The sequence below is a fragment of the Lotus japonicus genome, chromosome 1 (genome assembly GCF_012489685.1).
Source record: "Lotus japonicus ecotype B-129 chromosome 1, LjGifu_v1.2".
Taxonomy (NCBI): Eukaryota; Viridiplantae; Streptophyta; class Magnoliopsida; order Fabales; family Fabaceae; genus Lotus; species Lotus japonicus.
Genome location: NC_080041.1, coordinates 121003180 through 121075268, shown reverse-complemented (window position 1 = coordinate 121075268; position 72089 = coordinate 121003180). Strand labels below are relative to the sequence as shown.

General features: G+C 34.5%; 4 protein-coding genes, 1 long non-coding RNA gene and 1 pseudogene across 8 annotated transcripts in view; all 6 read right to left on the bottom strand.

Annotated features, from left to right (window-relative positions):
- Positions 1-10392: 10392 nt before the first annotated feature.
- LOC130729963 (protein DETOXIFICATION 21-like) lies at positions 10393-15903 on the bottom strand. Its single transcript, XM_057581817.1, has 8 exons — positions 15480-15903; positions 14768-15306; positions 14319-14405; positions 14108-14164; positions 13245-13483; positions 11966-12084; positions 10877-10963; positions 10393-10789 (listed from the first exon to the last, which is right to left on the bottom strand). The coding sequence occupies exons 1-8, from the start codon at positions 15744-15746 to the stop codon at positions 10706-10708; spliced, it is 1479 nt and encodes a 492-aa protein (XP_057437800.1). The 5' UTR covers positions 15747-15903; the 3' UTR covers positions 10393-10705.
- A 13179-nt stretch (positions 15904-29082) lies between these two features.
- Positions 29083-33190, bottom strand: LOC130732564 (uncharacterized). Of its 3 annotated transcripts, none has more exons than XR_009017071.1 (4): positions 32853-33190; positions 32110-32340; positions 30774-30958; positions 29083-29994 (listed from the first exon to the last, which is right to left on the bottom strand). It is a non-coding gene; the product is annotated as an uncharacterized LOC130732564 (long non-coding RNA). The 3 variants fall into 3 exon arrangements; XR_009017072.1 differs by having other exon boundaries at positions 29083-29484; positions 33006-33187; XR_009017070.1 differs by having other exon boundaries at positions 33006-33186.
- A 2138-nt stretch (positions 33191-35328) lies between these two features.
- LOC130729962 (protein DETOXIFICATION 21-like) lies at positions 35329-43795 on the bottom strand (annotated as a pseudogene).
- A 4302-nt stretch (positions 43796-48097) lies between these two features.
- On the bottom strand, positions 48098-53163 carry LOC130729961 (protein DETOXIFICATION 21-like). Its single transcript, XM_057581815.1, has 8 exons — positions 52645-53163; positions 51948-52486; positions 51546-51632; positions 51323-51379; positions 49832-50070; positions 49446-49564; positions 48403-48489; positions 48098-48314 (listed from the first exon to the last, which is right to left on the bottom strand). Exons 1-8 carry the CDS (start codon positions 52906-52908, stop codon positions 48231-48233), a joined length of 1476 nt encoding a protein of 491 aa, XP_057437798.1. The 5' UTR covers positions 52909-53163; the 3' UTR covers positions 48098-48230.
- An 8286-nt stretch (positions 53164-61449) lies between these two features.
- Positions 61450-66328, bottom strand: LOC130729960 (uncharacterized). Of its 2 annotated transcripts, none has more exons than XM_057581813.1 (3): positions 66034-66324; positions 62961-63479; positions 61450-62132 (listed from the first exon to the last, which is right to left on the bottom strand). In XM_057581813.1, the coding sequence occupies exons 1-3, from the start codon at positions 66268-66270 to the stop codon at positions 61902-61904; spliced, it is 987 nt and encodes a 328-aa protein (XP_057437796.1). In that variant the 5' UTR covers positions 66271-66324; the 3' UTR covers positions 61450-61901. The 2 variants fall into 2 exon arrangements, with proteins under 2 accessions (XP_057437796.1, XP_057437797.1); XM_057581814.1 differs by lacking the exon at positions 61450-62132 and adding an exon at positions 62228-62545 and having other exon boundaries at positions 66034-66328.
- Positions 66329-68808: 2480 nt separating this feature from the next.
- The window catches only part of LOC130722679 (probable pectinesterase 29), a 4115-nt gene continuing 834 nt past the window's right edge, over positions 68809-72089 (bottom strand). Inside the window, exons 3-5 of the mRNA XM_057573495.1 lie at positions 71070-71264; positions 70011-70258; positions 68809-69110 (exon numbers count right to left, since the gene is read on the bottom strand). Of these exons, the coding sequence (XP_057429478.1) occupies positions 68948-69110; positions 70011-70258; positions 71070-71264 (606 nt within the window). The 3' untranslated portion in view covers positions 68809-68947. The remainder of the gene's footprint in view (positions 69111-70010; positions 70259-71069; positions 71265-72089) is intronic.

The window sequence follows — 72089 nt, the reverse complement described above, 5'->3', positions numbered from 1 at the left end:
CAATCAATCACATCCCTTCATTTTGTTAGCTCACAATTAATTTTGAATTTAATAATATCTAAAATAGAAAATGGAAGGGTGTGATTGAATGATTGTGTAAAAATTTTCATGAATGTATTCTTAGTCTAAATGGAAATTCATAAATATACCATTAAATGTCTGTAATTAATTAATGTGATATCAAAATTTTATTTATTATTCTAACATTTTTTATAAGTTAATTCATTTTTTTGGTAAGTATAAGTAATTAATTCATTAACATTAAGAATTAAAATGAAATTATTTTAAAAATAGGATGAAATTGAGTGTTTTTTTTACTTCGGAAAGATAAATGCACCTTCAAGGATCTTGAAATTTCTCTTTTCAACCCAAATGTCACCAACTCTTACCACTTAAGTTAACATTTAAAATAAACCCTTAATGATATTAGTGAAATAAAAACATATTTTATCTTATTAGCATGTGTGGTTATTACGCTGTACAACTGTAAGAGCATGGGTCATTGTGCTGTAATTGACAATTTGACATGTATTGGCGTTTACGTGCCGAAGCCGAAGCCCAAGGAGATTTTTTTTTTTTAAATATTGTAAAAAAAATAAATATTTACCAAAATATTGTATTTTGATAAATATTTACCGATCTATGTTAGTTTTGGCCATGAAGGATGCCTACGTGGTCACCTTTTACAAAAACTCCTCATGTGGGACAATTTTTTTTATGATAAAAACGCCTAGAAAAAAGAGTTTTCACAATCAATAATTATATCATCATTATGTCGACTAAAGACTCTTCAAATGAGGTGTCCTCCTGTCACGCCAGACACTATTATGAGAAAAACTCCTCATATGAGGAGTTTTTCCCTGTCAAATCAATCTCCTCATACAAGGAGTCTCTTTTTCAAATGTCTAAAACCAGGTCACCTAATTTTAATTTGGGATAGTACTTAAAATCTGATTTTAATTTTTTAATGTTGATATTAAAATCTGTTTCATTAACAAGCGCAAAAAGTATGAAAAGAATGTCACCATATTCTTTTAGTAATATCCCAAATTTTAATTTACTCATATTTTTTCTGTCAAAAAAATGATTCATATTTTCGCACGTATTAATAAAATCACTTATTTATAATTTATAATAAAAAAAGTAAAATGGGATAAGAAGAAAAAGAAGCTATTGTGTTTGATTTAGGTCGTTAACCATGGTCGTTGGAATATGCTTGACGTAATTTCTCTTCAGTTGGTCATCTTTGTTGGATCCATTCGTCAAATTTAATTCAAATGGTAGTTTCGATCCATAAAAACATTACAACGGATTTACAATTGATTTTATGTTGTAATGACTAATGATGTTATGTTTTAATGATTTTATGTTGTACTTGTAATTTTGAACTGCTTTTAATTGAAAAACAACTACAATTATATGTTTTCAACTGGATTTATGTGTGGATTTATTTTTAGTTTTGTGGTTGTGAAAAGTAGTTGACCTCGTTTCACGCGTTTAAAAAAGAGACTCCTTGTATGAGGAGACTGATTTGATAGGAGAACTCCTCACATGAGGAGTTTTTCTTATAATAGTGGTGTTTTGTTTCAGGAGTCAGACGTGACAGGAGAACTCCTCACTTGAGAAGCTTTTAGTCGACAAAATTATGATATAATTATTGACTGTGAAAACTCTTGCTTCTAGACGCCTCTATCATAAAGAAAACGCCTTACATGAGGAGTTTTTGTAAAATGTGGCATATAAACTTCCTAAACAGTCAAAAGTACTATACTTTGGTAAATACTTATCAAAAGACAATATTTTGGTAAATATTTATTTTTTTACAATATTTAAAAAAAAATCGCCCAAGGAACTCCTCCCTAGTCCCTACAAAGGGAATGCATTTTAACTTATACACTCTTTCCTTCCGTTCCTAACTATAAGACTTAATACAAAAAATTGCGCTTATTAAGGAAGCATTAAATGTGTCTAATTAGTGTATTAGTTTTAAAAAATGCATACATTCTTCCATATTTACCTTTCGTCATTTTCTCTCACTAGTATCATTGCATTAATGATAGGTGGTAAATAAAATTTTAGAAATAAAAAACACACATTTAATGTAAGGGGTATATATGAAAGAGTACAATACTTTTTACTAGATTATTGTAAAAGGTCTTATATTTAGGAACATAAAAAACTAGTATTCGTACCCGTGCCCTGCACGGGTGGTGAATAATGAAGAAAAATAAAACATAGTGTGTGTACTTGTGCAATGTTGTGCAATGGATGAAGAACCATTTTCATGCCTATGAAAAAAATGAAAATCTTTTTTCATATGATTGAGAAAGTTAATAATTCAATTAAGAAAATATAGGTAATAACACTTTTGAATCACTTTTCACTTATAACTACAATTGAAATAAACCATGGTTACGGTTATGATACTAAAATAAATAAATTTTATATTCTTCAGTAAACATGTTCAATGTGTCGACCCTAAATGATAGTTCAAGTTGTAAGAGTTAGGAGATATATAAGTTGGATGTGGGAGGTCTAGGGATGAATAAAAGGGTGCAATTATACAAAGATAATTATACTTTCTGAAGTAAAAAATAACATGTTTCATGTGAGGTAATTATACAAAGATATCTTTTTGAAACTAAATTCATTTAAAATATTCATTTTCTCATATGATATGTTTTTTTTTTATACAATCTCATATGATATGTTTTCAATACCATTAGATTATCAGTTTTCCAATGTATAAAAAAAAATACCATTAGATTATCATACTTGAGAAAAAAAAAAGGAATGTTACTTTTTAGATTAATCAGGTGGTCACAAAAAAAACCACCATAATTAAACAAAATGTTGTTGACCAAAAAAAAAGAAAATGTTTTATAAATAACTCTTTTGAGGCACTTCTTTGATCAGGAAATCTTCAACATGATTATACAATTCCCAAGAAACATATAAATGCATATTATATTATCATACTTAATATATAATACTCTCTCTGTTCCTATTTATAAGAACCAAACTAACATTTCACGCCCCTTAAGAAAGTGGTTGGTAGTATTAAATTTGTTCAAATTCATCTCAACTTTCAAAACTACCCCAACTTATTTTTTTTTTAATTTCTACTTATCATTAATGAGTTGCATAGTGGAAAGAAAGAGAAACCTCTATTAAATGAGGGTATTGTTGCCCAAAAATAATTAATGCATCTTGAAATTTGAATTGGTTCTTATAAAAAAGACCAAGCTACACTCTTCATTTGGTTCTTATAAATAGGAACGGAGGGAGTATATATTCACACACATATATATATACTCCTAATTTTTTTTAAATAATATATAAAAAATTTATGAAATTATATTACATTTTATCTATTTATTAGTTCTAAATTTTTTATTTAAAATGTTCCTTCCTGTGTGTTTTTTACTTTGAAATTTGAAAATTTAATAAATAATGAAAATGTCAAGTGAAACATTGTGTTTAGTTATCTTCTTTTTTATTAATATGGATGCGTCCCTCCTATTTGATAAATATAAAGAGATAAATAGACATAAAATTTTAACTTAAGAAAGTTTGAGAGAAAGTTTACATGCATTTGAGAAGATCTACATCCTTTGATAAAATAGACTATATATATAATGTATCAAAAGAAACAGAGATATTAAAATGCAATGCAATAAACCAAAGCTTGTCTATCCAGCTAGGTCTCTTGTGGTATGTGCATGAGAGTTCCTTTGTCGACCTTCAAGTCTTCAAAGTATAAACTAACTCATGAATGCTATGAGTCTATGACTCTTTCTTGCTTATAAGTGTAGGTGTAATTGAAACAACGCCTATAATGCACAAAGTAATAATTGAGTTGAGATTATAGAGATACCTGTAGATTATAACTCTACCAGAGTTAATCCACCCAGCAAGTAAAATCAATGAACTCATAAGCACGAATATAAATTTAATAGCAGAAATTTTACGTGACTATATCCTTGATGGAAAACATGTCATTAATCTTATGCACATTATTCTATTAGTTTTAATATGAAATATTTCTCTTCATGGTAGTTTTATAAACATTAAAGTAATTTCATGTAAAATGTTCCTTCCGTTGTAGCTTCTTACACTTTAATTTGTAGGAAAATTAAAGTAGATAATATTGTTATATAGTATACATCATGAAATTATATTTAAAATGATTTTAAATAATAAATAATTATATGATTATATTAATGGAAATTAATTTCATGTCTATATTTTTTGAACATGAATGTGTTATCCCGTAAAATATTTCTCCTTGTGAGAGCATTTTAATTAAATTATATATTGTATCCAAATTTAAGATGCTAAAAGTAAAAAAAATTGTCAAATAAATATTAAAAGAATATATGAAAAACTTGCTTGATAAATGATTCTATCTAATTTTTTAATGAATATGTGATATTTAAACAAATAAAATAAAATAATCATTTAGAGAACAATTTAAAAATTAATATGATTAAGATTCATTTTAAATTTTCGTACATACTTAATTATTTATCTATTATACTTTATATATTACTAAACTTCAATGGTGTCCCCGTAGGCTAGCTCAAGTGGTAGGAGCTGGAGGACATATGAGTTGGATATGGGGAGGTCCAGAGATCGATTCTTGTCGAGTGCAATTTATCTTTCCGATGTACTAAAAAAAACTTTCAATGATGTTTCCTATTCGAAATCAAGGTGATTTAAAAAAAAAAATCGTATAGGCATTGTGCAAATCATGTAGACGGTAGAGTAGCATCCATTGTTGGTTTTTCTAAATGTGAAGATGAAAGATGGGAGAAAAGACTAATGTAGGGTGAAAATAGTTCTGATGGAAGCCTTCATTTTTATTCATCTTACTTTTTTAAATACAATAATTGACTAACAACTTAATCTAAAAATTAAACCTGCATAAAATCTATAATCTACAGAATTTGAAAGCTAACTGAACGGTAGCTCTAAACAGATTTAAACATAATCGACTAACATCATAACAAACTTCATAAATATCCTATCTTCAGACTTATTCAAAGTTTTTTTCAAAAAAAACTAACAAATTGAGTTTGAAATTCAAAAGATATGTTATTGTTCACACCATAAATTCTGGAAATTTAAATATCTTAATAAAAAATTCAAAAAAATTAGCAACGTGTGAATTTGATTAGAGGATGCTCCATTTTTTTAGTTTAATGGATGTGCATTGTTAGTGTAAAGAAGAGACATTAGGCAATATATATAAAAAAAAATGAAGGCAGAAAACTATCATTAAGAGGAAACAATGGGTTATCATTTATACAAATAAAACCTCAACACCAAGTGAAGGCATTTTCAAACTGAGTAGTAAGAAAATGAAAATGCAAAGATAGAAATACAAATTGGAAGTATTAGAATTTGCTTGATCCTCCTGCCATTGACAGCAAAAGTCTCAAAATTTGCTCCAACCTCTGCTGAAGCAGAATAAAGTCAATTTGCTATGTATTTCCCCATCTTGGATTTTCACATCTGTTTCATTTCTTATCCAAGACCTTGCCTTTGTAATCACTACCAGCAGTGACCACGAAACCTGCTCCAACTTGACAATTAAAATAAAAAAACACATTACAGTGGATAAAAGCCTGTATTGTTAAAATAAGAATTGGTATCAAAAAAAAAATCACGAATGCTCTCTTCACTGCTTTCAAAAATCTTCAATACAACACAGACCGAAAGGATTCAATAGGAATAAATAAAGATTACCTAATATCTTCATTATAAATTTATGATAAAAGGAAAACCAACCTTCAAATAAGCTCTTGCCTTCGTATATATACCTATAAAAGAAACACAGATAAATGTTGAAATCACATACATAACAATGGAAAAAAATAAATGTGATGTTCATCTATCAATATTAATTTTTTTATTATCAACAAACACATCAATAGATGCTTAGATGAACATTACAACACAATAATGAAACAAATAATGAAACATAGAATGAGTTAAAATATGCTTTAAGAATCATTAAAATTGAAGAAGAAGAAGGACTACCGGGGATATTAGGAAACGATATGCCTTTGGGTTATAAAGGTCCTTAGTCTATAAAGCCACAAAACATTGTTTTTTAAATACCTGGAACAAAGAGGTTGAAGCAAGAAGTGAGAAACTCGTTTTTGAGTTTGAAGAACGTGCACTCTCAAATCTCAATTGTGATGGGGATAAGTTTATAATGAAAAATTTAACTGAAGTGAATTCTGATATGAGGTCAGTCATGGTTGAGAGGAAGAACACCGTTGGGAGGAAGAAGAGAGAAGTAGAGAAAGTTGTGTGAGAATTTTTGAGATGGAAAACGTGAATTCTGAAGTGTGTGATAGTAGTTTTTTTATAATGAAGTTTTTTTTTTTTAAAAAATTTTAAATTTTGTATTTTGAATTTGCCTCTTTTTGTGAGTTGAAGATGGATGAATATAAGACCAGGTGCATTCTCAAATACTTCTATTTGACTAAATCTAAACTAATCCACAAATTCAGAGTTAGTTAAAAAATTTAAATTCAAAATTTTTGACCACTGAAGTATAGGTTTGTTACGTTTGTTTTTTCTTTCCTTCTATATTTTGAATTTCAAATAGTATATAGGTTGGTGAATATTGTGAAGCTTGACTATATATTATGTCATGAGTTTTATTAGCTTGACACATGTCCCTACAATTGTGGAAGCGGTAGATTATTGACACCTAAGCTTTCAATGAGTCTCAAACTATATATTATTAGATTAGATTAGATTAGATTAGATTAGTTTTAAAAAATGCATACATTCTTCCATATTTACCTTTTGTCATTTTCTCTCACTAGTATCATTGCATTAATGATAAGTGGTAAATAAAATTTTAGAAATAAAAAACACACATTTAATGTAAGGGGTATATATGGAAGAGTACAATACTTTTTACTAGATTATTGTAAAAGGTCTTATATTTAGGAACATAAAAAATGTAAAACTAGATCTTATAATTAGGAACGGAGGGAGTAAATTATAGAAATAATTATTAATTAAAAATAAAATAATTAACTATTTAAAAATAAGAGAGATATAATAGAATATAAATATGAAATAATTTATAAATTCACACTCACTAGTGAGAGAAATAACTGAGTAGGTACTTATAAAAAATAAAAAATAATACTGAGTAGGTGTTTGGATAATTTTGAAATAATTTATTTAATAAAGGTATATATGAAAAAATAAATAAAAACTGTAAAATAAAAAACAAATTTGAATAAACTAAAACAACAGAAGTTCAGGAGCTAAAGGTGATATCACAGTTACTTTCAACTTAAATATACTTTCAATCTCAGTAATTCATCTATTTTAATTTAATGTTCTGGAAAGAACTAAATGTTAGTTTGAGAATAAACAACTGAGATCTAAACACATTATAAGTTTGAATTATTTTAAATTAAAACATCTGGTTGACTGGTTCCAATGAAAATAGGCACGTGAAGCATTTTGCTTCTTTGAATAATTTAATCTTTACTTAGTTTAAATAGATCTGAGTTTTAGGATTATCTTATTTACCAAAATCTGATTATGTCTCCCCACCTAACCTTGCGTTTTTTTTAATAAAAAAATGGCACGTAACCTTGCGTTAAATATATATTTTTTATATTTTATGCATATATAGTTTTACTACACTCATACATATTTTTCTTCAATGTCATTTTCAGATAGTTTCTCTTTCTATCATACTTTTTTCATATATCACTCATTATATTTTATATGTATCTCTTCTATTTATGTAGTGTGGAGAAGTGTGGAGAAATTGTTTTCCTGTTTTGCAAGTTGAAAAATAAAGTGAGATCATGGATGACGATGTAGTATATCTTAAACAAAACACACCGGGACAAGGTATGGCGACTTAATTTGGTACCATGTTAGTTTATGGTTCTTAGTTACGTAGTGGATGATCCTTCATTAAGATTTAAGAACCATTATACGAAAGCCACCATACGACACTACGAAAGTGATTTCTGTTTTGTCACTTCCAATGATCTCTTAAGACCCCATCTTTACCCCACACTTATATAAAGAATAAAAAAGAAAAGAGTCAAAGATATGATAAGAGAGATAGAATCATTGTCGTAGTACTATTCAAGTTAATTATAGATACAATCCTCGTGTGAGTATTAAAATTTTAAATCTTCATCAAGAAAAATTGGCTTAGCTACATGTTTGATTGCATGTAACTATGCACGAAAAGCCTCCTTTAGTGCACATAGACGTGATGTGCGTGTATCTATGACTATGAGCGGAAGCATCCAATGCTACAAGAAAATCAATGATTATAGTGCCCAAATTTAATTTAGTGTTGGTATTGAGGTGGACGCTAAAGTGTCTGAAGCTAATTCTTAGTGATTTAAAGCTCACTATTCACTTCGAAAGAAGCCTAACGTTTTTTGCCGGTGGTCGTATAGGCCTACGCTAATTATATTTATCAACTTTAGTATCAACCTGGCTCACCTCTATTTATCGGAGGTGTTAATTAATTTGTGGTGGCTAAAACTGCCACAAACTGCTTGCAAAAGAAATATAAGTCACAAGAAAAACATTCAGCACGGTACTAAAATTTCAAAATTAAACAGCTGATTATAACTTGTGGCCCTGTGCCCATGCGATAAAAATAAATAAATAAATAAAACCCAAAATTATAAAATACATCTATTTATATCTCATAGAAGACCTTTTTTTTTTGAACTTATCATAGAAGACCTCAACTTTGAAACAATGGGTTAAAATTTCATCATAAATCTGAGGTTTAAAAGGACAATAATCCCTTGTCAAACAGAAGCACAGAACTATAGACGCCAAGGTTCATTTATTTCTTAACCAGGGAATGGAACAACAAGTTTTAGACTTAACATGACAACAAAGTAGCAATTCAGGGTTAGTGGGTTACCTTTCAAGTAGAAACCCTTCTCCTCAAATCTACTAATAAGTATACCTACATTCAACATATGTCCAGCTATTCACTTATTAATTAAAACAGTGATATATAATATAGAAATTATATACAGACAACATACATACATGTAAGGACAAGATGTTAGAATATAATATTTAATCATTCATGTGGTCTTTATCCAATAGTTTAAGTTTTTAGAATAAATAATTAATAATTAATTGGTTGTTTGATATGGTATCAAAGTCTTTATGATATGGGCGGACCCACGTGTAGGCTGGGTGTGGCTATAGCCACACCAGATTTTTTTAATTTTTTGTTGTTAATATCGTATATAGCGGCGGTTCTAGATCCGCCGCTAAAAGTTTTGTGTAAATGTATGGCGACGGTAGAAAGCACCGCCATTGCTTAATAAGTATAAAATCAAAATTCACGCTTAGCATCAAATTAGAACGCGGTTTTTCTTTCTTTCTTTCTTCCATTGCTGCTTTTCGGCAACTTAAAACCCTTTTTCCCAAAAATTGAAAACCCACCAATCTTCACCTTCCTAAATTTCTCAACTTCGTAATTCACCTTACTATGCTACACACAGTTCATGTTGGATGATCTTTTCCTGTTTCTATTTTTTTTTTTCAATTTTCAATGATTTTTTTTGGTTTATGAGCTTGTTGCACGTGTTGAGTTAGATCGATTTTTTGGATAAGAATTTTTGCTTGTGAACTCAGCAGATCTGAGTTTTTTGATGGAACCATGTTGGGTTTGGAGCTACCTCCGTTTATTTTTGCTAATGAGTTTTCCTGTTTTGATTGTTGGTTCGTGCCTGCAAATTTTAGAATGTTAAATTAACAACATTGTAATGTTTTCTCCCAAAAAAGCAAAATTTGTCATTTTTACTGCACAAATTAGTCTTAACTTTACATAGTTGAATAAACTTTTGTGCTTTTCATGTGAGATTATAGCTACTTCTTTCTTGCTACCTAATATAATTTCTACTTTGTATTTTAGTCTATAATTTATTTTATGTTTAGCCACACCAATATATAATGTCTGGATCCGCCCCTACTAAGTGGTCTAGAGTTCTTAAGCTGTTGGTAAGGACTACATGAATGGTTTTATATTATATTTTAACATATCCAAAAGCTTAAGCTTTTGGATGATTTGTTGTTTGACATTGTCATGTATTATGGGCAGCTGGATTGTTGGTTTTGCTGGGCAAGAACAGGGTGGGAATGCTCTCATGGCTGAAGCCTCGGTGTTACGGGATGGTTTGCGTCTGGCTTGGGATCGAGGTTGGAGGCATGTGGTGTGTGAAGTGGATTTGGCGGAGCTTCTGCAAGTGTTGCATCAGCGTGAGAATGGAAGCGTCTTTCCTCTTGCAGTGGAGATTTGGAGCGTCTTGGACATGAACTAGGAGGTTTCCTTAAATAGTATCCCCCGTGACTGTAACTAGGTGGCAGATCATATTGCAAGGATCATCGCTCGTACCTTGGATCAAGAGTTTGCGGTTATGGAGGTTCCTTCCTTTGAGTTGGAAGTTCATCTCCTTAGGGATGTTAGTTTAGTTTCCTTGTTTTGTTAGCTTTCCGATGGAGAAAAAAAAAAAATTAATAAACTCAAGTAATTGTACGAATATTATATCTAGTTATCGTCTATGAAAATAAAATATGATTGGAGAAATTATCATCCAAATCAAGTTAGAAATAATATTGTTTCTAGCCTGTACTATACAAATAATTCATATGCAAGGTGTACTCTTTAGCTTGAAATGTCTGATCTGCTATTTGGCTCTATATTCTCCATGACAGCCCATTTGTTAACACGATTTCGAGTTATCACTACCTGAAACATCATATGTAACTTTTGTTACTTTTCCTAAACGCATACTCAATTTCATAATAATAGATCCAACAGAACAGTATTTATTACCTGATTTTCCCAATCAGTTTTCAGTGTGATTGTAGTTACTATTACGGTTTGAACAAATGTTCCAAACAACATTCCAATCCAAACACCCTGCATCAAAAGTGGCACATATATGACACTTGTCCCCCTTTTAATAAAGACATGATATGGGAAGGAACATGTATTCAATTGTGAAGTTATACAAATTATGTTGTACAAATAAAATAATATAAATACTAGCCATCTAATTAATATATGATATACGGTATGTTATTAGTTTGATGTATTCACATTCACTCTATTCATCATATATATATATATTTTATTTTACCACATCACTCATTATATCCCAAATCTCTTAATTTTTTTTTTCTGTTTCTATCTCACTCTAGTGATGGAGAGGAACTGAGAGATGAAAGTATTATTTTCCATATAATATTGATTACCATTCTTCACAAATGTATAACAAAATGTGATTGGTTCACACTCGAAATTTACCCTCCATTGATATATTCACATTCACTCTCTATTCATCATATTTTCACTTTTTTTACCACATCTCTCATTATATATTCCAAATCTCTCAATTTTTCTTTTCTATTTCTATCTCACTTTGGCGGTGAAGAGAAACTGAGAGATGAAAGTATTACTTTCCATATAATATTGATTACTATTCTTCACAAATGCATAATAAAAATAATTTATTCACACTTACCCTCCATTGACAAAGATAATAGAGAAAAGAGATATGAAATATATAATATGTGATGTTATAAAAAAAGAATTTAATGTGTGTGCATCGTCAGTGTAAATTTTATTTACACAGTTACCAAATTGAATTCCGCCACATCAAATATATTCTTGTTTTGCTCCAACATATCTAAGGTGAAAGTTATAATTCCACCTACGTGGTATGCTGTGATTGGTTGTTAGTGTAAAACTGTTTTACACTGACAGGGCATATCCATTAAACACATAAAAAAAAGAGAAATACAAAGACTAGAAAAATTAAATGGAAATTGTATAAAATAAAAGTGAGTGAGAAAATATAATGTGTAAAGTAAGTTTTGCACAAGCGTCTATATATGTAATTACAAATGATAAATGAGCTACCTTTACTTGCAAATGTATAAGGTTGCCAAGAACCAGTCCAACAGGAATACCGATGAAGTAATAACAGCCTATGTTTACACATGCTACAACACTTTGCCAGCCAGCTCCAACAGAAACTCCTATAATTAACAACAGTTCTAGTCTGTAAGGAGAACTTAGGCAGTTAAGTTTGTTGAGTCTGTTAGTGAATCAGTTATGGTTCAGTTAGAAAGAGAATGAATTGTATTGAATGAATTGAATGGTAGTTACATCAATTACATGACTAACTTATATAGTGTGAATAGCTCAACTGAATGAATAACAAACCCTAACTAATTCTAACTGAACCATAACTGATTCACTAACAGACTCAACAAACTTAACTGCCTAAGTTCTCCTTACATAGTCAGTAGTCCATGCATAGTTCAAGAACTAACCATAGTTTTGATCTTAATATATGAATAATAATCTTAGAAAAAATTATATGATCATTTTATGCATATATATATGCTTGGCAAGGAAAGAAATGAATCTTGAAGACCTATTAAAATCATTGTTCAACTTCAATATTGACCTATAGTAATCATCTAGTAGTATTGCACTTTTATCCTTTGTTTGTTTTCATTTGTATTTTGGTGTTGCCGTGTTGGGCTTGTACATGAGCCTATATGTGTTATCATGTCCAAGATTTTTAGGGCTTGTGTATTTACCCAAATAAGAATTGTGCTTTACACTTCAAGCCTAATAGGCTAACATATAAGTGTAGGAGATAACGAATATGATCATTGAGTTGAGGATCGGATATGAGCCAGACTTGACCCATTTAGTTCTCTAGGTCGTCGCTTCTAGCAACAGTCTTTGTGTTTTAGAATTTTTGTTCATTTTGAATGTATAAAGTATTTTTTGTGAGATTAGAGACTCTTCACATTTTCTCTCTAAATAAACACTTGAGAATTATAAAAAAGATGTAAGGCCTTTGTGCCTTCTCTTCTCCTCTTGAAGACTTGTGACGTCTCGTCTATCTTCTATCTCATCTATTTGTGATTCTTGCATGCCTTTGGTAATTTTTCCTAGAGATTCAAGGTGTTAAATCCATCACTTACTTGAAAATTCATGGATATGAGCATGTATCCACATCACATTTGCACTTCATGTGATCGAGTTTTAATTAGTTCTACAACTTTTCATTTAAAAATCAAAATTCATTTGGGTATGCAGTTTCAGACCAAATGTTTCACTCTAGTTTTGATCAAATGAATAAAAAGAAAAATTAGATGATAATAATAATAGTAATAATTACCAGAGAGAACAGGTTGAACACTGTTCAACAACATGGATATTGACAATAAAGGAGATAAGTCCCCAACTGCTTCAGCTACCTTTGGGTCTGAAGTGAAAATATAAGAAAGTCTTTCCCTCAAAAATAGAAACACAAAGAATAACACCAAACCAATGGAAAATGATGTGAGAACTGTTATTAGAATGGAAAATTTTGCAGCTTTTGAATCGCCTCTTCCAAGCTCATTTGAAACTCGGACACTGCATGAAAATCATTAAATCAATAACACCCAATCATTCAACTACTTTGTGATTGTTATAATAGTTGTTGTACATAAAGTATTAGAGATAAAACTTGTAGAAAATGTGTGCCGATTATAATTTAAAATAAATCATAAAGTCTCATTACACTCATTAATATTATTAGGCCACCTAAGCAGGTGATTTTATCCAAAGTAAATCTTAGGTGATTTAGACAAGCATTTTGAAAAATGTCATAATATACCGATAAATATTAGTTATAAAAAATGTGGGTTGTTTGATTTTTGTTTAATTTTCTGTATTTAAAAAGAGTTTTCCTAAACTATTTGAATGAGGTTTTTTAAGTTAAAAATTTGTAATTTGAAAATAAAAAACAAAAACAGAAAACATCGCTAAGCTATTTGCAGATTTTAGTTTAAAAAATTGAAAATAAGAATTATTTTTGAAAAAAGCTTTGGATACAAGTTTTTTAATTTTTCTATTTAAAAAAAAAACTGCAAAAAAATATGATCTGGTGCTTTTCCTTTGTACACAAAATCACAACATCTATCCCCCTACCCCTTCCCTCCAAAAAGAAGACATGTTTTGATGAAAAATGATATTGTGGTCGTTAAGAACGATTACCTAGCAGCAACAAAGAAACCCAGGGCTATCATCATCTCCCACCCATGGATACTGAGGCTGCAAAAATAATACTTTTAATCAAATCAATTTTAATATGAAGAATCAGGTGGATCATGTCCCTTCATATAAAATTTTGAAGTAAAAATAAATGTAAGAATGAGAAATATAGTAATAGTCCAAATTAATAAAAAAAGGAATGAGATTTAATTACCATATGGCCAGAGCATCAATGGAAACCTCTGCATTTTTCATGTTCCCTGTTATAATAATTAAAATTGAGTTGTACCAGATCTCAACACTGTAAAAGGAACCATAGCTTTATGTTAGTCCTACATCTCTTCCATTACATAAATATTGTGTCTCTTTTTCTAATCACTAATTGGTATATATATTGTTTGTTTCACCATATTTACTTAAGAGGAAGGAGAAGTTAGATATAGCAAAGATGGGATCCTGGTTTGGCAATAGTCAATTACAAGTTATATAACATGTTTGAAATAGTTTTCTTTTTTCTCAAAATCAATTCTGAAATCCAGAAGCTACTCACGTAACAGAATTGATTCGGACCTCAGAACTAATTGTACAAAGATTTCCAAACATGCTCTAGTACTTGATCTTAAAAATTGAGGATAAAAATCCTAAAATCACTTGAGTTCTTACCATGTCATAGCTCCAGAGTACAAGGAAAGCTTGATAACAGGCCAGAGATCTTTGAAGGCCAAAAATGAGAAACCCATCCATGTGTCAGGGCACTGAGTCATGATAAACACAAGCTGCCCAAAATTTGGTATCCAATATGCTAAAATTGTTGATGTCATTGCCCCATTGAGCCCAAACTTGAACTTAACAGTTAGAAGCCATGACAGAAACACATGAATTGAAATAGAAACTGCTCCTAAATATGCAATAATCTTGTTCTTGCTCTGTGCTTGAAGGAACGTTTGGCAAGTGAATGACACAGAGAAAGCAAAGATGATACCTATTGCCCATAGAGAAATGCTTCTTGCAACTTGAGCAATTTTTTTGTCTTGGCCTAAAGCCTCTAAAATTGGGGTTGTGAAGATGTAAATAGGAAGAAGCAAGATTGAGGTTAAGAACAAGATTATCCATGATCTTTGAAGATACACTCCAAGCATTTCATATCTTTTGGCACCATATGCTTGCCCACATAGAGTTTCCAGTGCACTTGCCATCCCCAGCTATAATTTTAAATTTAGTATGTTTGGATCAGATTCTCTTTTCTCAAAATCAAATAGACATCCAGAAGCTTCTCGCTAGAATTGATTTTAACCCTAAAATCAATCTCAGAAGAATTTTCCAACATGCACCTAGGTTTAAGGAAAGAGAGCAATTAAGGTAGAGGAACACTTACCAGTACACCATTTGCAAACCTGACAAGCACTGTTTGGACAACAGCATAGGCAGCTAGTTCTGTGGAACCAATATGTCCAATGAAGAATTGACAAACTACTATTATTCCAAAGTATGAAAACCTTGTAAATATGGCAGGGCCTGCTACCATCCACATCTTCTTGCTTTCTTTCCATGCCCTTTTCCTTAGTGACTCTTCCTCTTGATCAACACTCTCCTCTGTATAGTTTTGGTCCTGCAAAATGTTCTCCTCTTGTTCCTTTCCCATTTCCACCACTAGAATGGAGCTGCTAAATATAAAAGCATGTATTGATCTAACACTTACAAAAGCCAGCACCACCTCAGTGATGCCACTAGAAATACCATCACTGGTGATTTAAATTCTTTTTATCCTTTTTAATTTGCAGATATCCAGTAAAAGAAGTGATACAGTTTGTTGGTATTACTTTTCAGCAAGTCTAGAGCCATTTTTATATGAAAAGAAATTAATAAAAGTTATGGACAATTCGAATAACATATGTTAGAATTTATTTTCTATTTGGAATTGATTGGTGTACTTTTGTTTTATTAGAAATGAGTTGAATGGAGGGTAGTGTTTGAAATTGCATTTGAAGGTTTGTGTTCTAAAGGCATAGTCGAATCCATCATAATGTCCTGAATTTGGCCATGATTGGCATGCCTCATGTTCCAAGGAACTTTTCCCATGGTAGGTATGACCATTGTGGTCATAATCAGGTTCTAATAGATCGCTTGAGGCATTCCCCTACTTGGGACATTAAAAAACAAAGAATTCGAGTAGAAAGCCGTAGGGGTACCTCTGAGGGCATGTATCTAGGCATTTCTAGAGTCTCAAATCTTTGGCTCGAATTAACCTACATGTTCTAAGGTGTGTTGCACACGATCTGACTAACAATTGGAGACGTGGGTCGTGGGAGAGTCTCGGGTGGCATCACGTCCACATTAAGAGGAGGTAACTGTTTTGAGGCAGTTGTCCCTCGAGGATGTTCAAGGCTATGCTCAATACTACCTACATTTTCAGAACTTGATGAGCTTCTGATTCTTTTTACATTGGTTATTGAAGTGTAATTTCCACTTCTCGAATGCATTAACTGAGATTACTTTGAAAAATATCTCACAGTCACTAGGCATGCCAATTTGTTTATTCGTGAAAATAACACGGGAAAATAAAAGTATCCAAAGAGCAATTTGGGGACTTGGATAAGGTCCTCCACATATGAAACTTTTCATTTGTGTGATTTCAAAATGTGTTGTAGTACTCAAATTACAAAAAAAAACATAATCCAAGCTATCCGGTGATAACTTGAAGAATCAATATTCCGATGAACAAAGATCAAAACGTGACAAGTTAAAATTCAATACTTCAAGGAGTGTTGATGTTAAAGAAATAAAAAGTGAACAAAAGTTAAGAAAAACTTGCAAAGTGAAGAAATAAACTGAAATTTAATTGAAAGAAAGCTGGAGAAAAGGGAACAAGATCTTATTTACTTGTGACACATAGTGGTCGTGTGTTGTAACATTAAGACATAGGCATTTTAGAGTGTCGAGTCGTAAGATGTGCAACCCTTGTCAAGAATTACAAACTCCTATTTATAGATGTACAAGATAACTGCTATTCTCATCCTACAAATGGAAATAAAGCAAGGAAAATTTGTCTAATCTATAATTCATTTGGCCTGACCATGAAGCTCCGGAATGGGTATGATGCTTCGAAGTCATCACAAGTGTCTCGAATATGCTAGATGTATCCTCGAGCCCCATAACTGCTCTAGATGTAGGCTAATGGCTCCAATCTATGAAAGTGACTCTAGTCTTGGGTGAGTTCTTAATTTTAAACATGGCATCGTGTCCTTGACCATGACTCACCTCGAACTGTACATACCTTGAAACAACTCTAATTATGGTTGGCTTGGCTTGATTTGAGCAACTTGGACGTTGATTTTTGAAAATATTTCCGTATTTGGGCTAGAGTCCTTAGAATCTTAACTTGTGAGCTCCATAAGTTTGGCTTCGCATTGATCTAAAATCTAGACTAGTTCCGTTTTTTTTATAGGCAATGATATAAATATAAGCATATCTTTCACCGTGGCGTTTCAATCTCATCTTGTGACGTGACTTTCGGAACAACTTTGCAAAGCTCTCTTCCCTTTACCTTAATAAGGATTTTCTCTTTACCCAATTGGATTCGAAATTTCAATATTAACAACATATTGCTGTTGAAATTCTTAACATAGATCCATAGAATTGTCTTCCTGCATTTAGTATCAGCGCAGGTTCTACTAAGATTAGGATCCAAGAAACATAATTTGTAAATTTTGTAGATGAATTTTTTTTTATATATTTAGGTTTTATGGAATTTAAAATTCTAGACCTGTTTCCAAATACTGTATTTTCTTATTGCATTGAATTTTGTCATTGCGATTTGCGTCGATTCGGATCTGATTGCGTTGTAGTCTTTTTTATAGTCGTGTGTCCTTTGCTCTTCGAAAGCTTCAACAGAAAGAAAAAAATGTAATATCGTTTGACCTTTATGAAAAGGTATTATATCTTGTATATGTGATATTATATCGTTTGATGCTGAAATAAAAAAGTTCCCGTTTGACCAATATGTAACGTGATGATGCATTTTAAAAAAAAAGTATACGTGATGATGTGATGCATTTAAGTAAAACTTATTATTATTATTATTATTATTATTATTATTATTATTATTATTATTCTTATTTGATATGAGAATTCGATGAGATCCTCTCTCAGTGCAGATGATAGCGTCATTAGCGTGCAATGGTGAGTGCCTCGAAGTTGACGGTGGCGCTATTAGACAACAGCGAGGGGGGTACCGGTAGAAAACTTTGAGGCTCAAGTTAGTATCAGTGTGAGGGAAAGATCCATGAGTATCAATGCTTGAATGAAAAACATGTTTCGTAAATGAACGAGAAAACTTGTATTTATAAGATTGAAATCCATACTGGTTGTCTCTACAAGTGTGAAAGAAGTCCTTTAAGTGAGACTTTCGAGAAAGAGATAGTCTTTGGTTGTCTCGCATTGAGTTCTCTATGCCTCAGTCCTTTGCTGACTGATTGGTCATGGCGAGTCGTTCAGCCTGTCATTCGAGTGCTTAGGTGCACGTCTTTTGGTCAGTTGAGAGGTTGAAGGCTCGACGACTTCGTAGCTGGCCGGAAAGGAGCTCCCAACATAGCCTGTCAAACTTTGGTATGTCAAACTTAGGGCGTAAGTTGCTTGACCCTTTTGTTATGGTCTTCAATCTATTTTCTTACCATAACTCCTCATTCCGTTCGGCCTCTTTACGGAAACAAAATGATATCTATTTTCACTATTTGCTTTTCTTCTTTGAATAATCAATCATTGCCTCTTTAGGGGAGAAACCGTAAAGCCCAGTATATAACTTTCAGAGAGTAAACCGTAAACTCATTCTTCCCCTTCCGCATCTGATCTTCTAATCCTTTGGCCTTCATATTTTGTGACACCTAAAGAGATGCAAACTAAGTTTATTAGTATGTCACTTGACTAGAAATTGAAATTTTTTCTTTATTAATCAAAACGTCAAGACTTAATATTTCTCTAAATTACAACTTTAATTGGGAATTTGCTTAAAACATATTTGGTACAGTCAAATACCAATTCCAAGTGGATAAAAAAATGCATGATCTTGAGTCCTAAGCTCACTCACTGGTAGATACCATGACTTGATAGTTTCTGTGCACAACACATAATACTCGATCTACGCTCAAAGTCTTGCCTCACATCTCTCAGCAGCACAATCTCCATCTTAAGTGCATGTCACTAATAAAAGAGGAGAACAACAACAAAGCAAACAACAAAGGCATGAGAATCATTTTCACTCAATCTCATAAGCGAATAACATAACATAAATGATCAAAACATACACAGAAATATCATAATCAGTCCATCAAGACAACCATAGCCATCAAACATGAGATTCTTATGGCTTTGCTCACATAGCTAAATCGAATCTTGTCCACGGGACCAAGACAACTCATTACAATCATCCTTGCTCACAGAGCCAAGGAAATCAGTTGTACACATCCTTGATCACAAAGCCAAGGCTCACGCCTCTGCTCACGGAGCCAAAGAGACAAAACATATAAGCTTGCCCACAGAGATAAGGCTTATTCATAAGCATTCCCTTGCTCACGAAGCCAAGGCAAATCTATAAAAATAACCAAGATCAGAATTATATCCAACAAATATCAGAATCCACATAAATCACCTATACTAGGATAGAACCCGTTTGTCCGTGCGATGCACGGATAATTTTTTACGAACTTCACTGTTAATTACAATTATTGAGTATTTAATATACATGAAATAATACAATGATGTATTTACTAAGACATACAATTTTAATTAGTCAAATACTTATATATCGTTATTATCTTATGTTTATGTTTAACTGTTTTCTTTCTTATATATATGAATTAGATGAGTGTCAAATGTTAATTGAGTTTGACCCCTGCACTTTGGCGCAATTTTTACTGTAAAAGATGAAAAGTTGGTTGAAATGTAATAACATATTAGACTGTGAGGGAGATATTTGAAACGAAAAGAAAATATTAATACACATATCCATGAATAATGATTTATTCGTATCTCACTTTCTTACCTTTCTCATTTCCACACATTTTTCTATTTTCTCTTCTTATATATCTAAGGTGGATGTGGATAAGTGTCAACAAAACATTATTCCATGAGCTTGCAAATGAGCCTACATGCATTAAAATGAAAAAGACAAGTGATCTTAGTTCTTTAAAAGTGAAGTTACATGTACTTAAATCCTTAAAGTTCTGGATCCAATTAGCTTAATTGGTTTCTTAAATTCTCTAGGTATTGCCCAATGATTTTAGCAGCAATTTATTGTTATTCTGTTAACTTGTACTGGTCGTGGTCTGATATGGGCTTATTGATTAGTTGGGCTTATCAGCCTAATGTAAATATGGGTCACGCAACCCATGGTCCGGGCGGACCGAAACTCAATCTATAAATATCAGACACCACCCAAGCGGTGGGGGATCTAATTTTTCAGGCATTTTTCTAGTTTCGTTCATTCTTTATCGCTCTCAAACTGGTTAGCCCTTGCTCGATAGTTCCATACCGGAACATTGGCGCCCACCGTGGGGCTTCTGTAAAACAAATCCCCACTACCACGAACAAGAGGCTATGTGATTTCTACTTCTGAGAGAGGAGGGCGAACGAAATTGAAGGGAAAGCGATGCAATCAATTTATGTCAAAATGTCAGTTTCAAAAGGATGGTTACATCAAACCAAAAATTTGCTCAACGCACTATGAGAATGGGAGTTCATGGTAGACACAAATCATTCATGTTTGATGGATCTGCTTCGCCACTCAAACAACATTAGGAAACAGATAGAGGAAACGTGAAGGAGAGCAGAGAAGAGAAAACGGCGGAACTCCTTGGTGCTCGCGGGCGTCGACGACGAAGAGGACGTGAACGGAGGCGGCGAAACTCCTTGGTGCTCGCGGGCGATGCGTTTTGTGGGCGGTGGAAGGGTTGAACAAAGTGGTTCGCCTTTACCATCGTCCATGCTCCTTCTCTTTCAATCCTTTTTCAATTTTGCAGTTCCTAAACTTCACAAATGACAGAGGTCAAGTAGATTGAAGGTTGGAGGAACACAATTTGGGTTTGGAAATCAAGATGGAGAACCACCTCTGTAGCCGGACCTGGTTCAAAACCATCAACAGATCCCAATTCATTCATTTTGGAACTGCACAACCGCCACTTTTGAGTTGCAACCGCCCACTCAATTTCAACCGCCACGACCAGAATTTAAACGACCATTTTGTCTCAACTGCTATTTTCGGAGTTTGCAACCGCTCATGCTTTCTCAACCGCCACTCTGGGTCGAAATCGTCCATGTTCGCCCATGAGTTCAATAAAACCAAATTGATTCAGGACCATTCAAACAGATCCTTGTTCCTCCAAATATTTCTTCTACTTTTTGTTTCAGTTTTGTTTCCATTAGATTTGTGCTCCGATTATCAATGGTTTGAAATTAATTCCATCATTCTTTTCTTTGTGTTTGATACGAGAAAGAGAGGGGCATGGCGGATTAAGAGGAAGGAGCTTATGAGTTGGAGCACACCAACTGTTCGACGAAATGCTTCAGCCAAACTTTGCATCTTCAAATGCCATAATGCTTGTCAATTCTGTCATCATGTACCAGGGCAGTGTTATTTCCTTTCCACTAGATTGATTTGCTAATTTTGCATATGTGAATTCTTATCTATCATTTAAATTGGGGTATCATGACTGAAATTGTGATATGAATTGGTGTAATTTTACTTTCTTTATTGTTCAACTTTCCATTTTTGAAAATGGTAGAAGAAATGCTAGCAGGCTTGATAATGTTGGATTATGTTTGCTGTACTTTTTATCATAAGATGATGGTCCTATTCATGAGCTTTTCTTGCCTGAGGCAATGCTTCCAGAACTTTTTAGAGTTATCTGCATAGGAGAATTATGCAGCATTTTGTGCTTCATGAATATCTGGCTGGAAATTGGTTTTCTAAAGTTCGTTTTGGCTTCAGCACCAAGTGTTTTGCTTTAATACAAAGTTTGATTTTATCTTGAGTGGTTATTTCCTCGCGTGACTTGCCCTCACGATGTTGGATTTCTTGAATTCATAAATAGTCAATCTCCAATCATGCTATGTGTATACTTGAATAGTACTTTTGAGGTCTATAAACCTTCGTTTGTTCTAAATATGACTGTTGACGTGTCATGTTTTCTTTTACAAATCCTTTTGATCAACTTGCTATCAAGAAATTATAACTTCAATGCTGACTTTGCTATATATGTCTTTAGGACTTCAAATAGAACTGACAAAAAACCAAAGAGAAGGATGCTGAGTTTTCAAAACATAATAACTTTTGTTTGTGATTTTTGTAACTCCTTAGCAGTGGCTTTTGAATAGTACTTTCGAGGTCTCTGAATTGTTGAGCAAATGTGACTCAGGAATCTTCTTCCATTCATCCTCATCATAACTTGTGTTTATACAGTTTTCTGTTGTCTTTGTTCTGTCTGAATTGATTTGCTTCGGACTTCTGATCAGCATTCTCATTCTTTTCTGCATTGATCTTGTCTGTGATATCCGGTTGTAGAATTGCCTGCTTTAACATATGCAGTGCCAAAATTGAATTCATGTTACAAATGAAGAAAATAATTGATCGGTTATTTGTTTGCTTGTGAGGATGCATATGCATGAGCTGTTATGTGTATGAGTCAGCATGAACTGATCTGAGAATGCAATAGTCAGGAAGGGAGTAGTTTGTTTAAGTCTGAACATTCTGGTTTGATGATAGACATCTTCAATCATGTATCAGGGGGGGCTTGTATGTGCACTGCCTATTTGATGGACTAGCTCAAAAGAGGAGATGAGAATGACAAAGACACTTCCTAGGAGGAGGTATGTGAACAAGAAGTGGGTTGGTATCAAAGAACATGAAGTCTGGAATCGTGAAAAGCGAGTAGGGCGACGCAAATTGGACCGCCCTGCCCAAGTCCCAAAGGCGCAAAGATATGACATCTGTGCCGGTGACTTTCGAAAGTGGTGATGAGTTGACTAAAACCAGTCAAAGCACACAACATTATGTACAGAAAAAGAGAAAAAAACAAGCGTGAACTCTTTTCTCTACCCCAGGCGGGAGAGTTTTTAACGAGGCATAACCTTTTATAAAATGTTCAAGGGCGTAACATTTTATTTGTATGCACTCTTTTCTCTACCCCAGGCGGGAGAGTTTTTAATGAGGCATCAACTATAAATGAATAACAGGTATGCACTCTTTTCTCTACCCCAGGCGGGAGAGTTTTAACGAGGCATAACCTTTTTAAAGTGATCAAGGGCGTATCATTTTACTTATTTCTTTTACCCATAGCGGAAACTTATCAACTAAGGTCTATCAATTGGGCGACGTCAGACAATTGAGAAAAGAGTAAGTCTCTTAAAACAAGAGCATTCGACCACGAATTCATAAGCACAGTCTTAAATTGGATTTAAGCTTGTCCAAACTAAGCACAAGTCTCCACGCGAGCATACTAATGAAATCAAATATCGTGACTTTGATTTCCATGAATAACTATGTCAAAAATGAAAATTTGACTAAGTTATATACACGAAGGCCTTATGATTCCAAAGTAGTTGATTAAGTTTAAACTTTATAAAATTTTGAGATTCACTCAAGAGTATTTTACTATATACAGTAAAATAAGAAAGCGATGTGCTTGAATAATGATGAAGGCGGATCAATTCCGATGAAAAGTAAAGAAACACATAATGATTCTGATGGAAAGTTCATCTTACAAAGAATACACTACACTGAGCATAGATGAATGTGCAAGCGATATGAAGTAAGTGTGTTCCATGTTATTGATTTACATTTAAGTCTTCAACTTTTATTTTGTTCAAGTTTCAAATTATTGTGCATTATTACTTGTGGTATTATGAGAGCAGGTTGTAATCATGGTTTAGGGGAAGAGAAAATTATTCATGATAATGACAGTGAGGCTGTGATTGATGCGAAGAGGTGATTTTGGTCAACTTGCACACGCTACACAAAGATCAAGAAGTAACAGCAAAAGTTGAAATGACAAAGGAATGACTACTTAGCTTTTATGCCTTTTAAATTTTGATTTTGGAGCCTGTGTGCCCATTATTTCCTTTGCACATTTTGGGCGTGTCAATTACTTGTTAGTCTTTGTGTAGTGTTGGGTGAGTTGATTACTTGTGGGCTCGAAAAAAGACACACTTCGTCTTAAAGCTTTTAAGACTCGGTGTCTTGTGGGCTTGTGGTCTGATATGGGCTTATTGATTAGTTGGGCTTATCAGCCTAATGTAAATATGGGTCACGCAACCCATGGTCCGGGCGGACCGAAACTCAATCTATAAATATCAGACACCACCCAAGCGGTGGGGGATCTAATTTTTCAGGCATTTTTCTAGTTTCGTTCATTCTCTATCGCTCTCAAACTGGTTAGCCCTTACTCGATAGTTCCATACCGGAACAGGTCTAACTATAATCACTCCCGTTTGTATAGGTGTGTTATGTGTGCTTTTGTGGTTTTTAATTACGATGGTAGTTAAAAAAACAACTCACCCCGGAGAAAACTTTCTTTTAGAGACCAAAATTGTTCAATTTGACTCATCTTCTAGCTCGAAGATTTTAAAGATGTCACTGAAAGAAAATATTAAATTTTATGATTGACAAACCACATTAAATATATATTTTGTTTTGGGTTAATCGTCTACTTGGTCCCTGTCTTTCTCTCGCCGTCTGAAATTAGTCCCTCCCCGGAAAATTTGCAAATCTGAGTCCTCTCGTTTGCAATAAGTCTGTAGCAGGTCATCGCCGGAGCTCGGAGCTCCGGCGAGTAATGAATAAGCATGCTGACTAGATAAATGAGGCTCACGTGGCAAGAGAAAAAAATTTAAAAAATTAAATGTCAAATTAATTACCCAAATAAACCCTAAATTAATTAACAAAATCAATTCCCCAAATTAATTCTAAACAAAATCAATTCCCCCAAATTAATTCAAATTCCCCAAATTAGGCTTCATATTCTGCAATTCCAGTTCCAATTCCTAACCCTAAATCAATCACAATTCCTAATATTGTTCTTCCATCTTCACTACAGGCAAGAAGAATTCACTAAATCCCATATTCACTCCCTTCACATCACTACTCTTTCATCCATCAACAGTCTTGACCCAGGTCCGTTCTTTCTTCAATCCACGTCCCTTTTCATCTTCACCTACGAACCCAGCCACCACCACCCAGAAACCCACCTCCAGCAAGCTCAACAACCCACCAACCCCACCCATACCCAGCCACTGAGAAACCACCACCCAAACCCAGCCAGACTCGCTGGTCGCCACCACCACCCTGAAACACACCCCCACCTCCTGCAACCTCAACAACCCAGCAACCATTTTCTTCCCTTTCATACCACGACCACACCAACACCAAAGAGATATTGACACAGAAAGAAGAAGAAGAAGAAGCAAAACAAGAGCAAAGGGCAGATCGAGAGAACAAGAGGATCGTGTTCGCTCCGGCGAAGTGTCAACGCGGTTGTGTGCTGCTCCGGTTATTCTTTAGGCGGTCGCGGTTGAAGAGCGGGAAAACGACGTCGTTGCAGAAGACGTCGTCGCCGTCCGTGGCCTCAAGCCCCTCTTCCTTTCTTTCCAGCTAGTGAGCCCTTCTTCCTTGTCCGTCTCTTCAACATTGCGGTGGAGGGGTGGAGAAGAAAGGTGAAGAAGCGGCTGTGGTGGGGTGAAGAAGTGGTTCATGAGAGATGAAGAGGAAGGTTCCAGAAGAAGAAGAAGAAGCGTTCATGGCGGTGGGTGATGATGTTGTTCATGAAAGATGAAGAGGAAGGTTCCAGAAGAATTAGGATTTGGAATTGGTGTGTTTTTGAATAGGTGATTTAGGATTTGGGGGAATTGGGGTTAATTTGGGGATGGGGAATTAATTTTGTTAATTAGGTTTGGATTAGATTTGTTAAAAGGTTTTATTTTGGTTAATTAGGTTAAATTATTTAACATGTAATTTTTTTTATTTTTTTAAAAATCCATGTCAGCTCACTTAATTGAGTCAGCATGCCTATTCATCACTCGCAGGAGCTCCGGGCTCCGGCGAGGACCTGCTCCAGACTTATTGCAAACGAGAGGACTCAGATTTGCAAATTTTCCGGGGAGGGACTAATTTCAAACTGCGAGATAAAGACAGGGACCAAGTAGACGATTAACCCTTTTGTTTTTTAAGAGATAGGATACAGACAGTAAAAGACTAAAAAACTGTAACACAAAACTGATAAGATTAAAAAACATTGTTGTTCACATAGCTCTTTGAAAGTTTGTCAGTTGTTAGCTAATTAAACAAAAAAAAGAGCATACCAGTATAGACAATGATTTAGCAATCACACAATCAAAAAGTTTATTAACCTTAGCCAAAGAGATTAATGTTAAAATTTTGAAATTAGAGTTTATGTGATATTAACACTTATAGTATCTCTTTACTAAAGTAGATTCTTTTTTTAAGGTGAAATATAGTTTAACAATATTATTCATAGTATGAATATTAAGTCAAAATCTTTGTTTTTCAGCACAATATCAAATGAGAAGATGTAGCCTTTTTTTCATGATCACCTTCAATATCCCTTTATCAAATTCCCTCACATATGATCATCTAACACCATCATAATAAAGCTATTACTCATTATCCCTATCTACCAATAGTTGTATGAGACAACCAACCATCTATTTTATATCTATATAAATATTTTCATCACGTTTAACAGCTACGGTTTGTCATGAGCAATTTTCAACAGGTTTAGCAGCTCATGGAATAATGTTTTGTTGACACTTATCCACATCCACCTTAGATATATAGGAATAGAAAATAGAAAAATGTGTGGAAATGAGAAAGGAAAGAAAGTGAGATACGAATAAATCATTGTTCATGCATTAGAGCTTCTTTCAACTTCTATAGTCCTCTTTGCTAATTCATCCATTTGCATCTCTTCCTCATCAAGTTCATGCATTAGAGCTTCAATTTCTGCAATACACCATTAAGTTTCAGAAACATTGCCAATTCTCATTTATAAAAATATAATGCATATTTACTTCTCTAAAGATACAAAATCACACACTACACACATTGGTCAATGGCAGACATCAAATCATTTTAAGATCTCACTTTATCCTCTAACCGAAGTGCAGTTACTTGCCTATTTTGTAGCTCAGTCACTTTTTGATCAATTTTCTTCTCAATATTTGATATAACATTGTGCATAAGGAGATATAGAAATCCCCAATTATAGAAAAACATAAATTCAAAAGTGCAATACATTATGGAACCCAAGAAGTTAAAATGAGAACCTACCACGAAGGGTCAATTTGGGGTGGGGGGTCAAAGATATAAATGTAGGAACTTTACGGCATGAAAATATATTGCTAACATCAAACACGATATGGAATCAAGTAAAATATTTAAGATGGTTACAAAAGTCAGTATATCATTTACCAATGGATAAATGCCAAAAATAAATAAAGTACAAAATTAACATATGATATCCAATCTACAGTTAAAAAAAACTAACAACACCCGTGACTTTTTTATTAAAGCAGACTGGATAGAAATCAATATTGTCCAAATTGAAAGGATTTCAACCAAAGATGCATTGGATAGCCCTTTTAGTCAATTTCTTGTTTAATCATGTACAAAAGAGTATAACATTTTTTTATGGTTAACATCAAATTGAAAAATTAGTGCCTCCTATAGATCCTATCACTGAACCCTTTACCATTCATGTAACCCCAACCGTAGTGTCGAATAACTGTTAACACTACATCTAACCCTCGCGAAAAAAAATATATTTTAAGTCATAAGTGCAATGAAATATAAAAGCTTGTGAGGATAGTCTAGAAAACAATTTCTTTTTTTCAAAAGTGACGTTCAACTTAAAATTTTGAATAAATATTAATTCATGATTTTCAAGAAAAATGAAGAATAACATTTTTTTATGGTTAACATAAAAGTGGAAAATTAGTGCCTCATATAGATCCTAACACTGAACCCTTCACCATTCATGTAACCCCAACCGTAGTGTCGAATAACTGTTAACACTACATCTAACCCTCGCAAAAAAAAATTATTTTAAGTCATAAGTGCAATGAAATATAAAAGCTTGTGAGGATAGTCTAGAAAACAATTTCTTTTTTTCAAAAGTGACGTTCAACTTAAAATTTTGAATAAATATTAATTTTTGATTTTCAAGAAAAATAAAAGAATAACATTTTTTTTATGGTTAACATCAAAGTGGAAATTTAGTGCCTCCTATAGATCCTAACACTGAATCCTTCATCATTCATGTAACCCCAACCGCAGTGTCGAATAACTGTTAACACTACATCTAACCCCCGCAAAAAAAAAAATATTTCAAGTAATAAGTGTAATAAAATATAAGAGCTTCTGAGGATAGTCTAGAAAACAATTTGCACGGTCTAAAGTTTATTAAGATAGTCAAGTAATTAGTTTTAACAATGTCAGTAAATCCATAAATTTATTTATCAAATTGATTAATATGGCACATTCACAAAATCAAATTCGTTGAAAGTGATTAATATGGAAGAATAAAGAATAGTATCATTTTAGTTAGGTACCATTTATAGAGCAAAAGATGGCTTTAGTAAATTGGGTCTAAAGAGTGAACACATACTATTTAAAAAAAAATACTATTGTAGGAGTTATTTTAGCAAACAATAACTCTTTCCAACATGGAAGACTCTGAATTTCCTTTGACAAATAGTGTGTTAAATAATATGGTTTGATATATGAACTCTTATCAATTGGTGGTCAACACATGTGCAAGTGCAGAACTTGTGGTCCAAAAAATGAAGCTTTGACTGTTGAACCCATTACTTGGTGTAGTTGAACATGTCTAATGAATAAATGTGTGAATAAAATAACATCCATAACAAATTTGGTAGTGAAAAAACCTAAGTAACATAAAAATTAACAATGGTAGTGGAAAAAAATAAATCACATATATTATACCATAATACCTTAAAACCAAAATATGGTAGGGGAATTACATATTAAAACGTCTAATATCCTAATAGAGGGACATCTCATCTATCCTATATCATATTCTTATAATATATAATAACCAAACACAGCAATGCTTGGTAGAATATGATGGATATTAAGACCACATTGTCTGAGAAATGAATAGTAAGATACAAATACAAATCCATTTGCACCAAAACACAACAACAAAATTACACTGAAGATGTCCATAATAGATAGATAAGCATCTTTACTTCTCACTTCTCAATTTTTAGATTGAGCAACCTCTTCTTTCTTAGAGGCCTGGAAAGAGAAAGACAATCACCCTCAGATTTGCCAGCACCTGAACATCCTACAAAATCTTTGAAAGGGGAAAGCTCATCAAGAGACACAACACTGTCAGGAACTGCATAGAAATCGCTAGAACAGCCAACAGATTTATCACTAATTTCAGATTCCTAGTCATCAGATGCAGATTTTGATGCAAATATATCAGCAATAATAAGGGGATAAACGGTTAGTTTACTTAAATGGGGAAATAAGATAATGCAAATAAGCAGTATAACAAAAAAAATTATTAAATAAGATCAAAATAGAAAATACAATAGTTGGAGTTTCAATCTTTGTCTTGTCCTTGAAAAGCTCAATTATTGACATATCATCACAGATCTTCTTCACTTTGTATGAATCATCATACTTCATCCCATGGTCACTTGATTTTTCAACTTTAAAAAGGGCTTCCTTCCCAATCAGTTTGTTTAATCATGTACAAAAGAGTATTTCCTTCATAGGCTAACTAATCTTAGAAAGTCATTCTCTCCACTACAGACTGAACCTCTAGACCAATGCTCTTGCTCTTGTATACTAACGTCTGCATACATCATGCAAAAAAGAATCCAATAAACAACTTTAATGGTTACATTACAAAACCCAACTTGGTTAAAATTACAAAACAAAAAGTTAAAAGAGACAAGTAATGTGAGGAGGAAGTAAAAACAAACATTGTCACCATAACTGTGACTATACATTCCAGTCAAATGTTAATATATGTTATGTGTTCTTTAAAACAAAGCCTTTTTCACTGATAAATATGAGGTTTAATAGGAGCTGTTTGTTTAGTCTTCTTTTAGGTTAGACATCGTTACAGTTTGAGATTGTTTAAGTTTGAAGGCACTTCCCTGCATAATCAATTTCCAATCGAAGAACCTATAGTCCAGTATACTCACATTACTAAGGGTTCTTAGATGCTCTCTAGTTGATTGTTCTGACAAAGATGGGTAAAAGGAAACAAAATATGTCACCCATATAAGTAAACTTACAATCAAAGACTTCAATTCCAATTGATAAGGACCTTGTATTGGAAATCACACCAAAAAAATACATCATGTAAACATAACCTTTGAATAGCTTATACATAAACTTCTTGATTAGTGGCTTTTTTATTGACTCTTAAATTCTCCCAAAAAATAAAAAATGCTCCCATGAACACTGCCATGTAGTAAAGATGAGATAAAACTAAAATTGAAACTAAATGCAAATTGACTCAAACTTGAAAGAGAAAAACCGCCATGACGGATATTTAATAACACTGCCTACAATTGAACATTGAACATTCCAAATTTCAAAACTTGAAGAATAAAACTAAGTTACCTGATTTAGAACAATCAGTACCACAAGAATGATCCCAATTGCCATTGCACTGCTATAATAAAATACAAAAGTGGAAGAATAAAAAGTAGTAGATGCATGGTTGAGGCAGTGAGGCATATCAACATACTTGCCCTCAAGAGGAAGCAAAACCCACAACAGCCAAGGACCCCCAAAAGATCTGTCACCTGAACATTTGTATTATTGTATAAGATAAGAATGATCAACAATTGAAGCTAGGTCAGTATTACTATATTTAAACTTCTATGCGTCTCTTTAGCCCTCTTCATTCTATCTAGCTTCTTATATGTAAATTGAAGTAACTTAAATAGAGATCTAAAATTGCATTGGATGACATTCATCTCTAAGCATAGTTATAATCTTCTTTAAAAGAAACATATGTCCAAGACCAAACTTAACATATTCTATGCTTATGTAGTTAAATTCCACGTTACCAGAAAGATTATGCCATAACCTAAATTCCAATATCAAAATGAAGAAAATGAAAGTTGTAAATCAACACACAATGTGTAGCCTGAGGGTCCGATATAGGGGAGCACTTAAAGAGAAACTTAGGTGTCGGGGAACAACCCTATCAGCTTTGAACTAAAAGGTTTGAATATGACCCACAACAATTGGAGACCGCAAAGCTGGGACTATTAGTTTGTGCCCAGATTATTTAGCAGGCCTCGTAGGGATGCATTCAAAAGTAGAGTAAGAGGCATTCTTCAAAATATAATATGTAAGATGACATGTTAAATAGATGCAACTATAATGCAATACATAGAAATATAAGTACAGATCTCTTAGAATTAGCTGAATTTTCTCCTGAAAAGTTTCAGGAGAGGTTTTAGCTGAAAAGTTTTAAGCAAACAATTAAAACCAAAGTGGGCTGTCTATTAAGCAAATAGCAACTTCTGAAATAGAGGAAAAAAAAAGGAGAAAAAGAAGTCAGTGAAGCTGAAATAATTGGATAACCTCAAGGAACACACAATTAGCGAACTCACTGAAACTAAAATAATACGATAATAAGTCGATAAAACTATATATGTATCACAGCAATGCAAAACCAAACACACAATCTCTAACTTATTCTCTAACTTATCTGCTAATTGCCAAAGAACTTATTAATCATGAACAAAATTTCCAAGTTCAGTAGCTTACAAACAGAACACAAAAAGGTACAAAGATTTCTAATGGAACATTATTGGCCCAAGTTCCTTTCTTATATTTTGAAAACATTTATTATCTCTTGATTTTGAATTCATTCCAGCTCAAATAGGAATATAAAAATCAGCAGCAAATAAAAAAGAAAACAATTTAATCTTGGTTTGATTACCATCATGTTAGGCGACAGTCTTTCTCCACAACACACCTCAAATAGCATAGCAACACTCTCTTATACTTTTATTTCTTTGGTACACTTTCCACTCTCTATACCCTTCTTTTCTCAGTCCCACTCGTCATGGTAAGTCTTAGGTCCTATGAGCCTATTCTAATGAGCAGCCTTAAACATCTGATTTCTCCATTCTTCAATAGCAGGAACCCCACATTGAACAAATCCAATAACCTGGAACCACAAAAAAATAACATAAACCACAAATAGAAGAGTTTATCACTCACCCTTCCACATTCTGTATGCAACTTTCAAAATAAATACACGAATTAAATTTGTCAGAACTGAGAAAGTTTGTATATGACTATTGATCAAATAAAATTTCATTCTCCATAGATCTCTTCCAGGAATAAGACTTTTGATCGAATTAATACCACCAGCCATCTCAGAGGTCGCAATGGTTGTGTAAATGGTGATGGAGTGAGGGTCGTGTGAGCATTTATAGGCAAATGGATATGAGGAAAATTTCAGAGGTGGAGAGGTTGTGTAAAAGCATCCCACCTATAACCCTAGATCTAACAACCTAATCCCAACTTCAAATCAGAATGGAATGACAGATGCATAAATTATGGATGAACCGAACCTAACAATGGGGATTGGCTGCAAAGCAAGCACCAAATCCCAAAAAAATGCACATCTAATCAGATAAAAAATTCAAATAAAGGACGAAATCCTTCACATCTAACCATTTGATTAGAGATTCAATTCAACCATTGCTGATGCATTCAAACCTAGAATTTCGGTTTTGTAGGAGAAGATGACGAATGAACAGTAGATGATTTGAGAGGTAGAGATGTGAATGGTTCAAACATACACGACGGCAAGCAAATCGTACAAACCTCAAACGGCGGCCGAAAGTAAAGCCTCATTAGATCAATCAGAAAGGACGCAATTGATGGATTGGTGAGATGTGGGTGGAAAACACGCTAAGCAGCTAGGGTAGATTGGAGGTGGAAGAGGATACACGCGAAAGGGATTCATGAGAGATGAGGAGAAACTGAGAAACGACGTCGTATTGGGTCTGGCTATTTGAAAAAAAAAAAGGTCAACAAAGCATGCCACGTGACGCAACGCAATTGGGGGTCTTTTAGCTACAGTAAAAAGGGAGGTAGTAGATAGATTACAGATCACCACTCTCAGATATCACATATATAATCAATCTCAAGTATCATCTTCAGCATCACATGCATGCTTTTAACCAATTTCAGATATCATCAACATGATGTTTAAACACACAACCAGTCACATAACTCAGATAGCAAACCTGTTAACAAGACATTAATTTCCATTCAGTCAACAACATGATACATATAAGCTCAAATAAACATCATCATGACATAAAATCAAATAGCAAGCAAGGGACCTAAGGAGGGTCAAATACTCGTGTATTTGTATTATTCCCCCATCATGGTTGGTGACCTCTCCCTTTTTATCTTGAGTCCTTGATATCAACTTGCCTTGATCAACCTTCGTAGTTTTCACTGCACAAATTTATAATCACAATAATTCTATCAATACATTATGCATCTTCCTAAATTAATTTCATTTACTCAATCCAGTTAATAAACTTAGTCCATTTAATTAAATCTTCTTTACAAGTTTTAAGTCCTCATCATGTTCTGGTCAACATCTCAAAGTTTCGTAAGGTCATCACTCATCAATAGTCCAGTCTCAAGTCATAAGTTCTATGAGAACGTCCACAGTCAAGGCCTCAAACTTCAAATTCAAGCTTGTTGTCAAAGGTCCATAATTTAGTCATCATTCTCAAGCTCTCATGTCTCAATCTGTCCAGAATCCCAAAGTTCCAACATCCTTAAGTTCATGTCTTAATTTCTCATTAAAACAACTAGAATTTCCTTTACTTGTACTCCCTCCGTTCCTAATATTTTGTTGTTTTAACTTTTGGCCTAAATTCCAAAACTTTTGTTGTTTTACAAATCCAATGCATTTTTTCTCAATTTATTCCATATATACCCTCATTTAATACTATACCTCTCACCTACCACCTCTTATTTTCACCAATCAAAATCATAACAAATTTCTTAACCAATAACTATAATTCTCTCTCTTCACTATAAGAGAACATTAAATAGGGGTGCTTATGTCAACAAATATATCAATGATTGCACTCTTAAACAATGTGCATAACCTTAAACAACAAAAGATCAGGAACGGAGGGAGTAATGTTCATGGTAAAAATCACCACATAACTTGTGCCTTCATGTTTTCTAGATTAAAAGACTTTTAATTAAATTATACAACATAGTTCCAGCAAACTCAAGGCCAGAACTCATGTTCTTTCTTCATTTTCATGATTAAAAGAGACAAATTTGAGTTTCTCTTTTCCTTAGCTTTGCATCCAGTTATGGGTTCTTAAAGCTTTCTACAGAGGTTAAACCCACGACGGTGCTCAAGAACACAATGAAGATGATGAAGGTGAAACCCAGAAATGGCCTAAAACTACCCAGGATCTCACCAAACTTTCCAGAATCACTCCTCTCACACCCCGAAACACGTTTGGACAAAAATTAGTGAGGATTGAATAGAAAATTTCAAAGATGAGAGAAGGAAAGAAGGTGAAAGTGAAGAGCTTCTCTAGAGAGAAATTGGAGCTCCTAACTCTTGAAACTGAACAGAAGAGGTTTGGAATGGCAAGAGGGAAATATACTCCACCTCCAAGCTGCTGAGGGTGTTTATTTATACAGAGGATGGAGAGAAAGAGAGGAGACAAGTCACAAGTGTGCAGGGTGGTGTCTTCATCACCATTATCTTTCATTCCTCCACATTAATCGTTAATATTTAATACTCCTCTGTTTATTTTCTAAATTTTGGTTTTGGGGTTGCGTTTCTTCTTCCTTTGTGGGTGTTTTTCTGGATTGGTTGATTTTTGAAAAGGTTGTGCATGAATATTATATCTAGTTGTCTATGTAAAGAAAATTTAAATAATTGGAGAAATCGATCAATATCCAAATCAAATTAGAAATTTGTATTATACAAATTATTCATATATATGCTAGATGTACTATTTAACTAGAAATGGGTGATCCACTATTTGGCTCTGTGTTCTCCTTGACAGCCCATTTGTTAACACGATTTCGAGCTATCACTACCTGAAACATCATATGTAACTTTTTGTTACTTTTCCTAAACTCATAATCAATTTCATAATAAAAAATCCAACAGAATAGTATGAATTACCTGATTTTCCCAATCTGTTTTAAGTGTGATTGTAATTAGCATTACGGTTTGAACAAATGTTCCAAACAACATTCCAATCCAAACACCCTGCATCAAAAGTGGCACATATATGACACTTGTCTCCTTTTAATAAAGACATAATATGGGAAGGAACATGTATGCAATTGTGAAGTTATACAAATTATGTTTCACCAACTTCATTAAATAAAATGAAAAATAATATAAAGCTTACGCATGTAAATCAATAATGTTTTGTTCACCAATTAATTCCACCTTGGAAGGTAGTGAAGAAATGAGAGAGAAATAAGTGATGTGATATGTGATGTGACAGAAAATGCAGAGAGATATGAGGAAAAAAAATGTGTAGAAATGAGATGTAAGAGAAATACGGTGTGTATAAATCATTATTCAGTAAATATATCATTAATGATAAATGTTTAGTTTTAATATATTCATATTCACTCTCTATTCATCTATTTTCACTTTTTCTTATCTCTTTATTTCTATCCCATCCATTGTTCATTATATCTCATTTTTCTCAGTTCTTTCTTTTCTAATTCTATCTCACTCTTAGCTTGTGAGGAATTAAGGAATGAAAGGATTATTTTTCATATACCTAAATTATTCTTCACAATTGTATAACAAAAAATAATTGATAAATAAAATTCTAACCATCCACATCTTCATAGAAATAGAAATAAAAGTGTGATATATATAATATGTGATATTATAAAATAAAAAAATACAAAGAAAGAGTGAGTATACAACTTTAATTGTGATTTATTATTAGTGTAAAATAATTTTACACCGATAATCAATCACAATATAATATGTCATATAAGAAAAAAAAAGTTACATTCATTTAAAATTTTATAATAAAAATATATTTTATGATTTTGTGAAATTCAATTGAATGTGTCTGACAATACACACCTTTAATCCAAATAAAAATCTTATATAAAAGAAAGCTAGGGTGAAAATATAAAAGTCTATGGTGTAAAGTAAGGTTGGAACAAGCATCTATGTAATTACAAATGAATTACCTTTTCTTGCAAATGGATAAGGTTACCCAGCACCACTCCAACCGGAATACCAATGAGGTAATAACAGCCTATGTTTACATATGCTACAACGCTTTGCCATCCAGCTCCAACAGAAACCCCTATAATATTTAACAACATTCTTGGTCAGTAGTCCATGCATAAATTAAGAACTAGCCATAGGTTTGATCTTAATATATGAATAATAATCTTAGAACAAAAATAATTGTAAGATCATTTGCACTTCATGTTCGAGTTTTAGTTCTACAACCTTTCATATAAAAATCAAATTCACTTGAGTTTACAGTTTCAGACCAAATGTTTCACTTTTTTTGATCAAATGAATAAAAGAAATTATTAAAAAATAAATAAATAATAATAATAATTACCAGAGAGAACAGGTTGGACACTGTTCAACAATATGGAGATTGACAATAAAGGTGATAAATCCCCAACTGCTTCAGCTACCTCTGAGTCTAGAGTGAAAACATAAGCAAGTCTTTCCCTCAAAAACAGAAACACAAAGAATAACACCAAACCAATGGAAAATGATGTGAGAACTGTTATTAGAATGGAAAATTTTGCAGCCTTTGAATCCCCTCTTCCAAGCTCATTTGAAACTCGGACACTGCATAAAATTAGTAACACCCAATCAATATTTTACTACTTTGTGATTGTTATAATAGGTGTACACAAAGTATTAGGGATAAAGTTTGAAGAATGTGTCGATTAAAAAAGCATCCAAAGAATATTTGAGGATCATAGCAATCATACTCCTTGTCTTGAGGTGGGGTCCAATATAGTTAAAACGATAAAATTATTTTTAATTATCCACACACCTATGTGTCTATAAATGAATTTGTTTTTTCAATAATTTAATATTTTAAAATATAAAACTTAGATAGATAATAATTTTGATTCCATTCCTATATATAGTTTTTATGCATAAAGTTTCATCCACTCTATTCATTTCCAAACTAAGAAAAAAAGTACCTACCCACACTATTCATTTAATTTGAGTTTTGAGCTTTAGAGGATTAATTTCATAGCTATCGACTTTAAAAATATACCTTGACAAATAAACAACAAAAGTTTCATTCACTCTTAATTTGCGATTCATCTTGATTTTCATAAAATCTTGTAGACACTTAAGAATTGGGGTAAAAGAAAAAAAAAAGTTATCTTAAAAAGAATTAATGAAAGGGACGAAAAGACATTAAGGAAGTGGGGCCCTTAAATGTCGTCCTTATTTGAGAATTAAAGAATGAGAATTAGAAATGATAATTATACGTTTCTTTGTTATTAGAATCTTTTCGATGTCCCTTTGCAGGATGGAATGGCATCCTGAGTCTGGCCCTCGCTTAGGCCTAGGGTAATTTCCTTTTTGTCTTCCTCGGGTTCTCTTTTCCCCTCATTTGTAACAAAAAAAAAAGAAGAATGTGATTAAAAACAATGAGGAGATCGTTAGATAATTATAAATGATTTAATATTAAAAAATAATTAATGGTTACATGTCCACTATGTTAAGTGATTTTTTTTTTAAAATTGCATCTCTTAAGATTTTAATTTTAATTATTAATTATTAGACTTAACTATCATAAACAATTCTCATATAAGAACAACTTTCCCCTAAGATTCATCCCCTCTTATTTGTATTATTTAATATATCTTATTTTTTAAAACATGCTCTTTGAATATTGTTTTTTAATTTGGAAAATGTCATAACTACAAATACATAACGGTTATAAGAAATGTTAATGTTTTTTCACGGTATTGTTTTTTTTTTTTTGTGCGCACAAAATCACAACATTTATTCTCCCTCACCCCACCCCTAAAGAAGACATATTCTGAAGAAAAGTGATATTGTGATAACAACAAATTACCCGGCAGCTGCAAAGAAACCAAGGGCTATCATCATCTCCCACCCATTAATGTTGAGGCTGCAAAAGTAATACCTTCTATTAAATCCATTTTATTATGAAGAAGCTGGTGGATCATACCCCTTAATTCATACAAAATATATATAGAAGCGAAAATAAATGTAAGAATGAGAAATATAGTAAATAGTCCAAATTAATAAAACAAAACAGAATGAAATATAATTACCATATGGCCAGAGCATCAATGGAAACCTCAGCATTTTTCATGTTCCCTGTTAGAAGAATTAAAACTGTGTTGTACCAGATCTCAAGACTGTAAAAGGAACCATTGCTTTATGTTAGTCTTACATCTCTTCCATTACATAAATATTGTCCATTTCCTAATCACTAATTGGCATATTGTTTCTTTCACATTATTGCAAAGATGAGATCCTAGTTTGGAAATAGTCAATCACGAGTTATATAACATGTTTGGATCAACTTTTTTCCTCCTCAATTAATTATGAAGCACTTGAACTTCACAGTTAGAAGCCATGACAGAAAAAGGTGAATTGAAATTGAAATTGCTGCTAGGTAGGCAATGATCTTGTTCTGGCTCTGTGCTTGTAGGAACATTTGGCAAGTGAATGACACAGAGAAAGCAAAGATGATACCTATTGCCCAGAGAGAAATGCTTCCAGCAACTTGAGCAATTTTTTTGTCCTGGCCTAGAGCCTCTAAAATTGGGGTTGTGAAAATATAAATAGGAAGAAGAAAGATTGAGGTTAAGAACAAGACTATCCATGATCTTTGAAGATACACTCTAAGCATGTCATATCTTTTGGCCCCATATGCTTGCCCACATAGAGTTTCCAGTGCACTTGCCATGCCCAGCTACTATTTTCAATTTGCAATTATGTTAACAGCATGTAAATTGTAATCCTTCTACAATTGGATTCTGAAGGTGACACAGCGGAACGCACAAGAGTTTGCAAACACAAAACCCTAAGTAACAGAAAACCGGAATCCACCCGGATTTGAGAAAATTCTCGTTTTTTTGATTGTCAATAATAATCTCCAATAGGCTCTGCCTTACAAGTCCTTAAATAGGAAAAGAAAATATCCTAACAGAAAAATAAATAATATCCTAAAAGATCCTAATTAAAAATAAAAGATCCTAATTGAAAATAAATAAGTTCATAACCAAAAATAAGTAAGATCATAAAGATTCTAACTTAATTAAAAAAACATAATAAATCCTAAATTTATTTAAAAATACTAAAAATAATAACTTCCTAATTAATTGCTCCTGCATTAGACGGAAACACGCGCAACATCTTCATCAAAACGCAAAGCAAGCCTATCTGCGTCAGTCTCCTCTTCCTGTAAATAACTCGACCCCGAGTTCTCTTCTTGATAAAGAGCCTTGTCTGCCTGGTACTCGTGAATATCAGCCACATTGAAAGTTTTAGAGATATTCATATGATCCGGGAGATCCACCACATAAGCATTATCATTGATCTTCCGAGTCACCTTGAATGGCCCGTACTTGCGCGCCTGCAGCTTGTTGTAAGTACCTACTGGGAACCGCTCCTTGCGCAAAAACACCATAACATCATCTCCCTCATTGAAGACCTTAGCCCTCCGGTGTTTATCAGCAGCAGCCTTGTTCCTCTTCCCAGCAGCCTCTATGCTAGCCTTCACAGATTCCTTAATAGCAACAACCTACTTGGCCATGGTCTCAGCTGATGCACTAACGCCTGGTGCCTTAGGAAGCTTTAGTAAATCCACCACATGCCTTGGAACAGCAGTATAAACTACAGAAAAATGGGACCTTCCGATAGCTGAGTGTACAACACTGTTATAAGCGAACTCCACCTGAGAAAGTGCCACATCCCATTGTTTTGGCTTATCACCACATATGCTCCGAATCATATTCCCCAAGATCCTGTTGGTGACTTCAGTTTTGCCATCAGTCTACGGATGAGCAGTAGAACTGCGATTTAACTGCGTGTCAAACATCCTCCAAAGAGTGATCCAAAAGTGGCTGAGAAATTTGGTATCCCTGTCTGAGGTAATCGTCATGGGAACACCATGAAGGCTCACCACCTCCTTGAAAAACAATTTGGCTATGTTGCTTGCATCAGCAGTCTTCTTGCAGGCAATGAAATGTGTCATCTTGGAGAATCTCCTGTAGAAGGTAGCCAATCCATGAAAGCTGCGGACTTCAGTCACTGAATTGGGTGTGGGTCAATCTCTGATTGCACGAATTTTCTCTTCATCAACATGGATCCCCTCAGCTCCAACAATGAAGCCTAGAAAAAGCAATTTGTCGCTGCTGAACGTACATTTTTTTTTAGATTAATGTACAGCTGGTTCTCCTGTAAGACTTGCAAAACCTGCTTCACATGCTCTAAATGCTCTTTCTTTGTTTTACTGTAAATCAGAATATCATCAAAATAAACTACAACGAAAGAACCAATGAAGGGACGAAGAACCTGGTTCATCAGCCGCATAAAAGTGCTAGGGGCGTTTGACAACCCGAAAGGCATCACCAGCCATTCATAAAGACCCTCTTTGCTCATGAAAGTTGTCTTCCACTCATCTCCAGGTCTGATTCTGATCTGATGGTAGCCACTGCGCGGATCTATTTTGGTAAACACCTTAGAACCAGCCAGCTCATCAAGCATGTCTTCCAAGCGGGGGATGGGAAGCGATACTTGATGGTGATCTTGTTGATGACTCTACTATCCACACACATTTGCCACTGACCTCCTTTCTTAGGGACAAGGAGCACAGGTATAGCACAAGGGCTCATGCTGGCACGAATAAAGCCTTTCTTCAACAAATCTTCAATCTGCTCCCTCAAGATCTCATTCTCCTTGGGACTCATGCGGTAATGGGGAAGGTTTGGCAGGACAACACCTGGAATCAGGTCTATTTGGTGCTGGATGTCGAGCATGGGAGGCAGCTCATTAGGCAGCTCCTCTGCAGTTAGCTCCTTGAAATCCTCCAACACTTCTAGTACCTCTGCTGGGATTGTCTCCTCCTCCTTCACAGCATTCAACACGCCTTTTATCACAACTGCGCAGAAATATTTAATTTCTTTCACCGCGCCATCAAAATCCTTCCCATTCAGCATTAGGAAGTTAGTCTTTTTCTCTTCTGAACTCTGATTGAAATGCAGAACAGAAGCTATGGCAATCTTGTGATCACCCCAATTGAACAGCGTCACATTAGCCTTTCCTCTGTAGGTAATGTCTTTGTCATACTGTCAGGGACGTCCTAGTAACACGTGACAAACATCCATGCTCAAGATATCACACAGCACCTCCTCTTGGTAATGCTTTCCCATGGAGATTGGTACCTTGCACATCCTGGAAACCTTCACTTATGTGCCTTTGTTCACCCATCCCAGGGTGTATGGTTTGTCATGAGGTTCAGTTGACAGATTCAAGTAATCCACCAGGTTTTGAGAAACCAGATTTTCAGTGCTGCCATTATCCAGGATCAGGTTACATACTTTGTTCTTGATAGAACAGTGAGCACGGAATAAATTCTTCCTTTGGCTGTCGTCCTTGGATGACTGTAAAATTCGTTGGAGCACAAAGTTGACTCTATCTCCGGACTCCTCTTCAGCAAAGTCAGCCCCTGCAAGCTCATTATCTTCCTCTTCCCCGTCAATGTCATCATACATAATGGCGGCAGTAGTCCTCCTCGAAGGACAAATATTGGAGCGATGACCCTGTCCACCACATCGGTAACACTTGTCCCCGGTTGGCTTCGTATAGGGGTTGGCTGATTTCTGGTTCGGCGCTTTGTTGGGCTACACGCCGCTTGAGTTGCCAGAATCTTTCGCGGCTGGACTCTTCTCTTTATCACCTGCACCTGCTGTATCAAAATTTCTCAGAGGGGAAAATCTGTTGTGAAAAAAGGAGAAATCCCTCCAGCAACTCAGCCTTCTGTGCCAAATTAGAGGCTTCGGCCACAGTCCACACTTTCTGCAGACCCATCTTGGCCTGCAAGGAACCTTTCAACCCGCTCATGAAACGTGCCACCTTCTAGGGTTCAGACTCGGTCAATTCGTTACGCTCAGAGAGGCGTACGAAATCAGTGGTGTATTCTGCTACACTTTGCTTGCCCTGCTCGCAATCAATGTATTTTTTGTACAGAATTTGCTCATAATTTTTTGGCAAAAAACTTTCTGTCATTAATTGCTTCATCCTGCGCCATGATCTAACTGCTGATTTCCCCTGTCGCTGCCTCTGAGCAACCAATCTATCCCACCATACAGCAGCAGTGCTCTTCAACTTGATGGCCACCATCTTCACCTGTTTGTTCTCAGGGATATCCATGATGTCGAAGAAACGATCGACGCTAATCTGCCAATCCATGAACTCCTCTACGGTCATGTTTCCATAAAAGAATGGAATATCTGCTTTAATACGATAATCATGGTTGTTTCTGCCTCCCTGTTCGCTGGCTTCTTCCTCTGCGAATACCTCTTCGTCAGAACTAGAATCCTCCGTGGCGGAAGTATGGTTATTGTTGCCTGGACGTGGGATTCTCCTCTGAGGTTCGTCCTGTACTCGTGTCGTCATAAGGTTCACCAAGGTATTCATTGAATTACCCAGCGCCCCCATCTGTTGCGTGAGTGCTTCTATGGAGGTGGCGACCCTCTCCATATCGCCCTTACTTGCTGGTTGTTCGTCTGCCATTGATCAGGTTGCAAAAAGACAGGATATTGCCTGCTCTAGTTACCACTTGACACAGCGGAACGCACAAGGGTTTGCAAACACAAAACCCTAAGTAACAGAAAACCGGAATCCACCAGGATTTGAGAAAATTCTCATTTTTTTGATTGTCAATAATAATCTCCAATAGGCTATGCCTTACAAGTCCTTAAATATGAAAAGAAAATATCCTAACAGAAAAATAAATAATATCCTAAAAGATTTTAATTAAAAATGAAAGATCCAAATAGAAAATAAATAAGTTCCTAACCAAAAATAAGTAAGATCATAAAGATTCTAACTTAATTAAAAAAACATAATAAATCCTAAATTGATTTAAAAATACTAAAAATAATAACTTCCTAATTAATTGCTCCTGCATTAGACGCAAACACGCGCAACATCTTCATCAAAACGCGCAGCAAGCCTGTCTGCTTTAGAAGGCAAAATCAATTCTAAGAAGAAGCATATGTGCGTAACTTCTGTGTGTCACAATTGATACGAAGGAAAAATTAACTGATCCAAAACTTACCAATACACCATTTGCAAACCGGACTAGGACTGTTTGGACAAGGGCATAGGCAGCTAGTTCAGTAGAGCCAATATGTCCAATGAAGGATTGACTAACTACAAGTATTCCAAAGGTTGAAAACCTTGTGAATATGGCCGGGCCTGCTACCATCCACATCTTCTTGCTTTCTTTCCATGTCCTTTTCCTTAGTGACTCTTCCTCTTGATCAACACTCTCCTCTGAATAGTTTTGGTCCTGCAAAATGTTCTCCTTTTGTTCCTTTCCCATTTCCACCACTACAATGGAGCTGCTAAATATAAAAGCATGTATTGATCTAACTGGTGATTTAAATTATTTTTATCCTTTTTAATTTGCAGACATCCAGAAAAAGAAGTGATACAGTTTGTTGGTATTACTTTTCAGCAAGTCTAGAGCCATTTTTATATGAAAAGAAATTAATAAAAGTTATGGACAATTCGGATAACATATATATGTTAGAATTTATTTTCTATTTGGAATTGATTGGTGTACTTTTGTTTTATTAGAAATGAGTTGAATGGAGGGTAGTGTTTGAAATTGCATTTGAAGGTTTGTGTTCTAAAGGCATAGTCGAATCCATCATAATGTCCTGAATTTGGCCATGATTGGCATGCCTCATGTTCCAAGGAACTTTTCCCACGGTAGGTATGACCATTGTGGTCATAATAAGGTTCTAATAGATCGCTTGAGGCATTCTCCTACTTGGGACATTAAAAAACAAAGAATTCGAGTAGAAAGCCGTAGGGGTACCTCTGAGGGCATGTATATAGGCATTTCTCGAGTCTCGAGTCTTTGGCTCGAATTAACCTACATGTTCTAAGGTGTGTTGCACACGATCTGACTAACAATTGGAGACGTGGGTCGTGGTAGTGTCTCGGGGGCCGGGGGCATCACGTCCACATTTAGAGGAGGTAACTGTTTTGAGGCAGTTGTCCCTCGAGGATGTTCAAGGCTATGCTCAATACTACCTACATTTTCAGAGCTTGAAGAGCTTCTGGTTCTTTTTACATTGGTTATTGAAGTGTAATTTCTACTTCTCGAATGCATTAACTGAGATTACTTTGAAAAATATCTCTCTGGGCATGTCAATTTGTTTATTCGTGAAAATAACACAGGAAAATAAAAGTATCCAAAAAGCAATTTGGGGACTTGGATAAGGTCCTCCACATATGAAACTTTTCATCATATGAAACTTTTCATCTGTGTGATTTCAAAATGTGTTGTAGTACTCAAATTACAAAAAAAGAACATAATTCAAGCTATCCGGTGATAACTTGAAGAATCAATATTCCGATGAATAAAGATCAAAACGTGACAAGTTAAAATTCAACACTTCAAGGAGTGTTGATGTTAAAGAAATAAAAAGTGAACAAAAGTTAAGAAAAACTTGCAAAGTGAAGAAATAAACTGAAATTTAATTGAAAGAAAGCTGAAGAAAAGGGAACAAGATCTTATTTACTTGTGGCCGTGTGTTGTAACATTAGACATAGGCGTTTTAGAGTGTCGAGTTGTAAGATGTGCAACCCTTGTCAAGAATTACAAACTCCTATTTATAGATGTACAAGATAACTGCTATTCTCATCCTACAAATGGAAATAAAGCAAGGAAAATTTGTCTAATCTATCATTCATTTGGCCTGACCATGAAGCTCCGACATGGGTATGATGCTTCGAAGTCCTCACAAGTGTCTCGAATTTGCTAGATGTATCCTCGAGCCCCATAACTGCTCTAGATGTAGGCTAATGGCTCCAATCTATGAAAGTGACTCTAGTCTTGGGTGAGTTCTTAATTTTAAACATGGCATCGTGTCCTTGACCATGACTCACCTCGAACTGTACATACCTTGAAACAACTCTAATTATGGTTGGCTTGGCTTGATTTGAGCAACTTGGACGTTGATTTTTGAAAATATTTCCGTATTTGGGCTAGAGTCCTTAGAATCTTAACTTGTGAGCTCCATAAGTTTGGCTTCGCATTGATCTAAAATGTAGACTAGTTCCGTATTTCTAACTCCTTTTTGAACTACCCTTATATAGGCTCCGTTTGGAAACACAACTTAATTAAACGTTTATAATCATAAGCGTTTATGACATAAGCGCTTATACATAAGCTATTTTAATTTTTTTATTAAAATAAATTAAAAATAAGCTATATAAAAGCATAATCTCTTTTTCATAAGCTATTCATAGCATAATCTCTTTTTCATAAGCTATCCTGAATAACTTATGAAAATAAGCTCAAAACAGCTTATGACAGACCATAAGTTGTTTGCATAAGCTCTCTCAAACACTGACATAAGAGCTTATGCTATCAAATAAGCTCTTCCAAACGGGATCATAAGCATATCTTTGACCGTGGCGTTTCAATCTCATCTTGTGACGTGACTTTCGGAACAACTTTGCAAAGCTCTCTTCCCTTTACCTTAATAAGGATTTTCTCTTTACCCAATTAGATTCAAAATTTCAACATTAACAACATATTACTGTTGAAATTCTTAACATAGATCCATAGAATTGTTTTCCTGCATTTATTATCAGCGCAGGTTCTACTGAGATAGGATCCAAGAAACATAATTTGTAAATTTTGTAGATGAAAAAAATTTATATATTTAGGTTTTATGGAATTAAAAATGCTAGACCTGTTTCCAAATATTTTCTTATTGCATTGAATTTTGTCATTGCGATTTGCGTCGATTCGGATCTGATTGCGTTGTAGTCTTTTTTATAGTCGTGTGTCCTTTGCTCTTCGAAAGCTTCAACAGAAAGAAAAAAATGAAATATCGTTTGACCTTTATGAAAAGGTATTATATCTTGTATATGTGATATTATATCGTTTGATGCTGTAATAGAAAAGTTCTCGTTTGACCAATATGTAACGTGATGATGCATTTAAAAAAAAAAGTATACGTGATGATGTGATGCATTTAAGTAAAACTTATTATTATTATTATTATTATTATTATTATTATTATTATTATTATTAATTGACGTGAGAATTCGATGAGATCCTCTCTCAGTGCGAAAGATAACGTGCAATGGTGATCACTGCCCTGAAGTTGACGGTGCCTCAAAGTTGACGGTGGTGCTATTAGACAACAGTGAGGGGGTACCTGTAGAAAACTTTGAGGCTCAAGTTAGTATCAGTGTGAGGGAAAGATCCATGAGTATCAATGCTTGAATGAAAACATGTTTCGTAAATGAACGAGAAAACTTATATTTATAAGATTGGAGTCCATAACAGTTGTCTCTACAAGTGTGAAAGAAGTCCTTTAAGTGAGACTTTCGAGAAAGAGATAGTCTTTGGTTGTCTCGCATTAAGTTCTCTATGCTTCAGTCCTTTGCTGACTGATCGGTCAAGGCGAGTCGTTCAGCCCGTCATTTGAGTGCTTAATTAGGTGCACGTCTTTTGGTCAGTTGAGAGGTTGAAGGCTCGACGACTTCGTAGCCGGCCGGAAAGGAGCCCCCAACATAGCCTGTCAAACTTTGGCATGTCAAGCTTAGGGCATAAGTTGCTTGACCCTTTTGTTATGGTCTTCAATCTATTTTCTTACCATAACTCCTCATTTCGTTCGGCCTCTTTAAGGATTAAAATGATATCTATTTTCAACTCCATGACTATTTGCTTTTCTTCTTTGAATAATCAATCATTGCCTCTTTTGGGGAGAAACTGTGAAGTAAAGTATATAACTTTCAAAGAGTAACCGTAAATTCATTCTTCCCCTTCTGCATTTGATCTTCTAATCTTTGGTTTTCATATTTTGTGACACCTAAACTTGAGATGCAAACTAAGTTTATTCGTGTGTCACTTGACTAGAAATTGATTTTTTTTTATTAATCAAAACGTCAAGACTTAATATTTCTCTAAATTACAACTTTAATTAGGAATTTGCTTAAAACATATTTGGTGCACAACACACAAATACTCGATCTACGCTCAAAGTCTCGCCTCACGTCTCTCAGCATCACAATCTTCATCTTAAGTGTGTGTCACTAATAAAAGAGGAGGAAAACAACAAAGCAAACAACAGAGGCGTGAGAATCATTTTCACTGAATCTCATCAGGTAATAACATAACATAAATGAGCAAAACATACACATAAATATCATAATCAGTCCATCAAGACAACCATAGCCATCATAATTAGTGAGCATTGAATAGAAAATTTCAAAGATGAGAGAAGGAAAGAAGGTGAAAGTGAAGAGCTTCTCTAGAGAGATATTGGAGCTCCTCCCTCTTGAAACTGAACAGAAGAGGTTTGGAATGGCTAGAGGGAAGTATAGTACTCCACCTCCAAGCTGCTGAGGTTGTTTATTTATACAGAGGATGGAGAGAAAGAGAGGAGACAAGTCACAAGTGTGCAGGGGTGGTGTCTTCACCACCACTGTCTTTCATTCCTCCACATTAATCATTAATATTTAATACTCCTCTGTTTATTTTCTAAATTTTGGTTTTCAGATTTGGTTCTGGGGGTGTGTTTCTTCTTCCTTTGTGGCTTCTGGTCCTGTTTGAAAAGGTTGTGCATGAACTTTTTTTTTTTTTGAAATAAAGATGTGCATGAATATTATATCTAGTTGTCTATGAAAAGAAAATTTAATAATTGGAGAAATCAATATCCAAATCAAAATAAAAATAACACTGTTTTTAGCTTTAATCATACAAATTATTCACATGCTAGATGTACTATTTAACTAGAAATGGGTGATCCACTATTTGGCTCTGTGTTCTCCTTGACAGCCCATTTGTTAACACGATTTCGAGCTATCACTACCTGAAACATCATATGTAACTTTTTGTTACTTTTCCTAAACTCATAATCAATTTCATAATAAAAAATCCAACAGAATAGTATGAATTACCTGATTTTCCCAATCTGTTTTAAGTGTGATTGTAATTAGCATTACGGTTTGAACAAATGTTCCAAACAACATTCCAATCCAAACACCCTGCATCAAAAGTGGCACATATATGACACTTGTCTCCTTTTAATAAAGACATAATATGGGAAGGAACATGTATGCAATTGTGAAGTTATACAAATTATGTTTCACCAACTTCATTAAATAAAATGAAAAATAATATAAAGCTTACGCATGTAAATCAATAATGTTTTGTTCACCAATTAATTCCACCTTGGAAGGTAGTGAAGAAATGAGAGAGAAATAAGTGATGTGATATGTGATGTGACAGAAAATGCAGAGAGATATGAGGAAAAAAAATGTGTAGAAATGAGATGTAAGAGAAATACGGTGTGTATAAATCATTATTCAGTAAATATATCATTAATGATAAATGTTTAGTTTTAATATATTCATATTCACTCTCTATTCATCTATTTTCACTTTTTCTTATCTCTTTATTTCTATCCCATCCATTGTTCATTATATCTCATTTTTCTCAGTTCTTTCTTTTCTAATTCTATCTCACTCTTAGCTTGTGAGGAATTAAGGAATGAAAGGATTATTTTTCATATACCTAAATTATTCTTCACAATTGTATAACAAAAAATAATTGATAAATAAAATTCTAACCATCCACATCTTCATAGAAATAGAAATAAAAGTGTGATATATATAATATGTGATATTATAAAATAAAAAAATACAAAGAAAGAGTGAGTATACAACTTTAATTGTGATTTATTATTAGTGTAAAATAATTTTACACCGATAATCAATCACAATATAATATGTCATATAAGAAAAAAAAAGTTACATTCATTTAAAATTTTATAATAAAAATATATTTTATGATTTTGTGAAATTCAATTGAATGTGTCTGACAATACACACCTTTAATCCAAATAAAAATCTTATATAAAAGAAAGCTAGGGTGAAAATATAAAAGTTTATGGTGTAAAGTAAGGTTGGAACAAGCATCTATGTAATTACAAATGAATTACCTTTTCTTGCAAATGGATAAGGTTACCCAGCACCACTCCAACCGGAATACCAATGAGGTAATAACAGCCTATGTTTACATATGCTACAACGCTTTGCCATCCAGCTCCAACAGAAACCCCTATAATATTTAACAACATTCTTGGTCAGTAGTCCATGCATAAATTAAGAACTAGCCATAGGTTTGATCTTAATATATGAATAATAATCTTAGAACAAAAATAATTGTAAGATCATTTGCACTTCATGTTCGAGTTTTAGTTCTACAACCTTTCATATAAAAATCAAATTCACTTGAGTTTACAGTTTCAGACCAAATGTTTCACTTTTTTTGATCAAATGAATAAAAGAAATTATTAAAAAATAAATAAATAATAATAATAATTACCAGAGAGAACAGGTTGGACACTGTTCAACAATATGGAGATTGACAATAAAGGTGATAAATCCCCAACTGCTTCAGCTACCTCTGAGTCTAGAGTGAAAACATAAGCAAGTCTTTCCCTCAAAAACAGAAACACAAAGAATAACACCAAACCAATGGAAAATGATGTGAGAACTGTTATTAGAATGGAAAATTTTGCAGCCTTTGAATCCCCTCTTCCAAGCTCATTTGAAACTCGGACACTGCATAAAATTAGTAACACCCAATCAATATTTTACTACTTTGTGATTGTTATAATAGGTGTACACAAAGTATTAGGGATAAAGTTTGAAGAATGTGTCGATTAAAAAAGCATCCAAAGAATATTTGAGGATCATAGCAATCATACTCCTTGTCTTGAGGTGGGGTCCAATATAGTTAAAACGATAAAATTATTTTTAATTATCCACACACCTATGTGTCTATAAATGAATTTGTTTTTTCAATAATTTAATATTTTAAAATATAAAACTTAGATAGATAATAATTTTGATTCCATTCCTATATATAGTTTTTATGCATAAAGTTTCATCCACTCTATTCATTTCCAAACTAAGAAAAAAAGTACCTACCCACACTATTCATTTAATTTGAGTTTTGAGCTTTAGAGGATTAATTTCATAGCTATCGACTTTAAAAATATACCTTGACAAATAAACAACAAAAGTTTCATTCACTCTTAATTTGCGATTCATCTTGATTTTCATAAAATCTTGTAGACACTTAAGAATTGGGGTAAAAGAAAAAAAAAAGTTATCTTAAAAAGAATTAATGAAAGGGACGAAAAGACATTAAGGAAGTGGGGCCCTTAAATGTCGTCCTTATTTGAGAATTAAAGAATGAGAATTAGAAATGATAATTATACGTTTCTTTGTTATTAGAATCTTTTCGATGTCCCTTTGCAGGATGGAATGGCATCCTGAGTCTGGCCCTCGCTTAGGCCTTGGGTAGTTTCCTTTTTGTCTTCCTCGGGCTCTCTTTTCCCCTCATTTGTAACAAAAAAAAAAGAAGAATGTGATTAAAAACAATGAGGAGATCGTTAGATAATTATAAATGATTTAATATTAAAAAATAATTAATGGTTACATGTCCACTATGTTAAGTGATTTTTTTTTAAAATTGCATCTCTTAAGATTTTAATTTTAATTATTAATTATTAGACTTAACTATCATAAACAATTCTCATATAAGAACAACTTTCCCCTAAGATTCATCCCCTCTTATTTATATTATTTAATATATCTTATTTTTTAAAACATGCTCTTTGAATATTGTTTTTTAATTTGGAAAATGTCATAACTACAAATACATAACGGTTATAAGAAATGTTAATGTTTTTTCACGGTATTGTTTTTTTTTTTGTGCGCACAAAATCACAACATTTATTCTCCCTCACCCCACCCCTAAAGAAGACATATTCTGAAGAAAAGTGATATTGTGATAACAACAAATTACCCGGCAGCTGCAAAGAAACCAAGGGCTATCATCATCTCCCACCCATTAATGTTGAGGCTGCAAAAGTAATACCTTCTATTAAATCCATTTTATTATGAAGAAGCTGGTGGATCATACCCCTTAATTCATACAAAATATATATAGAAGCGAAAATAAATGTAAGAATGAGAAATATAGTAAATAGTCCAAATTAATAAAACAAAACAGAATGAAATATAATTACCATATGGCCAGAGCATCAATGGAAACCTCAGCATTTTTCATGTTCCCTGTTAGAAGAATTAAAACTGTGTTGTACCAGATCTCAAGACTGTAAAAGGAACCATTGCTTTATGTTAGTCTTACATCTCTTCCATTACATAAATATTGTCTTTTTCCTAATCACTAATTGGCATATTGTTTCTTTCACATTATTGCAAGGATGAGATCCTAGTTTGGAAATAGTCAATCACGAGTTATATAACATGTTTGGATCAACTTTTTTCCTCCTCAATTAATTATGAAGCTCTGAAGCTACTCATATTTCATAATTGATTATGGCTTCAGAAGTAATTGTACAAAGATTTCCAAATATGTAATCTGAAAAATTGATGATAAAAAAAGCTAAAACCACTTGAGTACTCACCATAACATAGCTCCAGAAGACAAGGAAAGCTTGATAACAGGCCAGAGATCTTTGAAGGCCAAAAATGAGAAACCCATCCATGTGTCAGGGCACTTAGTCATGATAAACACAAGCTGCCCAAAATTTGGTATCCAATATGCCAAAAGTGTCGATGTCATTGCCCCATTGAGCCCAAACTTGAACTTCACAGTTAGAAGCCATGACAGAAAAAGGTGAATTGAAATTGAAATTGCTGCTAGGTAGGCAATGATCTTGTTCTTGCTCTGTGCTTGTAGGAACATTTGGCAAGTGAATGACACAGAGAAAGCAAAGATGATACCTATTGCCCAGAGAGAAATGCTTCCAGCAACTTGAGCAATTTTTTTGTCCTGGCCTAGAGCCTCTAAAATTGGGGTTGTGAAAATATAAATAGGAAGAAGAAAGATTGAGGTTAAGAACAAGACTATCCATGATCTTTGAAGATACACTCCAAGCATGTCATATCTTTTGGCCCCATATGCTTGCCCACATAGAGTTTCCAGTGCACTTGCCATGCCCAGCTACAATTTTCAATTTGCAATTATGTTAACAGCATGTAAATTGTAATCCTTCTACAATTGATTCGGAAGGCAAAATCAATTCTAAGAAGAAGCATATGTGCGTAGCTTCTGTGTGTCACAATTGATACGAAGGAAAAATTAACTGATCCAAAACTTACCAATACACCATTTGCAAACCGGACTAGGACTGTTTGGACAAGGGCATAGGCAGCTAGTTCAGTAGAGCCAATATGTCCAATGAAGGATTGACTAACTACAAGTATTCCAAAGGTTGAAAACCTTGTGAATATGGCCGGGCCTGCTACCATCCACATCTTCTTGCTTTCTTTCCATGCCCTTTTCCTTAGTGACTCTTCCTCTTCAACACTCTCCTCTGAATTGTTTTGCTGCACCAAAAGCTTCTCCTTCTGTTGCTCCCCCATTTGCACCACTACTATAGAGCTCCTAATCCGTTATATTGTCATCTAGATAATTCATGTATTGCACTAGCCATATAAATAGTTGAGCGGAATAAATACTTGAGCCAACGGACCTTTTTTTGTTTCACAAAAGCCAATAGACCTTTAAGTGTGTTTGTTTATACATTGACATCAGTTGGGATGTCAAGCCACTTAAGTTTCCCAATTTTTGTGGTACATTTTCTTGAAGAAACTATTTTGTTGGATCCATTGAACGGGGTATTCACTTTGAGTTTGATGGAAGTCCAAACTGGCACGTATTAAATAAGTTTATTTTGGGCACCAACAATGTGTAAGAAAAGTGAGTTGAGAGTTACGTCAGAGTTGTCTAACGTCTACCACCTGCATGTTCAGACGGTGGATGTAAACACTTCTACTAAATTATGAGGGCCTTTAACATACACAAGTAACAACTTGTGTAAAGTTACACAAGCACCTTTTGACCCATTGTAGTAGGTTTCCAGGTTTTTATTTTAAAAAATAATTGAAAAAACATATTTATTAGTGAATTAGTTAAAAAAGCGTAATTAAGGATTTAGGTTAATCTCATCACCATCTTCAATCTTTCATCATATATCTTCATCATCTAACAACACAAGACCCAGGAAACTAAATTTATTCACCATCAACTATATCATTCTTTCTTCATCTTTATTCTCCAACAACAGAAAAAACTGAAAATAAACAAATTATTAATTATCATCTTCATTATTCTAGAATGAACAACCCATTACAATCAATAAAAAACTAAAAAAATACAAGAATAGGGGAGGATGAGAGAACCAGGGAAGGTTCACGAACAACCTGGAACCCATTTGCTATTATTTCAACTGTCAAACACAAGCTCCACCAAATTCCAAAATTGAATCACTAAACCCAACAAACACCAAATTATGAGAAATATCACCTCCACAGATTATGAGAAATTTAAATAAAAAAATCTATTCTTTCTTATCATTTAACTCTGTGTGTATCTTCTCTTCTTCCCCAAGCTCTATCTTGCAACCTTCTTCTATTTTTCAGATCTGGAAATCAACCTCCATAATCCTCATCAGCAGATCTGAATCATAGGCAAACAAATTGTGGAAAAAAAAACAAAATTGATGTTTAAGAAGATTTAATGGATCTTAGAAATCTGGAGATTTGGAAGATGATGAGGATACCTTGCCTGGACGAAGGATTTGAAGATGGGAGGGAATTAACAGTGAGACCCAGCGGCGGTGGTTGTGGGAGATAGCGACCATTGCCTCTACACGCCCCACCGACTGTGAAACCTAGATCTGAACGGGGACGGTGGATCTTCAAATTGGGGGAGGGGGTTCTTCGCACCAGATCCTCAGCCACCGCGCCACTCCTCACTATCGTGTCTCGTGCCACCTCGAAAATAACCATGTGGGGCCAGCGCTTCAACTACCCAGTAACCACCACCGCTTCACTCCATGCAGATCTGAAACTGGAAGTGGAGGAGGGAGAGGGTGTTGTGGTCGTCGGGAAATGCGCCGACGGAGGAGAAGGAGAGAGGGCAAGGGTTGTGCTTGGAGGAAAGGGTTGTGGTGGGGTGCATGGTGGTTGATGGGAGGGATTTGTGGTGGAGAGGAGGTCTGGAGTAGATTCAGAGAAAAGATGAACATGTGAGAGAAATGTTTTTGAAATTTTCTGATGATTAAAGGATTAATGATTGATTAAGAAAATAAGTATTTTTATTTTTATTTTTATAAAAAAAACCGAAAAACCTCCTGCACCAAGTAAAAATGTGTTTGTGTAATTGTGCACAAGTTTTTACTTGTGTATATTAAAGATTTCCCTAAATTATTGTGAATTAGCATCCAAAGTAGCAAATTTGCAATAACTGATTTCCTCACAACTATTTTACTTTCACCTTTTCAAGTTACAAACCTTAGGTTGTGTTTGGATGGGGGAATATTTGAGGGGAATGTAATTTTAGAGGGTATTTCAAATCCCTTCAATTAAAATACCTTGTTTGGATATCTAATGTGGAGAATTCTCAAATTACTAGTAATTAAATGAGGTATTTTACTCAATAGGATTTAGGGTAATTGAAATCACCTCAAAATAGGAGGAATTTCAAATTCTTCATCTCTCCCTTAACCCTATCTAAATTCAGTAAAAAAAATTAATCTTGGCTAAAAACCCTAAAATCGGCCATAAACTCAAAAGTCAACAAAAAACTCAAAAATCGACCCAAAACCCTAAAAATTGGCCCGACACTAAAAAATCGGCCGAAAACAGAAAGATGGTCCAAAACCCTAAAAATCGATCCGACTCTCAAAAATCGGCTGAAAACTCGAAAGTCAGCACAAAACCCTAAAAATTTGCCGATAACCCTAAGAATCGGCCGAAAACGTGAAAGTCGGCATGAAACTCAAAAATCGACCCAAAACCCTAAACTCGGCTGAAAACTCAAAATTCGGTCGAAAACTCAAAATTCGGTCGAAAACTCTAAAATCAGCCCGAAACCCTAAAAATCAGCAAAAAAACTCAAAAATCAGCACAAAACCCTAAAAATCGGCCTGACACACAAAAATTGACCGAAAACCCAAAATCGGCCCATAACCCTAAAAATTGGCCGATAACCCTAAGAATCGGCCGAAAACGTGAAAGTTTGGCCGAAACTCAAAAATCAACCCAAAACCCTAAAATCGGCTGAAAACTCAAAAATCGGCCAAAAACCCTAAAAATCGGCCGAAAACTCAAAAATCGGAACAAAACCCTAAATATCGGCCGAAAACTTAAAAGTTGGCCCAAAACCCTAAAAATGGGCTCGATTCTCAAAAATCGGCCGAAAACTCGAAATTCGGCACAAAACCCTAAAAATCGGCCGAAAACCCGAAAGGTCGGGTTTTATGTTTTTCAGTCAATTTTTGAGTGTCGGGCTGATTTTTAGGGTTTTGGGGATATTTGAGTTTCGGGCCGAATTTCACGTTTTCGGCCGATTCTTAGGGTTATCGGCCAAATTTTAGGATTATGGGCTGATTTTGGGTTTTCGGTCAATTTTTTAGGGTCGGGGCGATTTTTAGGGTTTTGTGCCGACTTTTGAGTTTTCGGCCGATTTTTTCGAGTCGGGCCGATTTTTAGGGTTTTCAGACGGCTTTTGAGTTTTCGGCCGATATTTGAGAGTCAGGTCGATTTTTAGGGTTATGGGCCGATTTTTGAGTTTCGAGTCGACTTTCACGTTTTCGGCCTATTTTTAGGGATTTCTTGTCGTTTTAGGGTTTTGGGCCGCTTTTTAGGGTTGTGTCGACTTTTGAGTTTTCGGCTGATTATTGAGAGTCGGGCCGATTTTTAGGGTTTTCGACTGATTTTTAGGTTTTCGGTCGATTTTTGGGGTTTCGGCCGACTTTCGGTTTTTAAGCCACTTTTTAGGCTTTTATGTCGACTTTTAAGGTTTCGGTCTATTTTTGAGAGTCGGGCTGATTTTTAGGGTTTTCGGCCGATTATATTAAGATAAAAACAATTAAATGAAGGAAATTCATTTATATTACCCAAACAAAGAATTTTACAATTGAGCGAATTTCAACATTTTATCCAAACAATAAAATTTGAAATTCAAGGGAATTCAATTGAGTCATTTGAATTCCCTAGCATTTAAAATCCCTTGAATTTCTACAATCCCTCATCCAAACACAACCTTATTTCACATGGTTATAAATCTTATGTTCAAGAATAGCCCAGACATAATAAAATGGGGCGGACGGCCAAGAGAAAAATTTCCTTCACATAATAGTGTATATAAATGTTATACCCTCCCCCCTAAACAAAGAATCTCAAACCTTGATTCAGCAAAGAAAAATGACGACAAAAGACTTTTTACTTTTATATGGTACATTTGGTCATACTAGAATACTGGCTTTAATTTCTACATAATTATCATATGCAGACAATGATGCATCTAAGACCTCCATGTCTGCTGTACAGCTGTACTGTATTCCATTTTTGGACTAGAGTTCATTGTTTTCTTGTAAGAGATCCAACATATATTCTCTTTTGATAACTTCAAGATCATAATAATTATAATTGAAGATTAAATTATATACACGACCACCGTTTAGAATGGGGAAAGGAAATATAATGTAAAAAAGCCGGAACCATATCGATCAGTGTTGCCACTAAAGACACACCATTGAAGGTTTAATTTTATCTTTATTGAACCTTATTTGCAGATCTTCCACATGCATCCAGTAATTTTAAGCAAGTCCAGTACCATTTCATATGAAAAAGAAATTAACATAAGATATGGACAATTCGAATGAGATACATAATATATGCATGAGAAGGTTATAAGAACAATAATGATTTGTGTATACAAAGTTTTTTTGCGACACCAGCAGATTGTGGCGGTTCATAAAGTGTGTTACCGTTTATGTTATGGCACTTAGAAACGGTCACAAACTATAGGTTGGTGTCACCGCTCACCAGTATCGCAATAAAAGCAAGCAGTGTACATGATGAATTAGCGCAACCTCATGGGGTTCCAAATTAATATTGAATAAATGTCGTACTCTGCAGGATAAGTACTGTGGGTGCAAATAAAATTGATGATGAAACCATATAAAATTGAAAACGACACCAACAGCTTTACATATTGCAATGATAAACTAGAAGACGGACTATTGAGTAATTTGCGTGAGTGCGTGTGCCTGTATTGTCTCTTTCTGTGAGCTTTGTGAAAGATATCCTCCTAATTTTCATTATTAGCTCGTCTTTTCACCATTTACAGCTATCCCAAATTCTGGGTATTGATTCACTTATTGGAAGTCATAGCAATAGTGGATTCAAGTTATAAAGGAGAATGCTTCTGGGTCACCCACGGATGTAGACATTCACAATGGAAAAAAGAGAGAATGGAACGCAAGTTATAGATGTTTAGATAATGGTTATAATAGTCAATACAGAATGGTTATTTTTACTCATTAGATAAGCATTGAGTTGTGTGTTTGTTTAAATGTCGATGAATGTAAAATAGCGTTTGTTCAATCCAACATTTCACCGTTGATTTTTTTGCCCCGGAATTCACACAACTGTACATTGGGGAGAGTGGCCAACAGAAAAGCAAAAGAGCACCCAACATGACAAAATATTACTTCTTCGTAGATGCATTTTGTGTCAACGTCAACACAAACAGAAAACAAAACAGTGTTTAATGAAATGATAATGGGTTTGATTATGAGCACTCACTTTTACTAGAAAGTCTGTCATGTTGAAAAAAATTTGATAATTTGGGTTCTGAGCAAGTGATCTGACTTATGTTTTACGTTCCAAGTTCTTTAAATTTATTCAAGTTCTTTAAGTTATGAGTTTGTTTATGCTTCCATCTTTGTTGAGTCCTTTAATTTCTACAGAACTTATGTTCTTGGTACAAACTACCCTGCATTGAATATTCATCCCTCGTAATTTTCTATGCTCTTTGTTCTACAAGTCCAAAACTTGACACGCCTAATAGGACCTAACTTGCTAAAGAGAAGTGTCTGAGAAAAATTACGTAAATAAAGTATTATCTAGCTTTATGTTCTTTTAAGCTTATTTTCATAAGCTGTTTAGATCAACTTGTTGAATATCTATTAAGATTTAGTTTATTATTAGTCTTATTTCATAGAGATATAGTTAAGATTTGTTTATCTATTTTAGATTAGTATCTATTTAAATAGAGATGATATCTATTTAAATAGAGATATGTTTAGATAGATTTAGTTTCTTTTGATCTCTTTGTTAGTCTATATATATTGTAGTCTTTAGTCACGTATTATCAATGAAATACAAGTATTATTTTATCAAATTCAAGTTGGTATCAGAGCAAGTTTCGATCCTACCGCTGTGAGGGGGCTCTTCCCCCGTGAGCCCCCTCATGGTGACTTTCCAAATCTCTTTGGATTTATTTTTCGTACTTTGCTTCCGTTGGTTAGTTCTAGCCGTTTTCTTACGACCTCGTTTCTTTCTGATTATGGCTCCCTTTCTCTTGGAACCTAGTGATCCTTGTCACGTTCTTGGCAGTCACCATTGACGTTCAACACTGTCAACGTCCCTTCACTCACGGCTTCACTCCTGGCGCGTGATGTTAACGCGCCGGCCTCCAAGCATCCTTTCGCTGTCGTGATTGCACAGACAAGGTCGTCTTCCCCTCCTGGTGCTATTCCAGGGGTCTTTTTGCCCAGATCCAGAGTATTGTTTGCTGTTCTTGGAGGCCTACTTCAGATTTTTCTATTTATGTGCATGTGTGGACTTACTTTATTTCTAAGTGGTGGTAAAGCTTCAGAAGAGGTTTTTGTTGGAGCTTTCCTTTCTATTTCATCAACAACAGTGGTATTAAAGTTTTTGTTGGAAAAGAACGCTACTAATGCCCTTCATCTTGTGATTCTCCTATGATTTCTTCGTCAATTTCCTTCTTTGCCAATTCTTATACTGAATATTCGGTGTAGAAACCACAAAAAAAGATCATTGATCATTACATCTGTGGCGATTTCTCAAAATCAGTTTTTCATAAATTAATGTGTTAACAGTGATAAAGTGTTCGACCAACATCATTACAATTCTGGTTCATGACAAGGTTGAGATTTTCTTGATGCAACAATTTAAGCGATTTCAGATTTCGCAGATTCACTCTTTTTTCCTACTGTGCGTAAGGGGCAAAGTCTTTACCTACTCGTTGGAAGTAGGCACTGAAGGGCAATTTCAAGCCTCAACAACTTCTGATTACTGCATTTGTTTGTGCTTGTCTTTAATGGTACATAAAAGTTTTCATGTTGCTTTAAGCAGTGGTAATATTAGAAGTTTCTGATGAAGCCAGAATGAAGCACCACGTGGCTCTTTGGTCCAGTCCAATTCTCAATTAGTGTGTTGGGTTGCTCTTGGTTTCTTGGTTTTGGTTGGCACAGTTGTGGTTTTAGAGTTGGAAAAGATTTTTGGATTGTTTTTGGGAATTTCTCTCTCCGGCAGCAGCGGCTTCTCAAGTTAATTATTTTTGTTACAAGCTATGCATATGATATATATGCTCTAGCTTGAGGGGAAGTGTTGTGTGAATTTCTCTCTCCGGCAGCAGCAGCTTCTCGAGTTAATAATATTTGTTACAAGCTATGCATATGACATATATGCTTTAGCTTGAGGGGAAGTGTTAGATATTGTTAAATATCTTAGAGACTACAGTCAACCACTGCAGCCGGATTCCAAGCCACACGCCTCCCATCTCTCTGCGTGTGAAGTTCACGCGCCGCTCTCTCCGCGGCTTTGTTCTCGCTGGTCCTCTTTGTGTATCAGCCAGGTTTGGTTTTAAGGATCCTCTGTTTTGACGTGTGTTGTGCCTTCACAATTGTGATCATTCGGTCTTCCTCTCCCTGTTTAGTTTCTGGGTCAGCTGTTTTGACCCTGTTTGGACGTTTCTCGTGCCATATCTCACTGTTGGCCAAGTTTGGTTTGGTTTGGTTTGGTTTAGAGTTTTAACTCTGTTTTGACGCTCAGGTCCACATTGGTTTTTGAGATTTGAGTTGTTTGCGTCTCATGGTTCGAGATGCTATTATTATATTGATCTTGGCTGACTTTATGCAATTTGGTTTGGTTTGGTTTTGAAGGTGATAGTGTCACCTTCGTTTGTTTTGTCTCGATTGTTTGGTTTTCTGGTTTCAGGGCTTTAGCTGCGAGTTGCGTTGGCCCACTCTCTAGTCGAGAGTTATTGGTTCTGGTTTTAGGGCTTCAGCTGCGAGTTGCGCTGGCCCATTCTCTAATGTTTGAGAGTTGTCTGTGTCAAAGTTGACATCATTGTTTGTCTTAGAAGCCATCAATAGATCGACCTCAAGTATGTTTTATTTCTGTGTGGTTGTTGTTGGTGAGTTGTTGCTTCAGCCTTGTTTTGTTTTCGGGCGTATTGTTGCTGGTTTTTTTTCGCCCTTGTTTGCTGACTCAACTACCCTACGACACTCCAGAAGAATTGGTTTTTGTCTTGCATCAGTTTCAGCCAGATCAAGTATGAAAAATTGTCTTTTGCCTGCCTATGGATTTAGCAGAAGTTTGAAAGATTATTCAATTCAGAGATTCGCCAAGACTGTCATTATTAGGGGAGGATATCTATTAAAATAATTTTCTTCTTGGGTTCGATTTGTTACAAGCTTAAAGCTAAATAAGCTTTAGCTTGAGGGGGAGTGTTGAATATCTATTAAGATTTAGTTTATTATTAGTCTTATTTCATAGAGATATAGTTAAGATTTGTTTATCTATTTTAGATTAGTATCTATTTAAATAGAGATGATATCTATTTAAATAGAGATATGTTTAGATAGATTTAGTTTCTTTTGATCTCTTTGCTAGTCTATATATATTGTAGTCTTTAGTCACGTATTATCAATGAAATACAAGTATTATTTTATCAAATTCAAGTCAACTTATAAGCATATATCCATACAATATTTTCAACTTATTTCAATAAATTTCTCAAATTAGCTTATGAGAATTATATGGCTAGCTCATCTATTTGGGTTTGTGAAGGGGAAAAACCTTGAAGAATCTTAAAATGCCCAGAGTAGACCAAGCAGCATTGTTTCTCCCTTAAATGAAGAGTACATTGTATAGACCAAAATAAAGAGTACATCGTTCAATATAATTCCATGCAATATGATGAGGATATTATGCCTCTATATAAACTAAATCAAATTATGCCCTTATCCTCCTAATTTAAGGTGCCAAGGATCAGTTGCAACTTACTCGGGTTCCTTGCAGGAACAAAGGGCACCACCACTGGAAATTTAATCTTCTCTACCAAAGCAAATGCAAGGATGAAAAAATCTGAAACAAATCACAATTCAAAATCATCTCACAACAATAATAACTCCCCCCTTAAAAGGAAATTTGGCTGGAATATTTCTTGAGCAACTCTTACACCCATCATCACTATACTCCTTGAGATTAAACTGATGTACTTTTACAAAACTGAATCCAGACAAAAAGTTGGCCTTTCAAGCAGACTCTGTTTCTGTACCGCCCTCATTCTCTTTACTGATTTCACTTGTAACTTGTTCTTCTTGCGGTGCTTCACTTTCAGGCTTAGCAGGTCCTGGACCAGCTGATACCTTCACCATTGATGGCCGTAAGAGGCGGTCACCAAGTTGAAAACCCTTTCTGAATTCTTGGATTATGATGCCTTCCTCAAATTCAGTAGAATCCTCTCGCATAATTGCTTCATGTAGCTTTTATAATTAAAGTGAAAAATGTAGTTTATCAGAAAATGCTCATGACAATCAATCTCTCATACCTTCAGAAACCACTAAAAAATTGGCAAAAATAGAACAAAGTATCTAGCGTTTCATTTAGGCAGTAGCTGGTGCAAAAAGTTGAGTCAAACCATCTTACAAGCATCCAACTGAAAATAATTCTTTAACTAGAAACATGAGCTAAGATTCTTATACAAAATTTACTACAAAGTCTTTTTTCCTTGACTTTGTACCACAGTTTTGAACTCACCAAGTTGGCTCGAAACAATCAACAATTGCTTGAGTTAAAATCGTATCCAGGTCTTCAGGAAACCTGAACAAACTTGATAAAGTGTTTGAGAAATTTCATCAAGTACACGATTGAATTTCGAGCCAACTGGTTTGCGAGCCTGCATCAATCATAATGACAGCATTACACTAAAAAATAAAAGGAAGAGGTCGGACCAACATGTTAAAAAAAACTTAAGAGATTATTCATGGAAGGAAAGAAGACTTAAAATAATATTGCAATAATCCCGAGATGATATAAATTATATTGCAGACGCCAAACAGAACAGCACATTAGTGCAGTGTCACCGACAATATTGAAAATTATACTAGCTGGTGCACAACAAAGAGACATTTTGTACTGAGACAGATTTACTAATATAAACTGTTTGATGCACTACAGCCTTTAAAAATTTAAATTTATTAGTTTGTTTTTTAGATAAAACATTATGGCAAGCAAGATAAAAATATTTTGTTTTGGGGGAAAGTGAAATCTACTTGAATTCAACCATATACTAAAATTACTGATTAACTTACCAATGGATCAAAGAATTTTCCAACTGTCTCCACTGGTTCAACTCCAAGTGAGGTTAGAATTTCAATGAACTGTTTATATATACTCTGATAGCTGTTGCTTATTTTCTCCTCAGCTTCTGTCTCCACCTTAATCTGAGCTTTTGCTCTCTCAAAATTATCCAATACAGGCAACAAACTCTCCACGACTTCCCCCTGAGCATTTGAGACCAGTGAAAGGCGATCTCTCTCAGTCCTCTTCCTGAAATTGTCAAAGTCTGCACCAATCCTTAGAATCCGATCTTTTGCTACTGATAACTCTTCAGATAAAGAAGCTATTTTCCCTTCAAGACCTACTTTCTCATCTTCGAAGGATTTTAATGATGATTCCAACTCAGCAACTTTGACTTCATCATTATTAACTAGTGCTTCTTTGTAAGATTGCAGTAATAGTAAGAGAGGTGAAGCAGGTATTTCACCAGCATCACTCAACTCATTATCATCTATACTATCCTCCACACCAACAGCACCATCTGAAGAGTCCTGTTACATTAGTGTATCAGAAATTTGAGATAAGACAAGGAACGAAAACTATAACTTCATATTCTCGATATAGAGTAAACCGAAAAAAAATGGGATTACCTTTATAATTTAAAGATATCTTATTTAAGAGCATCTCCAATGCATGGTTGCTAGTTGGGTTGCTTAAATGCTATTCTGGTGGGCCCAGACTGCCACATAGGATTTAAGCAACTCATAAGCAACCCAAGCAGAATTCACTCCAGTGCATGGTTGCTTATTTTACTTTTAGTTGGACCCCACGGTACTTCATATGTTTATATTTTTTATTTCCACCTAAGCATGACTTAAATTTAAATATTAATTAATATTTATAACAATATAAATATATTTCAAATTGAACATGGTATGTTAAAAAAAATTAAACGAAATGCATTACATTATATTAGGAGATACATTGAGGTTTGTGGATTTGAAGAATTTTCAAGAGTAGGAGATGATTGAATTTTCAAGTACTCACAGTAAGCTTGAAAAGAAGAAGGATCCATGGAATATTGTGGGAAGAAAGAAATTGTGTGGAAGTGTAAAAAAGTGTGTAAAAAAACTGATATACGTGTTATTTATATTAGATACATTGGCATTAGCTTGAAAAAGAATGATTTTTTTCTCAGCTTGGGCCAACGGTCACATTTAATGGATTTTTTCCTTATATTGATTTTTTTCCCCTCATATTGGACCAAAACGACAGGGAATATTGCCTCAATTTCTCTCAAAACGACACTACCTATTCACTCAATCTCTCTCACACGTTTCTTTACCTCACCCACCGGATTCATCAACATTTACTTATCTCACCAACCACATTCACTTTTCTCTCGAAGCTTCTCCATCATTCAAAATCAAACCATCCATCCATTCTTCTCACCTTCTCTCTCGAACTTTCTTTCTCCCTTTCTCTCAAACCCATTCTCCCACATCAGCCTTCTCAAACCCATTCTCCCTTTCTCTCGAAGCTTCAATCAAGCCCACTCTCCCACATCAGCCTTCTCTCCCATTCTCCACGGTCCTTCTCTCCCTTTCTCTCAAACCCATTCTCCCTTTCTGCTCTGAGATCGAAGCTTCTTTCTCTTCTCTGCTGAGATCGAAGCCTCCATCCTATTCCTCTCAAACCCAGATCGAAGAGGGCGCCACAAATCTAGTTCCCTCTACTTCCTTTCACTTCAGTCGTGTTGTTCAGAGGCATATCAGAGGTCAGATCGGTGTTCAGTGGTCCAGATCGGTGGTTTCCACTAAATAAGTGTTCTACCAGTATAAATAAGTGTTCTACCAGTATCTTACTTGTAAGACCCAGGGACACAGCTGGAAATAAGTGCCAAAATCTTCAATGAGTTATTTTCTTGTAACTTTTTTTGTTTTAATTTGTGCCTAAGAAATTCCAGTTTAGTAATTGTAATTTGGAATTCCTATGTGATTAGGTGCATTTCTAGATTAACTTATTTTGTGGAAATAATCACATTTTTTTGCAGCTAACTGAGATGACTTTCGAGGAAAAAATAATTGCAACAACATCCAAAGGTTTTTCCCAACAAGTGGGATCAGCTAGATGGATTAAACAAAGTCATAATGTCCTACTATAACGATAGATCATTTAAATCTTAAAACTTTCTTAATGATTTGGCTACTTGTTTTCTAAAAATAAATAAATAAATCGTACTCAAAACATAAGCTGAAACAATCATGAACCAGGTTGGAAAGACAAGAAATCTGAAAGGTTATTATGGTACACTATAAAAGCTGAATTGTCTTCTTTTCTGGTCAGTTACACCAGAAGAACCAACCATTGGCTGTGTTTGACTCTTCCTTTGCTCTATTCTTCTCTATTCTTTGGGTAGAACTCAAAGTAACCCTATCTAGACTCTAGCAGTACACCACTAGTTCACCTAACTCTAAAATTTAAATATTTCCTTCCTCTCAAAATCATTCAAGTTACACAATCCATAACGCAAAATAGACATGTTATCGGAGGTCAGTTCACAGGACCGATACGATACTTTTTTCCGACGAGGGACTAAAACTAATAATTTCCCATAATAGATGAACCAAAAACATATTTAAGCCTTAAAACTAATATCTCCCTAACATACTTGAGGTGGTGCAATTGTGCAAATACTAGAAAGGGGTAACCCACTCAGTGAAAGTGCAACAGAATATTGTCCTCGAGCAAGCACAACCTAGAATACTCAATCTTCATTTCCCAAAACATATTTACATTCTACTCCCACTAACCAAAATTTCAGCTTTTTTCTAGTACCCTAATCATTAACACATTTCAAATCATTGCCTCAATATTGTCAACACATTATACAATACAAAGTTAACCTAATAAGGGAAATTCACATCCTTCTGAATATTCCCCCAATTTTTAATACTAAGTTCACAGAACTGCCTCTCATTTCAACACAACCCTAAAATTCAACACAAATTCGCAATATGAAAATTCAATTTGGTTCCAATGCCACCTAGAAACATGGTAAATTGATTAATTGACAAAGAGTAGAGTTAGAAGAAGAAGACTCACCGCAACCTGAACCCCTGGTTCTTGAACTTGAGGAGCCTCGGTGTCTCCGCCAAAAGCAAAAGGCACGAACCTCGCGAACCGCAGTGAGGGACTGGTGGAGAATCGGAGAGAGGTGAAGAGTGACGGCCTCCGCCTGCACGTGGAAGAAACGGCGACGTAGGAGGGTTTCGGGGACTTGGAGGCGGACGGCGGAGGTGGTGGTGGCCGGAAGGTGGGAGTTCTAAGGACGGTGGCCATTGGCGTTGGAGCGATAGAGAGATAAGGGCGTAAGTGGCGGATGAGCAATGTTTAGTAGGTAAGTAAGACCTTGGGAAAATGGTGGGAAAGGAAGACCGTTGGATAGGTTTGTGGTTTAATCGAACGGTTGTGGTTATTGGGTGTTCATTGGTTTGGTGGAAACCCTTGAGAAAGATCTGGAACTATCCTGAGTTGGCTGACTTGCTGTATGTTTTTATTCATTACTGTTCTTTTAGATTAAAAAAAAATTCTCTAGGGAAATTTGGAGTGAACGATGAAATTGGTCTTTAAAAGCGCGGGTTGTTGACTTGTTGGTGAATTCGGCCCCAAAAGAAGTAAATACTGAGGGCCCGTTTGGTATGTTGTATAATATAAGGCCTGATTGTATTAGGTTTGATATGATAAGGCCTGATAAAAGTTTAATCTTATACAGTGTTTGGTCATACACTGTATAATTTGGTGGCAACTGTGGTGATGGTGGTACTGGAAGATGATGACGGCGAAGATGGTGCTAAATTGCTAATAGTGGCGGTAGCGGTGATGGTGGCAGTGTTGGAGGGTGGTGGCAACAATGATGGTGGAGGGTGGTGTTGGTGGCGGCGGTGGTGGTGGAGGGTGGGAGTGGCGACAGTGGTGGTATGTCGGTATCAACAATGGTGGAGCGTGATGGTGGTTGCGGCGACGGTGGTTGAGGGTGGTGGTGGTGGCGGTAGCAGTGGTGGAGGGTGGGGGTATGACGGTATGAACGATGCTAGCAATGGTAGAGCATGGTGGTGGTGGTGGTGGTAGTGGCAGTGGCGGCGGTGGTGGTGGAGGATGAGGACAGCGACAATGGTGGTTTGGCGGTATCAACGATGGTGGCAGTGGTGGAGCGTGGTGGCGGTGGTGGAAGTGGTGGCAGCGTGGTGTTGGTGGTAATGGAGATAACGATGACGGTATCAACGATAGTGACAGTGGTGGAGCGTGGTGGTGGCGGCGACAATGGTGGTGGTAGTGACGGTGGTGGTGGTGGTGGTGGTGGTTGTGGTGGTGGAGAGTGGTTGTGGGGGCGGTTGATTAAATATATGCAAGTAGTTTATATATCACACTCTTATCATGTCTTATCCATCATTTATATGGTAGATTAAATAATCAATCATCTTAATGTATAAGAGGGGATTGATGTATAAGCTTATACAATACAATGTGAACACCAAATAATGGATAAGTCTATAATATATTGTATACGTTTATACTATCATGCATAATACGATGTACCAAACGAGCCCTGAATTTGTTTCTAATGTTGGAAAATATTAGTCAAGCTAGTCTTTTAACTTGATTGACATTTTATAATATTTGCGACTAAATTAGGTATTTTTATTTTCAGGAACACACTTGTTAGCGGTCTATACTTTTGAAAGAACAATTTGAGCATTCACTTGGGAAAGTTGTATCGAAAGAACATTATTATTTTTTTGAAATTTACCTACCACGTGCACGTAGTTAATGCATATAAAAATGAATTAAAGTTGTGTGCACCATCAGTGTAAACTTTATTTACGCGGTAATTCAATTGAATTCTGCCACATCATAAAATATATTTTTATTTTAATTAAAACTTAAAGCGAAAGTTATTATCTCTCACACATGGCATGCTATGATTGGTTGCGAGTGTACGTATTTATTAAATCTATAGAAATTATAAAATTATTTTTTGGTACATATAGAAATTCATGAATTTGAGGCATGAATTTACTAGCCACTTACTAAATGCGTGCAGGTTAGCATGAAGCAAGCAAGATGATAGCTTAGACTATATATTTTGATATTTGTTGGCACAATGTAAATGGAGACTGAGACTTCCTCTATAGGTCTCCTCTAGGGGTTGGATAATTTTCATTGACGAGTAGGGTTGCACGCATTAGCATCAAGCAAGCAAGATGACAGCTTAGACTATATTTTAATATTTATTGGCACAATGTAAATGGAGATTGAGACTTCCTCTATAGGTCTCCTCTAGGGTTTGGATAATTTTCATTGACGAGTAGGGTTGCACGCATTAGCATGAGACTATATTTTGATATTTGTTGGCACAATGTAAATGGAGATTGAGACTTCCTCTATAGGTCTCCTCTAGGGTTTGGATAATTTTCATTGACGAGTAGGGTTTGGACACCGCTCTAATCGTCGTGACGTGGTGCAGGCATGCAAGTATCCTAATGGTGGAGGATTGATATTTCTAATCAACTTTTGCTCATTTTTCTGTTCATCATCCCACTTTGGCTAGACCGAGGTGCAAGTCTTGGTCGTTTTTGTTCCCTCTTGCGATGACACATGTACCGGATTTCAAACTCAACAAAGACGAGAGTGTGGTTTTGGATGTTGGGGTTCTTGCGAGAAAGACTGTTAGAGCAAGTTGTTCATAGAGGTGATGGGGAATCTATGGAATCTAAGGTTTACTTCAAGTATGACAAGCTACAAAACTTTTCTTTTCTGTGTGGTTTGTTTGGCCACGTCATTCGAGATGTTTAATGCATTCGTATTAACCAATGTGGCAATGTGTGACGTTAATACATAATCAATCAAACTTGGAATTTCAGACAGAATAAACTAAAGGTGCAATAGGAACCAGGAGACTATAAAATTAACAATAAATCAAAAGTAAATCAATAGTTATATGTTTTACTAATACACTTCAAGAACCTATTCTTAGGCTGGTCTTAAGCCAACCATTGCTGTCAATGAAGCTAAAACTTGCCATCCAATTAACTGTTGATAAACCCAATTTCCTAGTCCATTGCGGGGAAGAGTTAGAACCTGGTCCAAAATTGTTATACTCTGCGAATGTTGTGTGACTCCTGTAAAATTATTCATATAGATCAAAATCTGCATAATCAAGTAAGCAAACAAAATAAAATGGTAAAAATATAAAAAATGAAAGCTAAAATGTACACATACTTGTATATTTGAAGGAATTTAAATTGATTTTATGCCTTTTCTAGTTTTGAAAGAAATAGAAACTATTTGTCTTCATTCTTTGGAATTGGAGCATGATCAACTTTATTAACAATGCAATAAGTATCTATTTGAGGAAGAAAATAAAAGGAAGGGAAGAAATTGGTTTCAATGTACTTTATTGGAAAAGTAAATCTTCTGAGCATTCTAAGCGGAGAACCTGTTTGGATACATACTCATTAGAATTTATCTACTATTTAATTTGCATTCAAACGAATTAAAAATAACATTCCTAAAACATAAAGAACAGAATAAATTATAAATCAACTAAATGTGATTCTCTAGATTAAATCATGGAGTTAAACAATCTCATTCTAAGCTAACCAACAATAATGTTTAAAATAGTAAGTTCAGAACTACATACATTTTGTTACTATAAATGGTACTATTAGTCCACCAAAATGAAATTATAAATCCTCATGGAGTAAGTTTGACAAAATGCCTAACCATATAGTTCAACTGTTCAAGTGTTTAAAGTAGCATATTGTAGGTTAAGTTTATACAGATTAGTAAAATATATTATGAACACATATAGAGGTACACAGAACAGAGTACCTCCAACCTAAATGCACAAAATCAAAGTTTACATAACATTCAACCAAATCCAAGATCTATATCTAATCATATCCCACTACCCTATAAACATAAACTACATAAACTATCATTCCTCTTATACTAAACATGGATTTACATGTTTGACATTTTTTTCTTATAGAAATTAGGATATAGAAGATGGATCTTACTCTTGATTGCGGAAATGCCCTGGATCCCAACGATTTGGATGTATAATGTTAGACATTTTTGTGTGGTAGAAAAGAACTCTAGCATATTTTCTCCATGGTCTTCCCAAGTAAGTTGTACCAGTTCCATCGATAACACAATTCTTAAAAACAAATCCACTTGATTCGTTGGGACTTACCCTACCTTGTGCTGTGATAATACCAGAAATTCCTGGACCTAGAGGTGCAGCAATAACAGATATGGTACAATCCTGTAGTAACAAAAAACATTAATAAGAAAAATATTAGTAATCAATTCTGACTCTGAGTAACTCCGATCCTCCATTGAATTGATTTTGGCTATAAAATAAAATACAGAATAATATGGAAATCACAAACAAAGATTCAATTTTTTTACTTTTTCTTTTTTGAACAATGATTTGCACAAGTTTAAATCAAGATCAGATCCTAATGGTAAACTATGAAGAGTTGCACGAGACTAGCGTGCACACCACAAGTTCCTAAAAAATATGTGCATAATGTAACTTTGTCAGGGTAATATTCATATTTTAAGTTGGTATATAACCTACCTAAGTTGCATCTTCACACAGTTATGATATGTAGACATCGAACAATACACATACCTAATTTTTCTCCTTATCTCTCATTTATCACGTACATAATATATCACATTTATTACTTCTTCTCTGCATTTTTAACTCGTGTCTATACTCATTAAATGACAACCTAACATTTTCTATAGGCTTAATTACAATTTTGGTCCCCGACGTTTATTCAAACCAATGACCAGTACCTTAATGTGCATATGCTAATTTCCTGCCTTTTGGATTCAGATGCACAAATTTGCATCCCAAAAAGGATGTAACAGACAAATTTCCAATTTAAGAATTACTTGGATCTGAATCTCTTTCTTGAGGGAGATGTCCTCAAGACCTTTTTTATTTTATCAATATTCTTCTTTTCTATATATATATATATATATAAAAACACACACTACACATTGTCTCTTCTTTAATTTATCATGTCATGGAAAGAAAAGGAGAAACAAAAGAGCAGTATTACCTCGTATAATGATTGACCATCACCAAAGATAAAATCAATAGCACCTTTGATGGTACAAGACTTGAAGTAATGAGCTCCACGATCATCCCATAGAGTATCTTGAAAACCAAAGAAACCAACACTAAGGAAGTAAGACTTGTCACCGCTTACCAAGGCAGCTACTGCAGGTAGTTTGACTTTACTCTTGTAAGAATTCTGTTCCATATGCATATCAAACAGAGAAATTGTGTCACAACAACGATATTTTATTTTGGGTTGATGAAAAAGACTAAAATCCAATTACTTAAACAAAAGAAAGCACAAAGTAAGATACCACTAGCTACGAGTTATGAATTGGAGCCAAGTCATTACATGGGCTAAATGTAAAATGTCCTCTTCCTCTCTCACAATAATTATCCTAAATATGCTTTTAGTCCTATAAAATATGGATGAAATAAATTTGATCCCTTTAAATTTTTTTATAGCAGTCCCCAACATTGATGAAATGTGTGAAATCTGTCATTCAGCCCATTTTATGACGGTTTAAACTACCACTAAAATAAAAATAAATATTTTGTGGCAGTTAAAAATTGCCGCTAATACACAAAAACCGCCAAAAGTATAAAGGGACTAACTTCACATATTTAAATTATGTTTGGGATAAAAAAACTATGAATCTTTTTTGGAGGGACCAGATTCAATTCTCCCCTATTTTACAGGTTCTAAAAACATATTTAACCCTAACAAAATTATAATTTTTTAATCTCAAATATAAAAGTATTTCATTTTTTTTATAGAGAATATTTTTAATTATTATTTGTAATATCTCCATTTATTATGTTGACTGATAGAAGAAAATTATGTATTAATAAATCTAGGAATTATATATTAGGCTAATTACTATTTAAAAATGTAACATCTGTTCAGAGGTAATTTCAAACGTCATTCTCATTCATATATATATATACGTGTGTGTGTATGAGTATATGACTATAATAATATAGGGTCGTGAATAAATTAACTCCAAGGAATTTCATTTAT

Coding starts and splice junctions, on each gene's coding strand:
- LOC130729960 (XM_057581813.1), bottom strand. CDS start 66,270: ATGGCCACCGTCCTTAGAACTCCCACCTTCCGGCCACCACCACCTCCG. Junction 63,480..66,033: donor AACCAGGGGTTCAGGTTGCG/GTGAGTCTTCTT, acceptor CTAATGTAACAG/GACTCTTCAGATGGTGCTGT. Junction 62,133..62,960: donor GAAAATTCTTTGATCCATTG/GTAAGTTAATCA, acceptor TAATTATAAAAG/CTACATGAAGCAATTATGCG.
- LOC130729963 (XM_057581817.1), bottom strand. CDS start 15,746: ATGGGAAAGGAACAAGAGGAGAACATTTTGCAGGACCAAAACTATACA. Junction 14,165..14,318: donor ATTGATGCTCTGGCCATATG/GTAATTAAATCT, acceptor TTATTTTTGCAG/CCTCAGTATCCATGGGTGGG. Junction 10,964..11,965: donor TTATACATTTGCAAGTAAAG/GTAGCTCATTTA, acceptor CTTTTGATGCAG/GGTGTTTGGATTGGAATGTT.
- LOC130729961 (XM_057581815.1), bottom strand. CDS start 52,908: ATGGGGGAGCAACAGAAGGAGAAGCTTTTGGTGCAGCAAAACAATTCA. Junction 51,633..51,947: donor TCTTCTGGAGCTATGTTATG/GTGAGTACTCAA, acceptor TTCCTTTTACAG/TCTTGAGATCTGGTACAACA. Junction 48,490..49,445: donor TTATCCATTTGCAAGAAAAG/GTAATTCATTTG, acceptor CTTTTGATGCAG/GGTGTTTGGATTGGAATGTT.